This window comes from Tubulanus polymorphus, chromosome 4, assembly GCF_964204645.1.
Source record: "Tubulanus polymorphus chromosome 4, tnTubPoly1.2, whole genome shotgun sequence".
In the NCBI taxonomy this organism is placed as follows: domain Eukaryota; kingdom Metazoa; phylum Nemertea; class Palaeonemertea; order Tubulaniformes; family Tubulanidae; genus Tubulanus; species Tubulanus polymorphus.
This window is the reverse complement of record NC_134028.1, coordinates 7,256,148-7,328,236: the sequence shown is the minus strand read 5'-3', so window position 1 is coordinate 7,328,236 and position 72,089 is coordinate 7,256,148. Positions and strand designations below refer to the sequence as shown.

At 39.4% G+C, this 72,089-nt stretch overlaps 5 protein-coding genes and 2 non-coding genes across 7 annotated transcripts; all 7 read right to left on the bottom strand.

The window, feature by feature from the left end:
* Positions 1–4,076: 4,076 nt before the first annotated feature.
* LOC141904686 (ly-6/neurotoxin-like protein 1) lies at positions 4,077–18,650 on the bottom strand. The gene is made up of 4 exons (XM_074793316.1): positions 18,105–18,650; positions 5,906–6,036; positions 5,565–5,652; positions 4,077–4,450 (listed from the first exon to the last, which is right to left on the bottom strand). The coding sequence occupies exons 1-4, from the start codon at positions 18,133–18,135 to the stop codon at positions 4,302–4,304; spliced, it is 399 nt and encodes a 132-aa protein (XP_074649417.1). The 5' UTR covers positions 18,136–18,650; the 3' UTR covers positions 4,077–4,301.
* Positions 18,651–24,311: 5,661 nt separating this feature from the next.
* Trnal-aag (transfer RNA leucine (anticodon AAG)) lies at positions 24,312–24,393 on the bottom strand. Its single transcript has one exon. It is a non-coding gene; the product is annotated as a tRNA-Leu (tRNA).
* Positions 24,394–26,238: 1,845 nt separating this feature from the next.
* LOC141903501 (uncharacterized) lies at positions 26,239–27,758 on the bottom strand. Its single transcript, XM_074791622.1, has one exon. It carries the CDS (start codon positions 27,631–27,633, stop codon positions 26,239–26,241), a length of 1,395 nt encoding a protein of 464 aa, XP_074647723.1. The 5' UTR covers positions 27,634–27,758.
* Positions 27,759–40,274: 12,516 nt separating this feature from the next.
* Positions 40,275–40,347, bottom strand: Trnav-uac (transfer RNA valine (anticodon UAC)). The gene has a single exon. It is a non-coding gene; the product is annotated as a tRNA-Val (tRNA).
* Positions 40,348–49,087: 8,740 nt separating this feature from the next.
* Positions 49,088–53,236, bottom strand: LOC141904147 (bone morphogenetic protein 2-like). Its single transcript, XM_074792678.1, has 5 exons — positions 52,743–53,236; positions 51,701–51,861; positions 51,098–51,257; positions 50,518–50,679; positions 49,088–50,112 (listed from the first exon to the last, which is right to left on the bottom strand). The coding sequence occupies exons 1-5, from the start codon at positions 53,077–53,079 to the stop codon at positions 49,565–49,567; spliced, it is 1,368 nt and encodes a 455-aa protein (XP_074648779.1). The 5' UTR covers positions 53,080–53,236; the 3' UTR covers positions 49,088–49,564.
* A 2,899-nt stretch (positions 53,237–56,135) lies between these two features.
* On the bottom strand, positions 56,136–60,070 carry LOC141903500 (uncharacterized). The gene is made up of 6 exons (XM_074791621.1): positions 60,028–60,070; positions 58,272–58,406; positions 57,922–58,001; positions 57,597–57,825; positions 56,435–56,627; positions 56,136–56,289 (listed from the first exon to the last, which is right to left on the bottom strand). The coding sequence occupies exons 1-6, from the start codon at positions 60,068–60,070 to the stop codon at positions 56,136–56,138; spliced, it is 834 nt and encodes a 277-aa protein (XP_074647722.1).
* Positions 60,071–61,904: 1,834 nt separating this feature from the next.
* Positions 61,905–66,881, bottom strand: LOC141904655 (uncharacterized). The gene is made up of 4 exons (XM_074793287.1): positions 66,801–66,881; positions 62,726–63,203; positions 62,525–62,620; positions 61,905–62,432 (listed from the first exon to the last, which is right to left on the bottom strand). The coding sequence occupies exons 2-4, from the start codon at positions 63,200–63,202 to the stop codon at positions 62,169–62,171; spliced, it is 837 nt and encodes a 278-aa protein (XP_074649388.1). The 5' UTR covers position 63,203; positions 66,801–66,881; the 3' UTR covers positions 61,905–62,168.
* Between the last annotated feature and the right edge of the window lie 5,208 nt (positions 66,882–72,089).

Sequence of the window (72,089 nt, the reverse complement as noted above, 5' to 3'; positions counted from 1 at the left end):
TAGAATACTTATCACTTAAGGATTTTTGTTATTGTTGCCTTTGTCCGAGCTTATGTTGAACTAGTATCCGTATACAGAACTTGATAAAGTATCGAAGAAGGGAATTGGGTGACAGAACTGGATACACAGGAACATGGTGCAGAGTGGAGGTACACGTGAAGGGCTTGGCTTTCATTGGAGCAAGTAATCACGCTGAAGGCTATATCCGAATTCCCGCCCATCCATCAACCGGGCATTATTAGAAATGAATCTGAAAAGGTGCAGTATCCATGACGATGAGCGTCGAATTTGTTTTATTTTCAAAGCTTTCAAAGCTTTTTTTTGGATCATTGTCTTGATAAAAAAGAGTCACTTCTAGTGGGATAGGGTCGACCCGCTCCCTCTCACTCCCTAGATCCGTCCCTAGGACATAATTTTGTCACACATCACAAAACGACGAGGCGGGATGGAGAGAGGGGGGGGGGGGGTTATAGCCCAATGGGTACAGATTATTACTGTGTTCATCCTGTTTTTTAAGCCGCTCTTTACAGATCGGATTATTCTTCATTTTACCGTTTAATTTCATATTGAATTTTTGGAATAATTACAATGCGACGGATTTGTCGTGAATCGTGTGTTGAGTCTTGAGGTCGTGCTGTTTTTATATTCATGTCCCACACGATGCCTGAAGCTGTTTTCATCTTTCGACGTTTCCGAACATAATCGGAGCGAACGTCGTTTTAAAAAGTACGTTAAAACTTGCACGAATCAGCTTATTATCTATATCTCAATAGAACTGTTTTATAACGTGGTTTCTAACTCTTGGCAATTTCGCGCAACAACTCATTTTTGCACGACCCGAAACTCTGGAATATGATGAAACACGATACAACACGTTTCATGACGATATTCAATAGAAATTTTATTACACGCACTTTAACAAATAATCATAATCTCAATCTGGTTTTAAATATGACAATCTTAATATAGATGTTGATTTTAACCCTTTAAAATGTAAAATTTAATTTTCCCAGAATATCTTTCTTGAGACGAGTTTATCTAGGTTCGCAAGATTATTTCGAGAAAATTTGCCGCTATGGCCTCCGGTTGTCATAATTCTGCATTTATATTTCGCGATGGTGTTCGGATTCTCATACATAATTCACAAGAACTGAGTGTGTCTGTCACAAAAAGATCGTGGTAGCGCTACTGATAACGTGAAAAGGTAAGTTAAATCATACCAGAGAATAGGATGAACAAACAGAAAATGAACATCACTATCCACAGTCTATGAAATGAATGTTTTCACAAAAATCATCAATCTTTTTATAGTCCTTCGTGTTCTCAGCAGAATTTTTCATTTGAGAAAGATTGTTATTTTTTTGTTATGTCCGTCTTGATTTTCAATCTAGTAACTTGTAAAAGGATTTTTTTTCGAAAGGGTTAGATTTCTTTTTCATTTCTCCCATCACTTTTTATCAAATTCATCACAATTTTCACACCGTTTTTTATTTTTTCCTGCAGTCCTTCCGAGGTCTTACGTGGAAAGTACGCAAATAATAAACGAAATATCTTGATTTTTCCCTGACCTTACCATTTTGAAACGCCTATTTAGATTTTAATTTTTCTCTTCACCTTCCCTTTCTTGAAAAAATTCCTACTCCAAGTAACTAAAAAGGCTTAAAAAGAGAGAACGTCAACAATAAGTATATGTCTTGCGAACTTTGCTATGCCATTCTGACCAGTTGCTACCATAAGTCATCACATCGAGGTAAATACATAATTGCTCATCGAACCCCTTTGTCTTTCCTCCCATTCCAAAATTATTCACATCCGATGATTCGTAATTTTCAGTTTTCTTCCTGTTTCGCCGTTTACCTCGCGTCCGTTCTCGAACCAAGCGCACAGCAAATTTATTATGAAATTAGAATTCCCCCGAGAAAAATTCATACGCTTCGCGAGCCACCTCAGCAATTGGCGATCTCACGTGCTCGCCCTCCGTCTGCGAGCAGAAGAGGATGCAATCATACCGGCAAAAGAAACCAACTATTTATGTATACAGAATCCACTATATACAGAATTCAAATCCCACTGATACAGAATTTAAAAGAACGTGTATTTTGATTCTAATTCTTGATAGATAGAATTCGTTTTTGATATTTTAGATTATGTATTTCATGGGTTTGAACTTATCATCGTGTTCAACACGTCAGAGCGTGACTAGTGCTCTCGCGCCTCTTCCTCGAGGCATGGACTCTAAAACGACTCTCCGCACTATCTGGAGCGGGCCCAGTTCACTCTATTCCAAGGGAGATTTTCCACATTTGAATATGTAATCCCTCAAAGATATGGTTGCTTTGTGAGTCCTCCCGGAGAAAATATATAAAAAGAATGTTTCATACCGACAACTGGCAGTGACTTACATATATTCGGTATGTGTATTTGATATGCCAAATATATATGAGGATTTCATGTACGCACTCCAAAGTCTTTTTTCTCCTTTTTACTAATCCAATTATGCGGACATTTTCTGGCTTGCCGATTTTTGTTAAGTAAATAGGCAGACCTCGGCGTGATTTCGCCGCCGGCAAATGGCTCGACGAAATGTTCGATTCGTGACAACAGGATATAATTCACCGTGTGTGGTGTGACTACCGGGTATAATTCTTCGCCGAAGATTCGCACGATAAATGAATCGTCTCTGACCGCATAGGCCTACCTTCCTCGCCCCAACCTCTTTAGCTTTTCTGCCCAATCCCACACATACGTATTTTTAGATACAGTCAAAGTCGGTTATAACGCCATCCTCCTGTAGCTCTTACTACTAGCTTCATAACAGATATTAGTTTCATGGGTCTTTGTTCATTCGAAATGCATATAAATTGACATTGAAATTTAAGTCAATATAAACAAAGATTTACTGCCCATGGAGAATTCATTGTCAATAAAAGTAGTCCCCAGCGAAAGGGTCTATGCCATTGCTCTCTAATTAGCGGCTTAATTTTTTCAGTGAACAAATTTGCCCGATCCAACTCAAATTCAATGAAAAAACCATTCTTTATAACACCAAATTCGTTGGTCCTAACAGTGTCATTATAACGGTCTATTACTATATCGAGAATCCACAATAAAGACGAAAAAGTAAAGACGTCCGAAAATATTTCCTTGAGCCGGTAGTTTATTCGACGTTTCGACTAAAACTACTAGCTCAAAGAAACATTTCGGACTTTATTTGTTCGTCTTTATTGAGGGATTATCGTTATATTATTGTCACAAAACACGGATATAGTGTCAATGGTGAACGGTCTTTTATTGTTTGTTGCTGACATGAAGGTAAAATGTTTTGTCATCTTCACTATCGTGAGACCTGAAAAAAACGATGGTTCGTTTACGGATGGAGATAATATGTATCTGTATTTCAGCAATTTGCGTTGTGTTGGATTTATCTCTTTCGACATCACCCAGCAGGTAATGAGATCGCCAACTGATTGCAGAAATGTGCAAATTTCCTACGCGTTCGGCATTCAATTATTCATCATCCAGTGTACCGGGGACAACTTTTCTCATAACGTGACCGATGTCGATTCGTCTTTCATTACCGGAAGTATATGGTGATGAAATAGATAACCCAAAAACGAATACAAGGACGCTAAGTGAAAAGTGCCGGTTTCTGATTACAAGCTAGTTTTTTAAGCCAGTAACCGTAGAACTTCTATATCTGGTCGAAGAAATACTTTGCTCCCTTTCGGCAACCAACGAATTTTGTCCGATTTAGCCTACCGTACATAGTAAAACACTGGGCATATCAGGCCTGCACCTAGCATTTGAATTTTCCCCTGCCACCGCTTTGTACGGCCTTGAGTATTTGTAGAGAAAATTTAGTTTATTATCTGATTATTAATTTAATTTCAATCAGGCATTATGTCCTACACAATCATCATCGTAAATATACTTTTCATCGGTAAGAACTCATCAAAATTTCTAACTCCCCACCGCGTGATTATGAAGAAATATGCAATATAAGGCCTCAGGTCACACCTTTTTTACAGTTGTGCGCACAGTTGTGCGATAAATGCGTCAAATAAAAAATCCATTTATTTTAGAAATCATTCATACAAGCGGTAATTACAACAGGCATAGCAAACGATAGAATCGGTTGGCAGATCGATAGTCTCCATTTAATAGGTATTCAATTACGACATAAAAAGAGTTGATGAACTAAATGAAATTTTCACCGATGGCTGGCTTCGCATTACGTCAGAATATCGAGCATTTCCAGTCTGGATCTGGCGATGTATAAACGTATACAAATTATCTTGTTTTTAATACCAGAGTTTGGCTAAAAACGCTGGAATGGCGCAAATGCTCAGAAGTGATATCATTTCCGACGGAATTGTCACTACTTTAGGAGCTGAATTGTCCGTGTTGCATAAATCCGTTTGGCAGCAGCTACGGTGTTCTCCGAATCTCTCTGAAAATGGACAAAAAATAGGAATTTTAATAGTTCCAGGGAGGGAGATGCTAGCGCACTAGTGACCATTCCCCAAAAGCTACAGCGCTTGTGCCAAAAGGAATAATGCACACCATTATATCAGTTCCCAGAGAAAAAAAAGCAGAAATTAATTCTGATGTCATTATGTTTTATGTCATGAAGGTTTATCTCCGGAAGATATAAAACACAGATTATAGTTTTGTCTATTTATTCAGGGATATCTATATGGGAACTCGCCAGCTGGGCTTTTTGTATATTAAACTAAAACGCCTCTCGAAACCAATCATGCTCTTTTCACACCAGCCAAATTTAGAAATTCATTCAGAGATGCGCTTCCATGAATACTTCGAAATTTTTGCACGCTTAATCGACGGGAATAAACGATCTGCATTTTAGAATTTTCCAAATGATTTCTTGAAAACTTTTCTAAAGTTGATATGATATTTCAGAGATCGAGAAACTCAAAACCAAGTCCGTAGCCGCAATCGCACGAGCATTTTTGGCCCGGAACAACACTGTTCACACGGATGCTAAATGGGCCCGTGCCGATTTAGCTTGACCAAAAACGTTGAACCAGGCCCGAGCCAAATTTCGGTACGGGTCAAATTATTGCGTGTGAATTGCAACTGGTTCTGAAGTGACTCACTTCACTTCTTCACTTTGTTTGAGCATTGTTTAGTATCGAGTGAGTGGTTGAAGTGTGAACGCGCTCTCTAATTAGGTACGGGCCAAATTTGACTAGGGCCTGATCCATGACAATTAGGACCGGGCCACATCGACTCCGCGTGATCGCGGTTCTATGGTAGCACTAAGGCAAAACGGGCTATCTGGCTATATGGATCGTCTAAAAACTGCCGATCGCCGACCCGACTTCGGCTATACGCCAAGCCAATCTACAGTTCTTTTGATCGTCGCCGCTCTACGTGGCTGCGCTTATTATGGTCAGCGGTAGCTGCAATTGTATCGAAGCTGAAACCAATAGTATTTCGTCATATTTTTTATGGCGAAATGATGAAATTTCCTCTCACTCGGAGTTCCATTACGGAACGCAGTGGTCTTCATAAATTGATATAAATTGGTTCGCCGTACTCACCTTCTCCACCTTTTCTCATTGGTTTGCACATTTTCTCACAGCGTCGGATGAATTTCTGAACTTTCCCGTTTATGTTCCAGCGTTCAACCTGTAAATCATAGCGTAGGTAATGGTGCATTTAATGCGGTACTTTTTTAACACGATGGATGAATTTCGTGAAAAGTTGCCGAAAAGTGCGAATTCAGACGGTAAATTCCCATAGGTGCGTGCTAGTATCGTGAAAAAGTCGCGCCATTTTTTCGTAATTTTCATCCCAAAAGTAGAAAAGTTTTAAATCCAAGTTCCGCATTTTTAGTTCCAAATTCAGTTTTTTTATTATGTTTCACTCTTGGGGCACTTACCATGCAATAAGGTTGATCGTTGGTACAGTTTTGAGGTTGGTATGATTTGAAATCATATTGGCACTGTTTTACTGATACTGTCGGCGGACCACACGTATGACACTGCAGTGCTATACTAGTTCCCAATATAGCTGGCAAGAAAAAGCAGCGACGTGATTAATGAAACTTGGAATGATATTATAGTGAAAGATAGAATAAAGTGATATAGGTAGCCGACAAAATCAACCCCAACCAGTAATGCTGGTTCAGCCGGTCTAAACTTCGATATCGGAGTAAGTCGACTATTTGTGAACCCAAATTCATTTAGTCAGAGATAGTCTGGAAATGGTCGACCACGGGATTGAGCGCGGTCACTGTAGTTCGTACCTGTGTCAAGATGGCCGACATTGCGAAATGCTTTAAGACCGAACTATAGTGCGTACGGTTATTAGTTACGACTAGCTATACGAATGGTTGGAAGTTTGGTTCAAACGAACCGGAATCGAAATTTCCACGCCGATCACGCAGCTACCTGTACTTGGAATTTAAAATCAAACCTACTTTTTCGATCCCGGCAGGTGTGGTGGGTTCTATATGGGACACGAAAATCAAATCAAATAGAAAAATAATCCGTCGATTATAAATGAATAAATTCCCTAATATAAAATAAGCCGAGCCATTATCGAGTAGCGAACTTTGCGATATAAACCTTGAAAATAATTATCAAATTTATAATGTTGCTTCAGGGACCGGGGGCCGCGCAAAACAATATTATGGTTAGTTGCTAATAACAACCTGCTCATTCAACGGTTGAAATTAATGCTGATTAGCTTCATGAAACCGGACCCCCAGGGCTAGAATTATAGCCCGTCTCTATACGGCGAGAAGGAGACGTGAAGGATAAAGTATATGTATATATCAAACAAGAAAACTTTAACTTAAAAGACTATTGATGCCTTGAAAAAATAACACATATATCGAGATCGCTTAATATTGTCGACAATAAAAGATATGATATAAATTATATAACATCAAGGATCAATAAAGTTATTTTTGATTTGAATATCGATAATTCAATTGAATTGACCGGCTCCGATATATTGATGACGTAGTGCACATCCTCTCAAAATGATTATTAAAATTGATCAAAAATGAAATGAGAGTTATAAAATATATTTGATTTCAAAATGAACGCCAAAATTCACAATTGTAACATCATTTTAAAACGCCAATATTGATGACGTAGTGCACATCGACTGACGCAGAACTCCTTAAATAACGCGGTAAATATAAACATCATTGTAACGGTTTTTACGGCGTCAAAAATGTATATGAAAAAGGATTAGTGCGGTTCATGTAGTGATGTATCAAAAAGTTACAGTTTATAACAATTTCTAGTTCTGACCTAGAGAAGATTCATTTCGCTTCTGTTGCAATTCTGCAAAGATTAAGAAATGAAAATTCATGAGCAACTCGCGACAACTTGAGACTTTTCGCTCACTACAGCTGCGTCTTCATTAAATAGGTAATTTTGCCGAGCCGTTTTAAATGACATTTAAATAAGTGGACGATTTAGTTTTTGTTTCGATCGTGGGATCGAATTGTATATGATTAATGGACTGTGCGGTAATATGTAAATTTAGTCACATTAACTCGGCCGATGAATCATCCCAATCCTGACAGCTATGGAAATTTCATAAGATAGTGAACTGCAAAAGCATATGCGAGATTTTTATACCGATGAAAATATATGCTATTGGAAAATACCATTAAAAGGAGATATTTTACAGGATTAGCCCCCAACAAACGGATAATGTAAGGGATAACTCGAGGAAATTACCGTTAAACGTCTTGATTGCCTGCGAAACATGGCATTGAAATTAATCGACTGTGAAACTATCGTCTGCAGGCGGATCAGCAAATCATGTCAAAAGTTAAAAAGTAACTAAAATCGGCACCCAACATAAAGCACAGCACATCAAAGTCAATGAATAAGCTTTGGACTCGATTGATATGCTAAATATATCCAGTTACAGTAAGAATCTCAGATAATATATTAGTTTCTTTAACCTTGTCTTTGACACGGGAAAAAAATTCACGATTAGTAGAAATGGTTTTGAATGTAGTCAACAAGATTTCAACGTGGGCAACTCAATAGCTTGTTGGAAGGAGGTAGGACGCAGTCTACTCCTCCCTGGAGGCATTTAAAGCTGTCAATGTTTTCTTCGTCGGCAATGTTGGTCCTAATTCAAAAATTGGTTTGAACTGATTAAAGTGACAAGATATCTTTGTCTGACTAGCAATTCGGAGAGGTCTTAGATCTAAATCGCGGTCGTCGCTCGACCGGGCTGCGGTATTAGATGGGATTAGATGTCGACTCTCATTTGTCGGCTTAAAGATGAAATCATACGTGGCAGGTCTCCTGTGGGTGCGAGAGGACGAATTTTTCAAAGCTGATTTCGTATTCGTATGAGCACGTCGTTATCAGCCCTCTAGAGAACAGGAAGATAATACACCAATAAAAGCGAATGGCAATTTAATCTACATCACGTCTAGTCGCTTTGTATCTTCCATACGTATATACCCTGAATACTATAGTGACCCTTAATATCCATGCTGCTTTTTTGTCATCTGAAGGAAGATTTCTGAATTAAACATCTTGAAGCTGTGAAGATTTGCGATGTGAGGCTTGATTCAATTATAGGCCTACCATCGTATTCGTCGCCGAGGCTTTGATCTGAATTTGACATTTTGGTCCGAATTTAGGGCAAAGACTGTTTGCCGATTGAGGCAGTTTTATGCCGAGGTGTTTATGTAGAGGTCGTAGTTTGCTTGTCAACCAGTGCTGGAGACCTGCCATACATAACTAGTAAAAATAATCAGGGATTCACGAACTTTGAGGGTCTGTCATGTTTAAATCACTTATTACGTTTGCCAACCAATATGACCTGGTCATGCCGAAAAAGCACATGGCTGCAAAACCTGCAAGCCCTTTCTCACAGTCTAGCTTGGAGTATATCTTACTCCGACGTTTTGGATACTAACTAGAAAGATATGACGATTCAGTTTTGTAACTCACGAATAGCCGCCTCCTTAATCCTCTACGGCATCATTAGAATTGCCTAATAGTTAGTAGATCTATTGACTCGTCCAGAACCCATGGCTGGAAAAAGATCCAACTAAGGCAATTTGGCGGATGTCGTAGGATGAGAGGTCATTTTTTTCTGTAAAACTGCATCGTGAAAAGAAAATTCTCGATCGAAAGACAAATGAATAGAATGTAATGTACCGGTGCCAATTTAGTGTCAATGTAGTCGATGTGAATTGGTCAACAGCCTCTGATTCAGTCTTATATTGACTGTACATGAAGAAGAAGCTGGTAGTCTTGGTCACTGATGTTCTGTAATTAGCTTCGACTCCGAGATCAGTAGATAATAGAACTGCTCCATACACTCGACGACATTACAAGCGAAAGAACATCATCGCCATCACCCGTGCAGCGTAACGTCAATATCTATGGCGACTTTCGAAGTTTAATTTGACGAAAAGGAGTATAAACTTCATTTTCGGCATTTCGTGTAAAACGGGGTACAATTAAAGATGATCACCAGAGTTAAGACGGCGTCGTTTCAATGTACCAGACAACCAGGGGTGGATCCAAGGGTACGGCGTAGAGGGTGCACACCCCCTCCTAAAATGTCAATTTGCCCTGGCATTTTAGAGGAAAATCAAAAATATCCAAGTGATAACTAAGATTCAAAATTCATAAGCTTGTTCTCCGTATTTGCAAAAATGAGTTAATGAGCTTTCTTTCAGGATGACCTTTTGATTATATGATATGCCCTATTTTGGGGTGCAAACACCTCCCAGAATCAGGCCATAGTTCCACCCCTAACAACATCTGTTGAAAAACCCAGAATTACAAAAACGTCCTCACCCTTTAACCAGCAGTTAATTTCTAATCACTCCAGGGTCGTGAAACTGAATTTCTGGATATTTGAAAATCTGGATATTCGAAGATCAATTTGCGTAATGAGGGAGATTAGTGTGATTAATGGTGAATCATTTCGGTCACTTGCGGGTAGATTAGCCCACTGACAACCGGATTAAGCAGCAGCGGGGATTTCCGCCGGAGTTGCAGTGAATCCTCGATTCATCTCGATGTAACATTAATCCCTCGCTGTTGAAAATAATCATTATGGTTGTGAGTTTGACGTCGGGTGAGGTGAAACAGCCCGCGCGGGACCACCAGCTGCTGATCAAAGGCTACGTTAATCCGATTTGTAGTTTATCAGATATCCACAATTACCCTGAATGATTTTTCAACATGTCGGTCGCGGCCGAGTAACGGTTTATCTGATTTTGAAGTCGGTGACCAAGCAGTCGACCGATAAGCATCCAGTTGCATATGTTTACTGCCGTCCTTTTTACCCACAGCAGAAATATAGGACATTGGGTCCGCAAGCACATAAACCTCTCATATATCAAACTGACAAAGATGCGTGTAAAAAATAACGCACAGCTGTTAACCTGGTCCACAGACAGTTTTGAACCAGATTTTGGCAATGTGTCCATTGAGAATCTTTGAAATTTCCGAACAACAAACCTACCAAGTAATTGTTATCTCGGAATCAACCATTCCGATGCGTGGTGAAACTGAATTGAGAATTTTGTCAGGTTTTTCAGCCGGCACTTGAAAGCTATCTCCGTGAGTGAATACGTATAGAATCGACTACGGAGGTTGGCTGGAAGGTGGCTGTGTGAATAATTCGAACAACGTTCTGCGGGTAAACACACAACGCTTCTATGACTTCATTGTGCTGATGAAATATCTTCGGGCTGTTACTAATACGGTTAGAAAATTACAACGCTTTGCTTGCTGTATTTGCTTTGCACTGGTATATTATCATCAATTTGTTGATTCAGACGTACGTACATGCAAGTTGACAGCAAAGTACCATGAAAATTCATATCGTTGGCATTAAAAGACACTTAGTAGGGGTTTTACAGTCGAGTGAGTAAATCTCCAGAGCAATTGAACTCGTAAAGACTGTCAAGTCAGATGACCTCCATTTCAATGAACAGCATGGCTGTTTTCCATAATGCTGCACTAAGGTTTCACAATTTCTTATGAGATCTGTCATCAAGGAAAGAATGTAATTGTCTACGACTCAGTGAAGGCTCTCATCTGTGAGTGCTGTGTATTTAATTCTACTAAGATCAACGTCCCAAAAGGTCTCTCCAGAATAGCTTTCTTTTGTATTTGACTCTTCGCCAATTACAACTTATTTAAGATGCTAATTGCAGGTGCATCTCCTGCGAGATGTTGATAATCACAAGATCCCAATGTTGCCATTGGTTACTCTGATAATACGTCGAAGTTCATTTGTCGGTTTATTGCTAGCTTTCTTTTTTCCTCGAGATAATTTAGAATATTTCAGCTTCTAAGAAACACCTTTTTACTCGCGTCTTGAAGTGCATGAACTCTCCAAATGACGCCTGGGGATCTATTCAGCGATGCTACTTTTGCGAACTTAAGTGAACTACATTATGGATGGTTCGTTCGTTCGTTCGTTCAAAATAAGTCATTAAATAGACATTGAATGAATAAGACAGAAACTACCACAGCCACCCTGCCGAACTCCATTGCTTGTATTAAAAGAAATCGACGGTAAGTATGTGTTCCACTCTATCCTAAGATCATGAGTATTGTACCAAAAGTCAAAAGTTGTACAATGCAAAGAGGATATTAATCTTTACGGATCATTTTAGAAAATAGGGTGGTATGATTAACTTGATCAAATGCTTTTGTTGCATCAGAGAAGCGAACTGAGGCCGTACACTACCTTCCAACATGTTGTATCTAATACTTCGGTGAAGAGCTCGGTAAAGTGGTCCTGTTTAAACCAAATTGGTGGTCAGATATGTTCATGACATTACTATACCGATTGAGAATAATTCTTAGTATTTTTTTCTAAAGGCGTAGCCAGGAGTATAGGTCTCGTCCTTGAAACAAACCAATTTGTCCGCACCAGAAATACAACAAATAGCTTATTTTGGATAAAGGTATGAATAAGAATCGAGTTTAGAACACAGGCGATCCTAACAAGACCGTTCGTAGTGATTAACCATTAAAGCACCAGGGGTGTGCGCAGGAAAACTCTGGTAGTGCTAACTGTTGTTAGACTAACCAGCACATTAACCACAGTTTCGTACGGCTAGGCTAACAGGGTTTTCCTGTGCCCGCCCGAGGAGATATACCGAGTAAAAGTTCTTGAGCCTAATGATAACTGAAGTGAACTCGCAGCTTCGGAGTCAAGACCGCGGTTAGAAAATCTAGTTTGTACTTTTTCCCCAACAGAAGATGTCATTTTTGTGAAATCTCCCCTTTGTTGTAGATCGCACCGGAGCGATAGTCAAACGAAACTCATCACCTCATGGCTTTTATTCATAGACTACTTTCAGACACGACCACATCGCTAAATCTGGTCTTGAAATAAATCAAACTGTGAACGATTTTTTTTTACCAGGACTCTGAATGAGAACGAATTTCTTCTAAATTTTTATATAAACGTTCGAATACACCACTCTACGAATAGCAAGTAGTTCGAAAGAGGAAGGACCTGCGAACAGTTAAGCTATTCTCCTGGGCCCAGATGTATCGACTGGTGGTATTATGTCATATTTTTTTCTTAAAATAGGGATTGACCCCGTTATCTTGATTGGTAAATTTCGTTTGACTTTAATGATTTGGTGTCCCTTACAAACCCACCACGCCTGCCGCGAGCGAAACAGGGGATTTGATTTTGAAATCGGAAATCGAAGTACAGATATAGTTGTTTTATCGGCGGGTAGACTGGTATTATCTTATAAAGGGTCGACTTAATTCGTTTTCAATTGAGGTAAACGCTGATTTTAGGTAAATACAAAACTGTAAAACCAGTCCCTGCATGGTGCCTGCAGAGTTGTGGCGGTTAATCACGTGATGTCGGCGCATTCATTCCCGTTTCCAATTTTGTATCCGGACACGCCGTAATGGCTGCAGGTCGTACAAAACCTCAGATTGGTAGAAACCGACCAGGAAAACAGTAATTTATTATCATTAAACGTTACAGGGAGGCGACATTGACTAAAATGTTTACACTGCCGTCTCGTTTAAAAGCCACAGTATCGTATTCTATTTGCTTTAAGAACGGCCAACCAGCAGGATTTCAGGGCTTATTTCCTAAATGACTTCCCGGCCAAATACTCTTGGGAATCTTCGAGCGTCATAATCTTCGCGCGTCATAATTGCAAACTTTGGTAACTTTTTAAAGAGATATCGTATAACTACTGTGTCAATTCTTTGGGTAAGGACTTTGGAGTTTCGATTTTGTTGACGCAAATATCCGTTGAAACTAACCTCTCTCGGCAGGGATTCGGACCTGATAGCATCGCTACCACTCAGGCACAGTAAGAAACCCTGCCACATTGGCTGCACGAAACCCTGCCACACTAGACCCGGTGCGCAGGTACATGCGCAGGTTCACCGCGCGAAAACTTGCGGCTCCAATCAGATTGTTCGTCGTATAATTGCTGAGGCAAATTTCACGAACGTACTATAAATGGGAAAACCCGGGCTAAAATAAAATGGGATATCTTATTGGCTAGTAGTTACATCGTCTAAACTGCGCTCGGTCTAGTGTGGCAGGGTTTCGTAATCAGGGCGGACTTCGGTTTTCGCAGTTAGTCGACTAGTTAGTTCGGTCACGTATTCCACAGTGTCGGCCATCTTGGAACTGGGCCCCCGAACTACAGTGACCGTGCTCAATCGCGTGGTCGACCATTTCCGGATCATAGTTCCGACTAACTGACATTCGGTTTCGTTTAGTTCGACTAACATTGATAATCGAAGTTCGCCCTGGATGCTATCAGCTTCGAATCCCTTTTGGGGGAGGAAGGTTGGAACCTTGACGGTCGGAGCTCTCGCATCTAGTGGCTTTGACGAATCTTGCGCGCTTATGAAGGCAGATAGAATTGGTAACATATATTGACCGAGTTCAGTTACCGGAGAGAGGCAAGTAAACTAAGCAAGATAGATATTCCATGCATACCGATACAATTACCAAGATACATCGGGTAGAATCCCTACGGGTGAGATGGCACGCCGAGTGGAAAAAAACCGAGAGATGACAACTAATATCTCGACTCTCAGTAAGTGCCGAAATATTCCGTGTAGCTCCTCGTCCATCACGATAGAAGTGTATTATTTATTTATGGGCAATATTGACATTGTTTCGCGTCACGACAAGCGCAACGAAGACGAAACCCCCCGATAGAAAAAAAAACCTGTCGATACAATGATGGTTACACGCTATGGGGGATTGAAAATTATCGGATATACGCACGTAGTTTGTTTTTGGATCAGGCGACGACGGCGCATAACGAGGGAACGAAGAAAAGGTCATAATCTAATTCAGCTTACAAGTATGAATGATAATTGGTACAAGCCTTTCTGGCTGAGTGTTTTGATATTCAATTTGATAGCTAACTTGATCTTTTTCGAAGAAGACATTTTTTCTTATTTCTGTGAACACAGTGGAAAAAATGAGACATGTAGTTTCAAAATTTGCGTTGTTCATATTTCTTAATCAAGATTTGTGAATCGTTTCGAAAGGCAAACTGGAGGGAAATCGTGCTATTATGTTAATGCCATAATCATATAAAAATGATTCAATGTAATCGTACCATCCATATAAACCTAAAAGAAATACATGAATATCGATAACTACTTTGCCGGTTCAGGAAATTTTCTCCCCAAGATTTTTTTTTGTAGGAAATAGGGAAATGGTGAGCATATTTTATTCCAGGAAAATGCTCAGAATTCACCTAGATGCATTCGATTTCTCAAAATATTCTTTGGGAGGACCCCCAGACTCGCGTGTTTGGCAGATTGCGGCTGCGTTATCATTAAGGGCCACTCCGAAAAAAAACTATATCCGCTGTATATACGGGATTCCACGCGTCCGCTATTGCTGCGTACGTAATGTTTTTTGGCATATGATGCGTACAAGAAGCCGCTATCACCGTCGTTAGACCGGTGTTGACATTTTCAAGACGAACGGCTCTAGTTAAGAAGCGACGGTGTTATTTTACGGCAGCTTGTTAGTGCATTAACGGAAGATACGTCACGTTAACCGTGATTAAATCAGACGTGGCGACGTGAAAATATTACCATTGGCTATTACCGGTACGGTATTACGGGGTCACTTCAGTTCGCGCAAAACATCTTCTACAATTACCGAATATGGTGAATTTTTGCAGACGAGACGAATTTCAACAGTCGTATTGCGCCGTTATTCGTAGAAGAGCATAGTAATTGCTGTCGTCATCCTCGCTTGCCGGGGTTTATGTTTGCGTGAGCTTCGGCGGGCGGCAATCAAACCCTGATAAGCGAGGATGCATTCTCGTTAACAAGTTAAAACCCACAGTTTATATTAAAGCGTCTATAGTCCGACAGTTTTGGAGTCTATCTAAACTTCATCGTCAGAGAAACCAAAAATGATATAGTAATGCATTACGGTTAACTTCGAAACTGCCAGACAATAAACGCTTTGATATCAACAGTGGGGTTTTCATTTGTTAACTTTAAAGAGTACTGAGATTCATATCAGTCTTAAAGTCCTCATTTTTGTAGTAGAAACTTACTACCAACAGCAATGGATTTTATAATGATTCGTTGAAGAGAACTGAACAGTACAAGAGTGGAACTGTGTATAATGATCAAAGGGACTTGCTTTCCATTGCGACGGTCAGAGAAGCTCGCGGAACAAGCTGTTCTATAATAAATGATCACAGAAGGGAGTGTATCAGAAAAACGGCTAATTCGCCATTAGTCGTGTCAAAAGGCCGATGTAAAATCTGAGCGGGGTATCGACTGACAAGGACGTCTGTCCAATTTCCTGCGGGAAGCCTCTGCCTCGTCGGTGAACGTCTGTCACCATTTTCTGACGATCTTACGTACGTGTTGGGATAGCAGTGTCCCGAATGCTTTATCTTGAAATCCGAGTTCACGTAACTCACGAAGAATATAAGAATTTGGAAGGATGAATAATAATACGGAATTTATCCGATTCGTTTGATTCAATTTGATTTGATTTGGTGTCACTTACAGACACACCCTCCACACCTGCTGGTTGCGAAACAGGGGGTTCGATTTTGAAATCGAAAATCGAATTACAGATATAGTCGGATGATCGGTCAAATTTACAAATTTTTTTTCAATTGAAACTTCTTGAAATTTTGGCAAAGTTTTCCGTATAATTTAGATATTGCTTTGAGATGAATATCTACTGACTAGAGGGAGTGGAAATATCGAACTGCAAATCGGATAATATTGTTTGCGCACGTTTATTCGTAAAATTGTCACGTATGTGAAATTTGAGACAAACAAAAACTAAGCGGCTTTAAACAGTTTAGTATTCAGAATGTTGCGTAATCGTATCTTTAGCAGAATATTATTATATAATCAAGGCAATAAAACACCCGCAGTAAGCTCTTCGTTGATCAGAACATATGATTAATTTATTTGAAAAATGCATTAGAATAGTCTGAAAGAAATTTAAGTCATCGACTAAAATATGACGAGTTTCAATTTTCTCTCTTTCTGTCTCTAAGACTACGCGAATACGTGCGGTGTTGAAAAGTGTTAGTTTTACTTAATTCGAGTCGCGTCCAGTCACACAGCAAATTTCTTGTAATCGCTATATCTATATATCGAACGAGGCGATTATTTCCGCCGATCTAAACGAAAACTCATACACAGGAACCACGCACACGCGGCTTAGTGTCTAATGCCTGTCATAACCACGCGCCATGTCATTTTTATCAAAACAACGGGTGTCACACCTTGAAAGAAGCTCTTCTCCCTCGTCCCCCCTCTCGGCGCGTTCTCGTTAAGTGAATTGTAGTGTCTTCCATAAGCCGAGTATTATCGGGTGGGTGAAATACATGCCAGCACACGCCAGCCATGGGCTATTGCGATTTTTTTTCTACCTAATAACCGACAAAGTTCTCTCGCCAGGATCTCAGCGGTAGATACATACATGCACATCTAGATGCAGATATAACGACCGAAGGGTTCAGTTCTAGACATAATCAAATTTCATGTTCTCCTCTTTGGATTTCTAGCTACGGAAATGAAGGTCCCTATTAGTATTGTGTTTATAGAGAATAAGTTTTTGATACTAAGATCCAGTTACACGGCGATTTATTTTGATTATTTCAGTTGAAATATATTGCCTATTATCATCGACCATGGATAATATGATATATTGTTAAGGATCAGAATACAATCATTTTGAATGTGAATATATCGACAATTGAATTGAATTGACCAGCAACCAGTCTAACCAGGCTACCCCAATATTGATGACGTAGGCACATCCACTAAAAATTTAAAAAGCGCCATCAAAAAGGCACGAAAATTCATTAAATAGAAAATAATAGTCATGAAATATACTTCATTACAAAATGAACGCCGAAATTTACTGATGGGAATTGTTATTTTCAGAATGCCAATATTGATGACGAAGTACACAATTGGTTCATTATTTCAATGGATTTACGGCATAAAAAAATCTTACCAGCTGTAAGCAACGCTCAGGGATTCGATATTGAATTGACAAATCTTATTTTTCTTCATAATACGGTTGAATTGAAATAGATACAACGTTTTATCCAGGAATCATCGTGCGTTGATCATGAACAGTCTGCCCATTAAATCCGCTAATTCGATAATAAATCGTATTCGACGAAGCCCCGGAAATTCGAATGAAATATAGATAGTCATTAATGAATCTTATTGATATGTATTTTTAACTACGATTCGTTATTTCGTAACTGCTTTCTGAAAAACGATGTACAGTGGACTCCGCCCGAGTCGGATTTGATCAACTCGGATTTTTGTGGAAACATTCTTATGACACTATTTTAGAAAAACTTAACATCGAACTCAGAGGATATCGGTCAAGTCGACATATATTTACGGTCCCAAGACATCTGACTTGAGCGAAGTCTATATATATATATATATATATTGATTACAACCACAAACATGTACCCCGGTAGTTAAAATCTAATTTGTTAGTTCATTATGCGTATTCATGATAGTTAGATAAAATGGATGAATAGATATTAAACATTTCGAATAATCAATATTGATAAAACAGCAAAAACTCACCCGCAAAAAAGATCGCCAACGTCAGCCACATTGTAATATTACGAGTTCGTTTTGGAGTTAATTGCGCGCGGTGTTCGATATAAAACTTTCAACTGTAGACGCCGATCATCAAGCAGTAAACGGACGAAAACTCTACACATCAAATCTCAGCTAAATCTGTTTGTAAGCCATCCACGTGCATGATAATCACAGCCTCTCTGAACAAATGTACGTGCGCGTATGCCGCCGTTTATGAAATGATGTCGCGCTTCTTCGCAAAAAGAGACCCCTTAGCCCATTATACACCGGTAACGGCAATAAAGCGCTCGTCAAAAATATAAAAACCCTGTTTTTCTTTATAGCTATTCCGTGTCAACGTTCGCGCGTTAGATATATATGTATATATCGTTAGCGACAGAACGAGATCTCAGCTAGCGAGAGTAAGGAGCGAGCGAGCGGCAGGCGGAGTCGAGGATGCCTGCTAGTTTTTCGCGAACGTTTCGCTTTCTTCTCTCGGCAGCTCGCAGTTGTCGTCGGAATTACTCGCTTTCGCAGCGAGTCACAAGACGATGTGAGCTGATGCGTGCGAATAATCAAAGCTAAAGCGATTGACACTCTCCGAAACATAATCAATGTGCGCCGTAAAACATTAACAGCCGACATCGTGGTGCGGCACAGTTTCCTGGTGATATTTACGGGCGCTTGAAACAAATTAGTTGAAGCGATTAAATCTTTTGCTATTATAATGATCCGCGCTTACAACATCGAAAAATATAAAGAGAATCTAAATGTAAAGCGAATCCCACAATAATAACGAAAAAATTAAGTCCGATAATGTTTCCTTCATGAGCTTGTTTCGACTGAAGATGACTATTAGTCTATATCCGAAACGTCGAATAAACTACCAGCTCAAGGAAACATTTCCGGACTTAATTTTTTTCGTCATTATCGTGGGATTCTCTTTACATTATCGTCACAAAACACGGATATAGTGTTTTACGGATGGTTATATAAGAACTGAAATGACAAAGAAAACATTAAAAATCTTAGCTGAAAATGATCGTGTATCCGATAGATATGATCAAACCGAGCTTTAAAATTCTAAAAATATTGTTCCTAAATGAAAAATCATCTTGACCCAGTTCCAGAGTTCTGAGTTAAGATTTGACTCTGAGTTAACTCGTTGAACTCAGAGTTAACTAAAACTCACAACTGTGGAACTGGATCCTGATGATTATACTTTAGAGTTATTTCAGAGAAAAAGGACAACGTGTGGAAATACAAGGTATACCACACAATTGTGAGTTCGATGTCTCTGATTCTCGAGGTAAATCGGAACAAAAAAACACGTATCTACAGGATAAACACTGAAATGTAGAAGTTGCCGCGACTGGATTAAGTTGTGGCAATAAATTAGGATCAACGCTGATCCTTTAATCTTTTCACAAGCGATTACGTACGAGATCGATCTGTACGGAACATTAAGCAATCCAACTCGAATTACGTGCGAATACATTCGGGATAAATGCAAATACAGATATTTGAGCGTGGTTATAGGTTTAAGTCCGGGCGGAAGCCGGTTGAACTCACCAATCGATATTATTTTTTTTCAATAAGAACATTGAATTTAGATGAATAATAAAAGTTATTAATCAAAGATTTTGTGCTTCGTGATTTCATCTATAGTTTCGTCGTTTAAAAAAGATCGATCAATTAGGAGTGTCAAGATTGCTAAGCAATAATTGACGATTCTTACCTCATAGTCATCAATAGATAAGGGGAAGTTTGTTTTCAATGAATGATTTCAAAATCAGATTTGATCGAGTTGGAATTTATTGCTTTGTGGTTGTTTTGCGAGAAGACAGATAAGAGAATGATGAACAGCCGATGACTTTGCCGCGACGATGGGAGAATGTTAAGAATCTAATTAGCCTGATTCTCGAGAAATGTCAATCAAACTGCGCATAGAGTCAGAAGAGCTGTCAGTGAGTGATTCAACCTTCAACTGCAAGGACGCACCTGCTACAGTAAGCGAATATACTTTAAACGACAATTCAAGTGCTACATTACATAACAAGAAAACTCTAATTTTTTAATATTGTCGACAATAAATCGTATAACATGAATTGTATAATACTAAGAATCGATGCAGTTTGAGTATATCGATAATTGAATTGAATTGACCGGCAACCGGTCTAGCCGCGATATATTGATATGGTAGTGCACATCCTCTCAAAAATAGATATTACAATCTATCAAAAATGAAATTCACCACATCTTTAGATGTTATTTTGAAACACCAGTATTGATGACGTAGTCCGCACTGACTCACTCAGAACTCGAATAACGCATGCTAGGTATCAATGTATACAAACATTATTACGACGGTTTCTACGGCGTCAAAAGTTGCATTGAAAATTCGTATTTAGTTGGGTTTCGTATAAAATCTCCTGTCCAGATATGATTCCCTTCTATCATATAAATATGAATACAGTGGAAAAGTAGTCAAGTTCGTCCACAATCCCATTATTACACAATTCATTTAACCCCAAGAAGGGCTACAATATGTACGCGCTGGAAATTTTCCTATTTGGAGAGTTGCCTCTTGGTTATCAGCTGTATCCGTTGAAATTAGAGCGGTTCAATTACGTGTGCCATCAAAGCAGTTTATGTGACAGTTTGATTTGTATATCCGAGTAGTACATGTTGAATCCTGCCTGGAGGCAGTCGCACCTTCTCAATTACATTTCATGCTGGCCTACTTTTATTTCACAACGATCATGAAAATTACACAGATTGAAGGGATAGGTATTCTAACATCGCGACATTCGTTGATACACTTTTAAGCGACCGAACTTAACGAATGGCAAAAATGTAAAAACGAGCGAGTTTTTGAAATATTTCATCCGTTCGTCTTTTCATAAGCAAATTCCTTATGACTAATTAGACTGATTTGAAAAGTTAAAAAATTCCAAGGGCTGGTTCCAACTTTGAATTGTTGGTTAGATTGTTGGTTCTAGCGAAATAGAGACGAACGAACGAGACGCAACGGCAACCCACAAAATGTTTTGAAAACAAACCCAAATATTCATAAAACTGTTCGTTTTCCGAAAAAATCCTGGCAATTTGAATGATCGCCACTTGTTTCTTCTGAAGGTAGAAATAGCGTGAGTCTCAGTCAATTTATAGTTTCAATTTCCCTCTTGTGAATATTGTTTATTATTTCTAATATTCAAATGCTTATGAATTATCACCTTTATCATAAATGAAAAAAAAAATTCTTCGACAATCAAGTACATCTATTATTATTATTATTGTTACTATTATTATCATAATTATCATTAGTATTAGTTTTGAGTCAAGGGTCAGAGCAAACACGCACAACTGCTTAGTCCTCCTCGATCGAATTTTCATCAACGTTTGTTTCAAATCGCGTTCAATCCAGACAAGTCGATTTATATTCACGTCGTTAACGAGTCAACGTCTATATCGCGTTCCCCGTTCGCGAGCGCGCCTCCGCCGAGAGATTCCTAGTCAATACATAATTCATTCGCTACAGATACACAAAAATCAAAGCGCGCGAAATAAACGTCGATAACTGCGAAATCCCGCGAGAATCAATTTTGCTTTGGCTCACTCCGAAAATTGAACGATCATAATTGCGGAACCGTGACTGAAACTCCTAGCGACTATTTATCTTTGTTACCGCCTGTCAAAAGTCAGGATATAAGAAATCGACTCGTAATATAACGGGTATCCCGACCTGGTACGACGAACAGCACTTAATGTCTAAAACTCTGCGCATATAGTATCGTCGAGATATGATTATTCATCAGTTTGCGTTAACCACGTTTTATTCGGACGTGTCTAGGCCTTCTAAGGGCATGTACGAGCTTAGGTTGACCAGGAAAACTAACTTATTGGTTTATTGACACCTTGAAGAAAAATAACACATAGATATTGCTTCATATTATCGACAATGCATAATATGATATGATATCAAGGAACAATGAATTCATTTTGAATTAGAACATATCGACAATAAACCATTTTACAGTTGCTAGCCGCCATTTTGTTAGGGTACTTTTGCCCCGTATTGTTGGGTCATTTTTTTCTCTTTTTTAAAAACCCTCCGTGATGTGTATTGTATCATATTTCATCTGCCCATGGATGGATTTTGACAGTTTCAGCAACATTCAAACCGCATAAATCTCTAGTTTTCAGTTATGTAAAAATCATTTCTCAAATTTACAACAATGCGACATGAGAGCGATATAAAAATCGGTGGTCAGTTTTTGCCGTGCGCATAGAAATCCAGGGTACTGAAATTTGAAGTTCGTTATTTTCAGAAATAATTTTCTAAAAAATCCAAACATTTCAAGCACTGTGCGCATAAACGCCCCCTTTCAGGTGAACTTTGAAATTTTAAGATATCTTGCCTAGTTTTTTTCGTATGACACTTTAACTGCAGCGCGTGTATTGTCATTCCGAGATTCGGCGCTGTTTTCTTTGCGTGTATTTCAGTATATGGGTGTTATTTCTTCATTTTCACTACACTTGTCTCTACGGAAAATGGTTTTAATTGTTGGTACGAGTATCAGGTTTAAATATCACGTCGTTTATGCAATATAATAGGTCGAAGACATTAGAGATGTTGGGGTTTAAGGGATTTTTCTGACCAGTTTTAGCAGCGAGACTGAGCGGCATTTTGATCACGCATTCGAAGTTGCGCGCGGGAAGAGAATATATGGGCCTATATTGAGATGGAAGAAGAAAAGAAATATATCACTCAAAATCGAGTATGATGACCATTTAAATCAGTAGTCTATCAATAAATTTACATAAAAATCTACTGAAATTAGATGGATGGAGAAGTGGTCAAAAAGCTGGACAAATGGGGTGGGGCAAATATTCAGCTACTTTCTATGAATACTTTGTATTAAGTACACACAAGATTGATTAGATTGGGAAGAAAATATAGGAAAACTTTCTTGTTTTGGTGGTGAAATATCAAGTATCAAGTTCGAATGTCAGACGCACGTGATAAAAAGTAAAAAGTGACATCTACCATCACAAAAACGCAAGAAGTGTGTGGATTGCATTTACAACAAAAGAGTGATATTTTGGGTTTTCTTGGGTGCATGTACGTAAGCCTCTGCCTGCCGTAAAAGCGGCTACCATTACAGCCATTACGAACTAGCGCCGGAGAACGGAATACAGTATTAATGCCGTAATATTTAAACCTGATACTCGTACCAACAATTAAAACCATTTTCCGTAGAGACAAGTGTAGTGAAAATGAAGAAATAACACCCATATACTGAAATACACGCAAAGAAAACAGCGCCGAATCTCGGAATGACAATACACGCGCTGCAGTTAAAGTGTCATACGAAAAAAACTAGGCAAGATATCTTAAAATTTCAAAGTTCACCTGAAAGGGGACGTTTATGCGCACAGTGCTTGAAATGTTTGGATTTTTTAGAAAATTATTTCTGAAAATAACGAACTTCAAATTTCAGTACCCTGGATTTCTATGCGCACGGCAAAAACTGACCACCGATTTTTATATCGCTCTCATGTCGCATTGTTGTAAATTTGAGAAATGATTTTTACATAACTGAAAACTAGAGATTTATGCGGTTTGAATGTTGCTGAAGTTGTCAAAATCCATCCATGGGCAGATGAAATATGATACAATACACATCACGGATAGTTTTTAAAAAAACGAAAAAAATGACCCAACAATACGGGACAAAAGTACCCTAACAAAATGGCGGCTAGCAACTGTAAAATGGTTTATTGAATTGAATTGACCGGCAACTGGTCTAACCCCGATATTGATGACGAAAGGCACACCAGCCCAAATTCATTACTAAAAAGACATTTACATTAATTAGATAGAAAAAAAGAGTCATGGTATATGTTTGATAAAAAAGGACGCCAAAAGTCACAACTGTAATGGTTCTTTTGAAATGCCAAAATAGATGACGTACGTTGTGCTCATCGACTCAGACAGTACCCCAAAAATAAAGCATAGTATAGTTATCATTGTATACAAACTTGTAACGGAGCTGTCCCAAAAACAGATATCAATGGACTGCCGTTCCGTAATGATTATATTTTCAATACTCCTTTGTATACATCCATATACGTTCAATTGGAAAAAAGTAAGTCAAATTAAGAAGGTACAATGCACATGAAGCACGGCAACGTTGACAAAAGTTCTGGCAGCGGTGGGATTCGAACCCACGCCCATTGCTGGACCGGTGCCTTAAACCGGCGCCTTAGACCGCTCGGCCACGCTACCTGACTGCCAGGGCCACCTTCGGTTATCTCATTAGTCGACTATAGTCGAACTAAACGAAACCGAACGTCCGATAGTCGGAACTATATTCCGGAAATAGTTCGAAAATCAGGCGCATTCGGTTATTAGTTCCGACCACTGGTCGACTAGATACGAAAACCGAATTTGGCCCTGAATATTTGTTGTCTATATAATTTCGATGATTATACTTGTATCATTTGTTACTATAGTATCCTATTCAATTTATTTGTTCATAGTAAGAGGGAGAATCCCTAAGTAAGATCGAAATATGTATATAGCTTCATAACATTTGGATCATTCAAGTCGATCAGGTCTATCAATAGCTCGCACTTTCTTGATCTTGGCTCGCAGTCAGAAATTCTACTTGATTTCCTTCCAAGTTTAAAAAAAAATCATTGCGGAATAAATTGCAAGCTTATTAAAAGTTAATGTATTTGTTTTGGGCGTAAAATCGTGAAAATAACAATTGGGCCGCACCGCGCGACCTGTCGCAAAGCAAACATTACCGCTAACATTACCCGGCATGAGAGACTGCTGAATAAATCTTCGTTTAAAGATACAACTTAATTATAGCCATAAATCGCTTTAATCGTTTTTGCGCGAGCTTCTAGTGGTAACGATTGTCGTTCGAAACGATTCGTCGCCATCACGGCGTAGCAGTACTGGAATTAACCGCAAGACTAGACGCGCGTTGAAGGCAATGCACTTAATTGATTGAATACTTAGCCCCCGGTACATGGTATGTGTTGCTTCGACGTTGCGAGTTCTTTTTTAAAGTCTTTTGAAATCTACGTCGCATACAAAATTACCTACATTATCACGATCCTTGAATTTAAAGTTTTTTTCGGTGACTGAAATCTAGTTCAAGCGCGCGTCGCTTCCGCACTATTCGCCATCCAATTTCATTGATTTTATTTTGCGTTGGAATCTTCTGAACATTAATTTTGCGCGTCATCAAAGCGTTTCGTTATCAAAGAAGAGAATTTGATTTGATGCTTTTTCCAACAGTGAAACTAGAAAAACTAGACTTCGTAATACGAAAACTTTACGCCGATTGAGATTCAAAAATTCAGATATTGTCAGTATTTAGAATTTGAAGCGATTTTAATTAGACAGTAGACGCGGCCCGAAACAAGCGTTTTGAGCTATTTCTGTAATTTAAAAACAAAACTAATCAGCCCAGATTGTAATTCATTAGAATGCGACTCTAATAGTTATTTGAAACTCGGTGTATTTTAACAAACTCTTGCAAATTAATCAGTTTTAGTAGGAACGAATAATCGAAATCCTTGAATCTTTGAAAACTATGGGAATTATTTCTGAAATATGATTTTTCGACTACTAACGGCTTTTCGACTTGCTACGTAGGACTATCCGTTATACATGTATTGTTAATAGGATATGTCGTTACCATGCCTATACTTTACAGCATGTATGTAAAAGTAATAAAATAGGTGCATAAGATTCTCTTGATATAAGTCTAGTTTTTTTGACAAAATCTAGTTTTTTGACAAAAGTTCTGGCAGCGGTGGGATTCGAACCCACGCCCATTGCTGGACCGGTGCCTTAAACCGGCGCCTAGATAAGATAAGATAAGATATTTATTTCACTCCAACCATAAGAATGGTACGTGGAGGCAAGATTGAATACAAAATATGGAATATAAAAATTTACAAAACATGAACAGAATTATATACATATATACAAAACAAAATAGGAATTAACAAAATTTAAAATCAAACTTTCAGTAATAAAACTATTTACAAACAAAGCAAGTACAGAGATTGAATTATATACAGCAAGATATATCACACGTATATACACAATTCACTGGAGGGATTTGTATAAACTTAAACCTAACCGGATAAATTTAGCTAGTTGTGGGGTAGGATTCCTTAATATTTCCAAGTTTCTGGACATACTTAAATGGATGGAATTATCACGCAGATCACTTAGCAAAGTGCAGTCATAAATGAAGTGAAGCTCATCTCCTACGGTGTTACAGGCAGGGCACAGTCTTTCACTTCGGTCTATATGAGCGTTCGATCGATTATTTACCGGTAATAAATAGGAACCAATTCTGAATTCGAATAAGCTATGCACAAGACTTCCGTCAAGTTGAGTTATATATTTTTCAAGCCTAACATCGTTCTTATATAGTTTGAAATTAACATACTGCTGATCGTCATTCACTTTTTGAAGCATTTCTTGTACGTGTTGGTCACGGAGGACTTGTTTCACGTACTTGGAGAGCGTTTTATAATTTTCCGTGTATTGCTGTAACCATATGTAAGATAAGCCAATGTCGTCAAATATTTTCTTTATATACAATAACCAAGGGGACTTGTGTTTTTCGCGTACATACAGATTGAGGGATATACGGTACAGGATTGCATTAAGTTTTGAATCTTTGCCGGTAACAGTTTTAAGCCAAAAGTTTACCATCCTCCGTTTTACCTCGATACTCATGGGGTACCGCCCAAGTTCAGCTAATACCTGCAGGTTGTGCGAATATTTTGACACTTTCATAATAATTTTGCAAAACGTACAGTGCAGACTCTCTAATAAATCGAGGCTTTCAAAGCCCCATATCTCACAACCATATAACGCAACGGGTGCGACGCACATATCGAATAGTTTCAGCAAAACATCTATCGGGAGCTTCAAGCGTCTGCCTTTTTGTATTACCGAGAACATTGCTCTCATTGCCTTGTCATATAGATATTTTTTTGCTTTGGCGAAGCTGCCATTCCAATTGAACTTAACTCCCAGGTATAGATAGTCCTCAACGATCTCAATCTCATCTGTGCCAAACATAAACTTTGTATCTATCTTGATCCTACATTTACTTCTTGCAAAAATTAAAACTTTAGTTTTATCGATATTAACCGTTAAATCGTTTTCTAAACAATATGCATACAAAGTATCCAGCTGCGACTGCAGTGAATTTTCATCCTCAGCTAAGATAACTGTGTCATCTGCATACAGAATAATAAATAGATTTAACAGGGTGTCAAGATCATGATCGCAGTCCGAATTCAGCTTTTCTATAAATGAGAGAGTTGGATTACCATTACCCACGAAAAATGCCTCTATATCATTTAAATAGAGTGAAAATAGGATTGGTGATAGATTTTCGCCCTGTCTCAAACCTCTGCCGGCAGTGAAATATTGTGAGGTATTGCCATTATATTTTACGCACGATTTTACAGAGTCGTACATGCTTTTAATAATGTTCAGGAAGTTTCCTGTAATACAATTACTAATAAGTTTCTTCCAAAGAGTTACTCTACAGATTGAATCAAATGCCTTTTTAAAATCTACGAACGCACAGAACAGTCTTCTCCCCTGGCCAAGGTACAGTTCAACAATGGTTTTAAGAGTGTAGATATGATCAACTGTCGAGTATTTAGATCTGAAACCACCCTGGGCTTCACTTATAATATTGTTTGCATCTAAAAATAGAGATAGTCTCTGATTCAATATGCTCGTAAACAGTTTTCCTAGGCAGCTCACTAGAGTGATGCCTCTGTAATTATCGGGATCGTCGGGATCACCTTTGTTCTTGTAGATCGGTTTGATCACCCCAATCGACCAAGTATCCGGTACATGGCCAGTCCTTAGAACAAGATTGAATAGGTTTTGCAAAATATTAACTAAATAGGGATATCGGTTGACTTTTAGCAATTCATTTGTTATCCCGTCGATGCCAGATGCCTTTTTATTCTTAAGTAGTGAGATCGCTTTTATTACTTCCTTAGACCGCTCGGCCACGCTACCTGTTTGCAATAGGCGGAAGTCATGCGCATTCGTTTTCTAACGTAATTTGCATGATTATACTTATATTATATATCGTATTAAATTGAATTCTTTGCTTGTTAACAAATGATCCCTGTTTTAAATCAATCAAGATCTATATAGCTAAAAACATTTTGGATCATCCAAGACGGTCGAAAAGTAAAAGGCCAATAATCGCATAAGGGCAATAATCGCAGATTTGATTTCAGTTGTTGGATTGATCGAAAAATAAAAGTAATTGGCAAAGGTGATTATCATTATCTTATCATATATGATCATTGCGTGGCACTGTCCTAGCAGAGGCCCGTTGAGATTAGTATCCAAGAAATCTGATCCACATCTTGAAGTCTCTAGAACTAAAGATGGGGTTTCATCTAGAAGAAATTCTTTTTATAAATACGCTCTGCAAATAATACGAAACACGGTATGCATGGATTATGCTTTTTATCAACAGACATGTTAGGGAATTATTTTTACATTTTTCGTTCTGAGTTTCACTAAGTCGTGCAGGATTACGCAGTTGTTGTTGAAATCGAAATGATTCACGCTCGATTCTCTTATTTCGACGACGATTTCATACACGGCGAACGGAATCCGCGTAGCGAAAAAAAACGCCCATCAATTCAACATCGCCGCCGAACGCCAAGCGTTAAAAATTCAATTAATGACGCGATAGCTTCTAAGGGGATTGGCCGATGAATAATTTGATAGTATAACCCAGTGTGACGACATCAGCTTCACTGGAGCGCAGACGAAACAAGAAGAGCGGATTGAATTATTGATTAGTTAACCGTAATCACAGGTTGTACTAATAATAAAAGTATTCCCAGGTGCGCACGGTTAAGAGAGCAAGGATCGCGTGCCATCTTTTCATGCCCTTAATTGCATTAACATTATATATGTATTACGTTTGTAAACCCCCTGATCTTATTTACACTTAGCTATCAGCCTCTTCGGTCCAGTGAGGTATAGACCCAGGTCTAGGTTTGAAATTAAGCCGTTATGTAGCAACTACAACGATGGATATACGATATCTAATCTACCTTATTTTCATACGATCGTTTTCGGGTAAGCTTGATTGAAAATTATGAAATATCTATCGATTCATTCTAAGATTCAGGACCTCTTATAGATTAATCGGCCATTTATGTATTGAATTGAACCCTAAAACTTTGTTTCAACTCTTTTCTTCATGGAGACGTTGCCTGTATGAGTTGGAAATTGTCGAAAGATACACCGATTACGGTCGAAACTCTAGGGATTTATCCGCATCTTTGCGTTGGCAATATCAACAAGTGCCAGAGTGGGTCTACGTGGTCGTTTTGGCTGAAGATTTCAGGGCAGGAAACTGCTAGCGATGGACGACCGGTATATTTACTGTCAACCGGGGGAGAAAGCGATATATCGGAGGGATTCTACGTAAGAAAGAATATCGGAGGGGAATTCGAAGCCGGATTCGCCGTAGCGGACAAGGTTTACAGCGTAAAATTCGGATTAGTAGTTAACAGGCAAGTTCTAGTCAGAGGAAACGCGTAGATGATTCATATTTAGGGGTTTCTGTCCGTTCGGCAGAAAACCCTTTTGTTATCCTCGTGTTGATTATTTTTTCACATTATTTTTGCTCATAAAATCTATCACCTGTCAACTTCGACTATTAAACGCAAAACCAAAGGTGACCATCCAAGCATATAGATACTGTATACGAACTCCCCTCCCCTTCCTATATTTTTGTTTGCAAAAATACCGATCCGAACGAATTACTTTTATGAATATCGGATATGATTCATTTTACAAAGTAAGTATCCTCCCATGTTCGACTACGGATTGCTACCAAGTATGGTGGCTGATTCAGGCCATAGAAATGTTTCTGTAAAAGTGTTTTTATTTCTCGCATCAGAAACAAGCTTCCGATTTCTCGCGCGAGAAAACCATTTTTGGAAACTGGCTAACGACTTCTATGGAAGTTGAGCCAATTTCTCCGCGATCCCCACTCAATCAAATAGTGCAATCTGAGTAGTGAAGGATGGCTTTCGTATGGAACCAGACTTAGAATTCATTGAGATGACTGCTTGCCACTTAACGATGTGTTTGAGGGTTAAATAATGAGCCAATTTAGTTCTCAAACATATCAATTTCTATCGATTTCTGAAGTCTACGTCTTATTTATTGCTGCACTGAATCAATGACGAATCAATGCAACACTTTATACTTCTTTTCGTTTCATACCGATGCAGTTGGACGCAAATAACACTAACCTGGATTTCGACTGAATCTTTTTCGCTATTCATTGATGGATTTCACGTCGATCGAACTCGGATGTCTAGCCGAGAATTTCCGCAGGTCGGGGCAGGAAAACAACTCGATCCGTTTCCTGCCATAACAGTCGGGCGCCCGAGCAGTAATGTACCACATATCGAAACGCCGAACTTCACCATGTATAATCTAGAACATAATGATTCCCATCGCACAGCCGAACAAGTAGCTGCTCTTATAGGTAATCGAAAATAATATGGCCGTTAAGCACCCACTCAATAGTCATGTGTGACATTCATTTCTTTTTAATTACGAAAAAGTATCAAGAATTGAGTCGAATAGTACTCTATAGATTAACTGAATAGTTCATTAGACGTACGAGCTTTCGCTACAGGTGTATAAGTAGCGAAATCGCGTGTGTTATAAACTAGATAAAGTACTATTCTTCTCGTTGCATTTATTGAAAAAGTGTTAAGTTATTTTAAAGGCTTCAAGTGATTTCTTAATTCCTATCCACGGACTTATTATTAAACTGAAATGATAAATGAATAAAGAAATAAAAGAAATATTCTAAAATGCGGAATGCAGGTATGAATTACGCATAACGAAGCATTCATGTTCTTATAACCACGGCCATTTCACTCATTAACTAATCATGGTGTAATTCGATAAAGACATTTTCGAATCTTCAGTTGTTTCCATAACGAAATAGAAATGTATGGGTCTTGTTTTCAGATACGAGCAATTTGTTGCGCATAGGATGTATCGAAAACCCGGGTAATGCGGATGTCGCCGCTTCCGGGTCCGCATCGAAGCTTCGATGTCGAACGATTTGCCTGAAACTGAGGAAACAAGTTGCCATCTACAAACAAGACAGCTGTTTTTGTCAGCAGAGTTTCGGCGATATCAACACCGAGGATTTAGATCTTTCGTGTTCGCAATTATCGGGGCCATATATGGTCGTGGTAGTCTCGCATTACGTCGTCGAAGATGTTGAGACAAGCGTCAATTTCACATTGGATATCGCCTTGAAAGCGAAGCGTTACATCAGGCCGAATGAGCAAGTTGTTCTGAACGTAACGTCACACCCGCGAGATGGCGCCTATTTCATCGTCGATTTTGGTGACAATGGCGGTGAGAAGATTATCAGCGACAATCGGGTATCCTACGATTGGAAATCTGCGGGCGTCTTTACGGTTACCGTGAAGGCGCACTGGTCGTACTGGAACGTAAGTAAAAGCGTTTCGAAGAACATCGAAGTGGTCAACCGCGACGAAGGCGCTGCGCCTGAAATGCTGCACGTTACGTCAGCGCCATCGGCGGCCAAAACTAAAACTATCGATTATCGGGTGAACGTGTTCAGCAGGAAACGGGCGGTATGCGAGATCAGTTTCGGCGATGGTCAACGGAAGGTTCTCAACGCGGCCGAAAACGAACAAGTTCTGCAACAAGATCTGATACACACGTTCAACCGGCCGGGCTTCTACGAGACTTCGTTGAACTGCTCGAACGATTTCGGCGTGAAAAACGAAACAATCAAAGTACGCGTCCAGGACAACGTTACACACCACATTGACAAACGAATCGGCGATGATTTCACCATTCCGCTGATTGGAGCGGATCGCGGTTGGTTTGACTTGGAGGTTTTCGTCTCGGGAGACAAAACCGCATCGAGGATCGCCAAACAGGACGCGATAACGATACCTGCAACCGCGTTCGTCGCTGCTAAATCCCATGATGTCCTTGTATCGCAAGACGGATACTGGATCACCGCGTGGACGGTCACGAACCAAAATCAAGTTAATTGCTCGGTCATTTCTGGTCGACGGACCTTCGGGAATCCTTCCGAATATTACAACATCGATTGGACGACCCGTAGCGGCGATCACGCCTTCGTAAAAATCGACTTCATGGACCGGAGTGGTTTCTACGGTTACCACAGAGAGCCAGCAGGCGACGTACCGACCCGAATGAGGCACTTGTACCAAAACGTAGGCCACTACCCGGTATCCGTGGTGATCAGCAATGCGATTAGTCATGCGACGGAGATCGGCTCCATATCGGTGGAGAGAAAAATCGTGTCGGTCAAACTATCGGTAGAGAATGTGACAAGTCCCGAGCAACTGGTTGTTATGACCCTTATTGTCAACCCCGGTCAAGATTCATCGAAGGTGGACCGCGTTACTCTGGATATCAGACCTGGAGATGGTAGCCATAAGGCTATTAACTTTGACATAAAAGAAAGTCCCGTCGTAACATTTGAACATACATACTCGGCTTACGGCATTTATCAAATACAGATCAACGTAACAAATAACATATCATCGGTTGAGACAGAAATCGTCACTCAGGTCGGACAAAACATATCTTTCGTGGACATTATTCCCGATAAAGCTCGAGTTATGGTTAATTCAGAGACGAAGTTCGCGATACGATGTCCGTCTGGTTCGCAGGTTTCTTACAGAATTGAACTAGGAGATGGAACAGTGGTTTCGGTGCCATCGAACGATTCGAACGACTCTCCGATGGTTATACGAGTAAACCGCGAAGTTACCACTACGCAGAAACCAACCACATCATCGACAGTTACACCAGATACCGCTAACGCCTCTAATTCCGACGACCTGTCGAACGGCACATCTAAAACGACTCGGCAATCCATAACGACCTCTACTACAAATACGGCACCTTCCTCGTCATCAACTACGATCAATGCAGCCTCTACAACGACATCCGCAACTAACACAATTTCTAATATAGCGAAGCGCAAACGTCGCGACGTTTCAAATCAAAATCCCCAAATCTTTACATTCAACAACACAAAAATCATCATCCACAATCTAGCAATGCCCGGTCATATAGAGATTGTTCATGAATATGAATCTGAAAGTAATTTCGATGTCCGGGTAACTGCTAGTAACGTATTTGGCGAAAAGGCATCGTTTATGTGTCCGCAACTTGTGGTCGTATCCGCTGAGGACTCGGACTGTCCGAAACCGCTCGTAACTGTCGCTTTCAACGGATCCGTTGAATCGGTGAGAAGCGTACAGAACCAACGCGCCGCTGAATTAGCGATTTCGGCGTCTAGTGATATAGAATGTGGCGCGTTCGGCGGAGTGACCTACGCACTCAGAGCCAGCGAAAAACTAATCATCGAAAACGCCACCATTTTCGAGCGTCAGGTACCGGAAGTCTGCGTTGGAAATGGTAATACGGATCCGATGTTGATTATTCCCCCGAACGCTTTTCAGTACGGTTTCTACACAGTTCAAGTAACGGCTTCTTGTTCGTCGTGTCCTCTGCAATTCTCTACGGAGTCCCTGGACGTTTCAATTAAAGCGTCGACTTTGCGAGCCGTATTCAAAGTCGATGACGGTTCTGAGAGAATCGACGTGAAAAGGACCGAAACAGTCAGCCTCGATTTTACCGATTCCGGCGACCCGGATATTCTTCCACCTCGTATCGATTCAGCCGTTTTCGATATGTTTTGTTTCAAGGAAAGCGAACTCGGAACCTTCGCGAATCTAGACCTCGACGGATTGAAATCTGGCGCCGCGAAAGTTCACGAAAACGATAGCCTGACCGTTTGGGACAAGTCGAACGTATTCGAGAGCGATGTGAGATTTTTCGGTCCGGAGAAAATACTTCAATTCTCGGCCGCGGATTTGGTACCGATGGAAGAACCGTATGTGTTTCGTCTGGTGGTTCGAAAAGATGTCCGTCAGTCGATGGGTGACGTTTCGCTGATGGTTTGGTCCGGTGAAATATCGCTTTCTGACGTGGATAATCTAGACGATTTGTTGAATAGAGGCGATGTGAAATCCTGCTTGACGATCGTCGGTAAAGTTGCAGAGCAACTGAATTCAGACGATGGGGTAGGTTATTCGAATATTTTTCTGGCCGAAATGCTGAACCATTAACCTATATTGTATTTCCTTTATCAATTTTACCAGGAAGAAGAGTCCGAAGAAAGTCTACAAAAGAAAAAAAATGTAAGCAATGATAGTAGTCTTATAGATAATTCTACCTTCAGTTTCTATGAAATAACAACAACGTCTTGTGGTTTCCTCTCAAAAACAACTACTTTGGTAATCAGTTCAGAGGCCATTGAATTATAAACCATATGGTCACTGTCATATTCTTAGTACACAAATCAATTGACATATCTCTCAGCCCGTGTAAAAACAAATAGTTGAGGATGATGAATAAAAATATGGACGTGGCCCGAATCATTGGAATGAGGTGAAGCTATTTGAATACAAGTTAAGAAACGTTTTCGAAACGATGGCACCCTGCCATCCGACTGGAGTTTAGAAGCTAAGCTACTGAATAATGATGATATGGTGGGTATTCTTTTACGTAGGTGAGATCAAAGATGATACAAGGTTTAGGCAGGTGCGTCGATATGGTGAACACGTTACCTCAGGTTGGCGCTACAGCCTCGGCGGTTTCTGTGGTAACGGCTAAACCTGACCAGGTTAGAGATGAAGACAAGGTACGTGCGAGCAAAGATGATAATATACGAAATGTTTCTCAATGTTAAACCCCTGGAGACAAATTCAGAGGGGCCCGGGGCCTCTACTTTTGGCCAAGATAACATTATTACATGGTAATTTTGATTCAAAATCACTCAATTGCTCAGAATATTTTCTTGTGTCCCCCAAAACCCGCTATAGGCTTCGCGCCTTCATCATGAGCTATGGCATTTCATATTCTTTAAGAGACTCTGACCAGCGAACTCTTTATGCTGGTCGCGTCAATCGAAGGTAGCTCTGAGCAACTAATCATAGACGTTGACTGTCCGCCGCAGAATTCGTCGCTTTGAAGACAATTCTCAAATATTAAAATTGATAAAGCGTTTCAGAAGAAACAGAATGAATCATGAAGCTTCTCATCATGTTTTATTTAAATCTTATCCGACAGATACGTGTTGAAAGTAACGAGGCTGATTCTATGAAACATTTTTCAGGAAGTCGCAGCAAATGCGATCAAAGGCATCCTGGGTAAAAACGACGTGATGGACACAGTGCCGTTGAAAGAAGTGACTAACGTCGCCTCAAGTAAGAATTGCATATTCAAAAATGGTCCCGAAGTAAATAACCAGTACTTGATTCAACAGTTCTGAGTTCTGCGTTTATCTATTACGGTATTAGATACAGTTTCGGCGATTAGTAACATCCTTCCGAGTAAAAATGCTCTCGCGTTGGCGCAGGAACGCGGTCTGAAAAACCAGCAGCTGAAAAACAAAAACAAGGAAAAGATCGTAAACGAAAAGGATCCACCGATGTTTGAAGGCACAATTTGTCCCGATCAGGTAATGTTACTAACTGTTTAGGTTGAAACAGAATTTCAAAACCCATCTACATCCAAAACCAATACTATTCTAGAGTTTTCTGTTACATCACAGAAAATCCTACTGGGCCATTAGAAAGACGGGAAATTATCGAAGGCTTCGATTCCGACATTCCATGTCAAAATGAGTTCCCGGAACTCACTGTTGCTGGGTTTTTGGAAACGCTTGCCATCGAGGATGGGAATTTGATTAGACCGGTGTCCGTTTTGTGCAAATCAATGACATAATAACCCGAAATCGCCAATTCTAAGCCGGCTTGAAAATGAGGTTAAGTGGTTCCCGTGGCTTCAATTCAAAGAAAACAGGTTTTCACCTACTTCAAATTTAAGCCGAAAACAGGGAAATTAACTGTATTTTCCTTATTTGTCGCATACACCCTTATTGATATTCTCGTTCTTTATTGAGGTCGCATTATTGAGATCAGTAAGAACGTGTGCATATATTCGAAAGTTACGTTTTTTCATTTTCTTGTAACGTATCATTTTCCAGTTGGAGGAAACCTACTGTTTAGTGTTTCCGGAAGAAGATTTACGCGAATCGTTGGTATATATGCATCCGGATGACCTGAAAGACGAACTGGACGAAAAGATGGTCCACCTCAAAGCGGACGAAGAAAAAATCATCGAAACGGTTTGTAATTTTTTTCGAATTATACATCCAGATTCCGATCCCGAATGTCCGGGGCACCCTGGAATAATCTTTTCATGGATTTGATATTCTAGATAGGGGTTACGTGGCATGTATTCTTCTTTAACCTACCGGAAAGTCAACACTATATTCTGAATATTTTTTCGTACAGCGTTCCATCTTGTTTTCATCGTACGATCGCTTTTTCTCGTTCTTGAAGGAAAGAGCCGTCACAACGGGTGTTACAGATGGACTTACAAGTATAGCTGGAACAATGACCAAGAAACAAGTCGACGGCGGTGGTGATGTCGATATCAAATCCGAGAATATGCAAGTAAAGCTCGTTAAACCTTCCGCTACTAACGGATCAACCGAGACATCTGGGGATGGCGGAGGTTTCCAGATGGACATGGAATCACCGGACACCTCAGCATCGGTACGTGTCCAGTTTTAGAAAAGCTCGTGAGCCCATGGTACCCTCTCACTGGATCTCTCTTTTTGGCGAAGCATACATGTGGCTGTTCCACTCACAACTTTCCATGTAACTGTTCTTGCTTTTCACTGCCATTACAATTGTTGGATGTAGGAACAGTATAAACATCGGGTGTTTTCTCGTAGCAGAATTTATAGCCGGAAAAGTTTACTACCATCATCGCAGCTATAGACGCATGGGATCCTTCTGATCTGCGTCAATCTGCTGTATTATTGTTTTTATCATTTCTATTATCATCATCATCATTATGATTACCTTGTTCTCACACTGTGTACCCATGTGCACCATGCACAGGGTCCAGTGCCTTTATTCTAACTACAGCCAGCTGGCTTGCATTGGATCCTTTACAACCATACACTGTAATCGTATCTGTATAATCTCGATCATTGTATGTATGGATCATGAACAAAAATGAATATGCCATACCAAACAAAATACCTCGCAATGTTGCAATGATGAATATATTTCATTGAACGAACATGCTTCATTTTTGTAGATGGTAATTCTGAAAAATAACCCATTTTCGTGGGCCAAAGGAAACACAACCGTGTCGACACCTGTTGTCGATTTGAGTGTCATCAGTGCTAACGGGAGCGTCTCGAGTCAACCGGCAACATTGGCAATCGAAAATAGCTCGCCAAGTAAAGTGAAATTATTTCCTTTCATTGTATTCTAAACGATAATTCTTGTCTATCTGACCAATTTTCCGGTGTCTTCATATTCAATTTTACTTTCCCAATCGTTATATATTTATTTCTCGATGATTACTGATCAAGATGAATCAGCGCTCGTTAATTAGACCATGATTACATTCTGAATCGCTATTTTAGTATCTTTACCTCTAACAAAGCATTCTGACTTCTACAAATGTGAAAGAATATCTTCAACTATTGTTTAAAGGCGCTCGGGAGTTTTCGAATTACACGTACAACACGACCGTGCAGAAAAAGGAATGGAAGTATCACAAAGTCAACGTTACTCAACCCAACTCGACTATTCTCTTCTACATGAAACCCCTCGCAAGCGACGATATCTACGAAGTGTGCGCCCTGTACCTGGGACTGGAGCTGAGTCAAGAATTTCCGAACGATACGAACTACGACGAGTGTGCGAGAACTCCTGTGGTGAAATCCGTGGCGCTCGACTCCGATCCTCCCGATCTGGCCGATTATTATAGATACAGGAATCTGTTTGCCGCCGAACGGGTCGGCATGTATCGAATAGGTTTCAAACTCATAGGTGAGCTATATTTTTCGATCTTAAAATGGGGATTGACCCGTCAATTATTTGATTGGTATATTTCGTTTGACTTAGTTTTGATTCGATGTCCCTTACAAACCCACCACACCTGCCGGGAGCGAAACAGGGGTTCGATTTTGAAATCGGAAATTGAAGTACAGATATAGTTGTCTGATCGGTGGTCGAATTTACAGAAGTTTTTGTTTAAATCGAAGTACATAACTGCGAATTTCGGTTCCGGTTCATTCAAACAATCTTCCAAGCAGTCTGAACCGGCAATTTACTGATTCGGGTTGATTTTGTTGGCTGTCACTTAACGTGACCTATCCTCTTGGGGTTTTAAGATCCACTTGAAATAAATAATACAATGGTCAGGATTCTTAGTAAAAAATTGGCCTTTAGACTTGATTGCGTAGGAATGAAATGAATTTAGCCTGAAACCTTAAATAAGCGATCTCAAAAAACTTTTTTGAACATGATATTGTGACATAAGTAATACTGACCACATCAAATAAGTTCATTTTGTCTGTGTCCAAACCTGTCATGATATATATGTACACGTACTACCGCTAAGCAAAAAGCGAAAAGGCACTGTTAACGATGAATTTTACATTAGTCGTAATGAGTTCGAAAAAATGTTCATATTTATACATTGCACAGGTGCGCACGTCATTATGCCTATAAAAGAACGACTTCATTCAAATTCCTACCAGCTAGTGACGCTAAAGTGCGTTTACTTCAATAAAAACGATAGCGAATGGTATTCTGATGGAGTTGTCGTGAGTATTTCTTCGTCGGTACTTGATTATTGGGTCGCGATCAGACGAATATGAACGATCCCTAGACTTAACGACACCGTCGTCGATGCATCCTTCATCACCTCATTCCAGTTGCGCAGTGATTGTTACTAGTTTTCATGTCTTTTCTTTTGCTTTTGATGCAATAGCTCGGCAACCGAACGACGGCTACAAAAATGGAGTGCATATCTGCACATCTGACTCCGTTTGGGGGAGATTGCGTGGTCCCGCCGAACACGATAGACTTCAATACGGTTTGGTCTAAGTTCAAAGATCTCAACGAGAACGCGGCGGTCTTCGGAACAGTAATCTCAATTCTGGGTCTCTATCTGATCGCACTGATCTGGTGCAGATATAAAGATAAACGTGATCTGATCAAGGTATGAATCTAAGAAATTACTAAGAAAGTTATATCGTCGCGCTGGTCGTAAACATTTGCGTTGTTAATTACTATCCCGTGTACGAGGCACCTGCTCCCCTTCACCTAGCCCGTAGTCGTGTTGACCGGTTGGGCACCACAGGACATCTTGAAACTTACTTCCTCCATTCCTCTCTGTCCTTCAGCTATCTGCTCCTCTTATATCGCAAATAAAAGGACACCTCTTACCAAAATACGAACAGGCCTGTACGCTAGACTTTTGGGCAGATACCAAACTCTTCTGACCAGTATAAGGGACAAAAATACTATTACTTCGTAGAGTTGGGCATATTGAAAATATATCATATCAGCTTACCACATTTTCACGAATATTGTGTCATTTTTGCGTTTCTCTTTTACAAGTGGGGAGCGATACCATTGGAAGATAACCTACCGACAGATAGGTACTATTACCAAATTACGGTGAATACGGGAGTCCGAAAACAATCGGGCACATCTTCAAAAATCAGTTTCATACTATCAGGAGACGACGGAGACACTGGTGTAAGAAAACTAGCTGATGGCAAGAGAAAGGTGATTGACTTCTATATTTTCATGATATATTGTAGTTCAAATCACTAAACGATTTTCTTAAAAGGAGAATCAAATCATACCATCGGGCTTCGAAATTTGTTCTGGAGAGTAGTTGAATGGTAATTGAAAATGGGCTAAATTTAACTGTGGTATCGGCGAAGCTACATTCAATTTGACGCTAATAGCTGTCGAACGTTATTAGAAATTCATCATCATTAGATAGAGAATGTTTTATGAAAACACTAATGCGACAAATGAATTGTTTTTAAAGGAATTTAAAAGACAAATATGTGTCATAAATGTCTCTAGCTTGACTGCATACAGTGAAGCCAGCAGAAAAAAGGCAGCCATAGGTTCCATCGGGTTTCGAACCCGAGACCTTCTGCGTGTAAAGCAGACGTGATAACCACTACACTATGGAACCGCTTGCTTAGGTCTAGCGTGAGGACGAAATTTTAGAAAGGACATATCAGAATGGTCATTGTCATGTAGTTGCATTGTAGTATAGGTTTTATAAACTTCACCATTTTCATTTGGATATTTAGATGTTTTGAACATTCGTTTTCTTGCATATACAAATTTGCAGCATTTCGCTCGTGGAAGTATCCTGAATTACATACTGAGTTCTGAACAGTCGCTCGGTCCACTGACGTTCTTGCGAATCTGGCACGACAACTCCGGCAAAGGAAAGCATCGTTCGTGGTATTTGAATCAGATCGAATTCACTGATTTGCAAACAGGCGAAAGGTAAAGACTAACGACTGTTACACTGGCATTGAACACGTATTACGAGGTTTCGAATGATCGATCTTTGATGGATGAATGTTCGAATGATTTGAGGCAATAGACCCAAACATACCCGTATCGGCCCGTCAGAATCCTTGAAAATTGAATGAATAATGCCTATCGACATTTCCCTGGGGAGGGGCTCTTTGATATATGAATGGTGGGCACTGTAGATTAACAAATGGGCATTTACATGACTTGTATTCTGTGTGATATAGTCTTCATGAGCTACGAAAACACCCCCGAAAATCAAACGATCTCATTCGGTAAGAAGAAGATGATTGAATTTCTTATAGATTTTTCTTCCTGTGTGATCGATGGTTAGCGGTCGAAGAGGACGACGGTATGGTCGAACGAATTATCCCCGTAGCCGGACTCAACGACCTCGCCAGTTTCGGGCACCTGTTCTCGTCGTCCGTCCGCAAGAAGTTGACAAACGACCACCTGTGGATTTCGGTGTTAAGTCGACCAACTAAGAGTAGTTTCACCCGAGTTCAGAGGGTTAGCTGTTGTATGTCCTTACTATTTCTGACTATGATTTCGAACTGTATGTTTTTCAAGGTAACGAGAAATTTGATTTGATTTGATATATTTTGCATAAATAATTAGTACAGAGATCATAACGGAACGTGATAGTAGTTACTTGGTACATAAGCCGCGATCACACGGAGAAGATTTAGCCCGGGCAAGATTGGCACGGAGCAGACCCGATTCAAATTTGACCCGGGCCTAATTGAAGAGCACGTCCACACGCAAATCCCAACTCACTCGATACTAAACAATGCTTAAACGAAGCGATGTGGGTCACTTCCGGAACCAGTTGCAAAAAAGGCCAAAATCTCCCACCACCTACACTCGCATAACAAAATTGAAACGTAGTTCATTTTCTTATCAAAATATCAAGGAACCAATCAAGGTTTTGATTTGTCTTTATTCAGGGCGAAGAGCGGGTTCAACAGGTTTCTTCGTTAACTCTTGGCCCGTTCAAATTTACTCTGCATCAGTTATTCATCAGCGTTATGACCACTCTGATAGTCTTCCCGCCGAATCTTGTTCTGGTCACGCTGTTCAGAAAGTGCAAACCGAAAGAAAACAGAATCATCCAAACCAATCAGAAACAATCGTCGAAATCGTCGAAATACCACTGGAAAGCGATCAACAAGGATTCTAAGTTGTGGACTGATGGTAACAAGGCGAAGTCGGAGAAATTGAAGGACAGCGTCAGGAATTTGTTGGGCCTGCAGCAGCCGGCAAACGCCGGGAAATATACCGAAAACGGTCAAGAGAACCTGGTCAAAAAGAAGAAAAAGCCGTTCACGCTCCCGTACTGGTGTATTTATGTCGCGTGGACCTGTACGTAGAACTTGGTCGAATGTTCCGATATGGACTGAATCTGATTTCAGTATTTTCGTTCAGCTTTTGACTAATGAGTTAGATGGAGATCAATACGGGTTATAGGCCTAACGTTCGTTTCCAGAAAGCATTTTCTCAAAAACACGCACTTACCTTTTACTCAATTTTTTGAGAAATGCTTACTGGAAACTTGAACCGACGGATTTTCATTGAAATGTAGTTGACTGACGCGAAAACTGATGCCTATTTCCGGTAACGAACGTTAGGCCTATAACCCGTATTGATTTTTAAACCTATAAGTTGAATTAACCAAGTAACTCTGGGGTCCTTACATACTTTCGTTTGCATTAACATTAATGAAATATACTACAATATGACTTACTTTACTAACTGATATTTATCTTTTCTGTTAACAGTGTGCTTTTTTAGTGTGATGCTTTCGGCATTTTTCACGATCCTGTACAGTATGCAATGGGGCCGCGAAAAATCGAACGAATGGTTGACAACTTTCCTCCTGTCGTTCTTCCAATCGGTTATAGTCATTCAACCAATCAAAGTAAGACTCCAGAGGCGTCTGAATGATATTTTGCCATAGTTTCACATATATTTTGATTTTTATGTGAATCGATTTTAGTTTATTTCAATAGATTCAGTTAAGTAAAACTGGTCTATTACACTTTGACCCCGGTGTGCACTTGACAGAACAAATGACCCTCTTAGAAAACTGGACGTGTAAAAAAACCAAAGAATTGTCTTCAACGTTTTTTTCGTAGCATCAGTGTTTTCAGTTATTACTCGGGGCTTGAGAGTCCCCTGTCAGGCCGGTTACCCATCGCCCTCGTGCATAAACCGATGAAGATAGATGTCTTGCCTGAAAAAACAATGCCACTGTAGAGGGTTCGAAACCACAATATGATATCCTAGTGGATATTTTATCATTCTGCTCTTGAAATCTGACCCAAAACCTCTTGATTGAGCGAGGCATGAACTCTAAAACTCTTAATCGTTTTAGAGTCCGAGGCGTGATGAGTTGTCCGCCCAAGAACATTACGATATCGCGCAGTTATTGAACCCACACCAACTGTGTTACCGGGCCGGTATCGTATGTCACTGCTACTTTACTTTTATTTACTTGGCGTACGTTATTTGTTTTAGGTGCTGTTGTTGGCCGCGTTTATATCAATGATTCTGAGAAAACCAGAACTAGACGACGATGATCAATTCGAGGAAGTGTCGAATTTACCGGGTCCAGACGAGGAGTTGATTAGACAAAATCCAGTCGACATTGAACGTATGGCAAAATTAATCACAGAATTCTTGCTTTTAAACAATTTCTTTGCCATGAAATTTTGTAAAAGGAAAAAAATGGCTTTTAGCTCTTAAAAGTTAACTAAATACAACGAGACGGATAGTACTTTATAGGTTAACTATATTGAAGTACGAGTTTTCGCTACTAGTGCATAGAAGCTTCATCAGGTGAATACACCCAATTGCCATTAATGCATTATTGTAGCCTCATCATTAACCTGATGGAGCTACTATGCACTTTCTAGTAGCGAAAGCTCGTGCCTCGAATAAACTAGTTAACTAGTACTATCTGTCAGGTGGTATTTATTCTACACCAGATTAACACCAAGTTAACTAATTAAGTTATTTCATGGGTATTGTAGTCCCAAGCGCTGTTTTATTCTAAGCAATTCATGAAATCATTTAGATGTCCAATGTTCGGTTACACTACGACTCAAATTACGTGCTATACTCGCAGGTATACAATTCCAAAGAAAGATGGCGGCTTACGACCTACGACCTCCCGATCTCGAGGCTCTCAAGGAAGCGCGTGAATTGAGGATAAAGGAAATCAAAATGGAGGAAATTCTGAAAGAAATGATGTCGTATGCCGTATTCGTATTGACGTTGTTTTTCTTGTCCTATCAAACTCGAAGCGCGAGCGGATTTATGATGGGGGACACTGCTAAAACTTTGTTCTTCGATAAATTCATCGTAAGTCACTTCCGACATTTTTCCCGATATTGATATCTTAAGAAGAATGTCAACGGGTTGATAATTGGGTGATTAAGTAAATCAAAGGTAGACCATGATCACAAAGATTGGAGATGGATGTTTACAGACATTGTTGATGAAAGTACCAAAACGTCATTCCCGGAATGAAGCCATTTCTTTCTCGTCCATTTTTCCAGGTCAAAGATTATACGTCGCTTTGGAAATACATCGACAAAACGTTGTTACCGAATTTGTATGCGCCTCCGTATTATAACGGACGCCGTTTGGATTGGAGGGAAGCACTTTGTATCAACGACGGCAACTATCAGTCGATAAGAGTGGGAGTGGGGAGACTTAGACAGCTACGAATCAAAGAGAGTAAGTAGACAAGAAAATAGCGATAATATTTGTAGATTCGAACGAAAAGCTGATGGAGAATTCAGTCCAAAATGAAACGAGATTTCAGTCTAAAAGCAATCAAGAGTAAAATGTATCTCAAATCAACTATAGTTTAGCTATAAAGTACTGTACGTTTTACTGACTCAACACCAGGTTAACACGGCTCCTCTATGAATTTTAATAACTTACCATTACTTTGTAGTTGCTCGCTAACTTTCTCAATTTCTATTCACATAAATTATCATCATGATGTAATATTCTATCAAATCTTCATAAAGATGAATCATATCATCATACATGTATTCCCAGGAGCGTAATATAGCAGGGGAGGTATAGAGGGTGGTCAAGAATCTCCATCGGGTGTCAAATGTTTTATCGATTGAGAATTCACATTTGTTTAATCTTGGAGTAATCAGTCTGATTACCGCAACAGATCGAACAAGGTTTGATCAATTGTACTTATGCAGAATAGACACCCTAATACCATATGCCACTTCGTACCGTGCTAGTTGAGTTGCAATCCATCTCCGATAATTCCTCTTTTTTCATTAGATACGTGTACTATACCGAAATCGATGAAACCACTCATCAAGCATTGTCGTGATGAATATGGCTGGTTGGACGATGACGCTCAGCCGTATCTACCTGGTTGGATCAAACCGCCCAACGAAGAGAACGCTACTAACCTAGACAAATCGGTAACATCTGAAAATTAGATTTATTGCTATCGAAAAAAAAGAAATAAAAGTAAATACGTTTTAGGGCTATTTTGAAAATAGAGGTGGCTCCATGTAATGGGATACCTTCAAGACTGGATTTTCCTTACGTACAACCTCTTGGCAGTCCATTTTCATAGATCCTCCTGACGAGGAGAACAATTTTCAATATCTAACTGAGTTGAATCACTCCTCGTTCCAGCGGACCAGCCCTTGGGTATACCAGAACAGCCTTAGACTGAAGAACGCGCCATACATCGGCAAGTACGCAGTCTACAAGGGAGGCGGATACGTGGTCAATTTTGCCCGCACGAGAAAGAAAACCGAAAAGATTCTGGCAAAATTGAAAGATCAGGATTGGATTAATACGGGAACACGGGCCGTGTTCGTAGAGTTCACTCTGTACAACGCGAACGTGAATCTATTCGCTTCGATCGTGATATTGGCAGAGTTCATGGCGACCGGTGGCTGTGCGCTGAAAACCGAACACAAGGTGAGTCTGTTTCAGATTCGAATCGAAGTCTGACCAGTTTTTAACAGATTTATCAATGTTGCTTCTCACGTTGTCAGATATCTTGTCCATCGCTATTGGCATCTATTTTAATGTCATTATCTGTTTGTTTAGATAAGTAACTTCCTCGTAGGTCTTTTAGAAGGTATACGTTTTCCACGTTAGTATCTTGGAGACAAATAGTACTTTGAAGGTTAACTCATTTTGTTTTTAAGTACAAGCTTTCACTACTAGTGCATAGTAGCTTCTTCAGGGGTTTATCACTCATTTACCTGATGAGGCTACTATGAGGAAATAGCGAAAGCTCGTACTTTAAATAAGATTAGCTAAAAGTTCAAAGTACTGTTTTTCTTCACGAGTACGGATTTGACACCGGCTATACGGCTCCTCCACGACACGTATATACGGCTCCTCCACAACATTCTTAGTGCTGCATTTCAGTCTAATGCATATCTCACTTCCAAATGAGTTCCTAACTAGACAGAACTATAATTTCTAGGTTCAATAGATATGTATATGGTGACTGGGCCACAACGTTTAATTCCTGGTATGCAAATGATGCCAGAATATCAGAACGCTAAAACGAAAAAAATATTGAATTTCCGGCGCGCCCGCCAAAACAGATGACCTTATCAGCCATCCCACTATGTAGGTTTTACATTAGATTTAACGCAAACTGTTGCGCAATTCTTACATTGTAGATATTTCGTCTATACAGCTACGTGGGCGGATTCGGAATCATTGTCATCCTATTCGAAGTTATGTTTTTGTTGTTCGTGTTGTATTTCTTATACCGAGAAGTGAAACGACTGAAACAAGAACGGTTCACTTACTTCAAGAGTTTCTGGAATAAAGTGGAATTCGGCACGATCATTGGTTCGATCGTCGGCATCGCGATGTACGCCATGAAGAAGGTTCTCGCTCACCTGGCTATCCAAGCGCTTCACGAAAGCGGATCAGGTAAAAGTACTCGATAAAAAATCATTGTAGGGAATCTTTTCTGGTATCGAAGTAAAAGATCAGTGAAATGATTACCTGAAAATGGTCTCTCAGATTATTTCGGAAAATAACCGGATACGAGTTCTGATTGGCTCATTCAATGAGTTCATGAGCTATTCGAGCTATTCGACCAATCAGAATGAGGAAAAATTGAACCCACTGAACCGGTACCTTAATTCGTCCTTAGAGTAATCAGAGTTAAGTTCTTTCTCAACTCATTGTAAATACTAATTCTAACTCAGAGTTTACTCTGACTCAGGACCCGGTTCTACAGTTGTGAATTTGAGTTAACTCCGAGTTAAGATAAGTTCATTTTCAATGAGTAAACTCTGAGTCAAATCCTTACACAGGACTGTGGAACTGGGTCCACAACTATGGAACTGGATCCAGCTGTTGATTACTCCAAGATTCGTCATAACATTATTCTATTCTACATTAACCATGGACTCATATCCCGAGTAATTTATAGTATTCTATTGCGTTCCAGCCGATTACGTCAACTTCCAAACGATCGCCCTATACGATTCTATATACGGCTACGTCGAAGCGTTCCTCGTATTTTTCTGCACGATCAAATTCATCAAGATCCTCAAATTTAACCGTCGAATGGGAATGCTCGGCAGCACGGTGAACATCGCCGCTAAAGAGCTGAAAGTATTCAGCGTCGCGTTCTTCATCTATTTCTTCGCCTTCAGCCAATTCGCCTACTTCGTTTTCGGTCGAAATCTGAGCGATTACTTCACCTTCATCACGACGATCGAGAGTCTGTTTTCGTTCGCGCTCGGCAGTTTCGACTTCCACGCGTTGAAGGATACGTCGCCCGTTTTCGGACCGATATTCTTCGTCTTGTTCGTCAACATGGTGTCCATCGGGTTGATGACGTTCTTTTTGACTATCATCGGAGACGCGTTCGCGGTCGTCAAGGAAAATACCGACCTCCAATCGAACGATTACGAAATGGTCGAGTTCATCAAAAAGCGTTTGAAACAACTGTTCGGAATCGACCCGGATAAGAAGAAAGAGGCCGGCGGGGACGACGTAATGGGTGAGATAACTTCGTCCGAGGATGAGGAAGATAGCGACGAAGACGATGGCAAGAAAAAGAAGAAAAAGAAAAAGAAGAAGACCGAAGAGAAGAAGAAAGACGAAGTTAAATCGCTCGTGACCGGAAATATCGATATAGAGAAAGGATTCGGTAGTCATAGAGAACCGAATCTGTCCGACAGTCAAATATTAGCGATTATCAAACCGACCGATTCAGAACGAAAGCCGTTGAAAATATAATAATCAAAAAAGAATCGATTTCGAAAATCGATTGAAAACGATGTTTCGTGGTTGAAATATGTGATTGCTGTGCGTTCACTATCTTAAACATAATACGAGGCACACGTTTATCGTTCCTATACGTAATTACGTACATAACCACCACCTTAATATAGCAACTTGGTTCGATACTAAACCAACCTTTGGTAAGCGATATTTTGGAAGTTCTCCCATTATGGAAACTCGGCTGTGATGTACTTAACTCGCTTGTTGTGATGATTGAATATTTATATCCACTGTTTGTTGTGTTATTATCAAAAGTTATCGGGTATTCTACGGGTTTTCGGAGTGAATCGTAAGCGACGATGGCGGCTGAACGACGGTGCTGGTGCTGCGATACTGAATGTTTTGCGATGCTGACGTTTTCTAGATTCGCCCGATTTGATTACAAGATTCGGAGCTTACAAACTCGTCAACGTCAGTTTTATTATGTTCCAGGAAGCCAACAATATCTACTTGTGAGAAACTCTACAAAAACACTATTTATAGCTTTTTAGAAAGTCAGAAAAATATAAAATTCTATCTTATACTAACTTAATCAGACATTCGAGAAGCCAGAGAAATGTCTACGTCGGAATAAAATTCATGGAATATCATAAACCTTCCTATTGCAGCCGGTAAAAAAATCATCAAATTATGACATCGATTATGATTCGCAGTTAAATAAATCATTTATCTGTTGATTTTTCAATTGGTAATCTGATTATGTGATATATGTTCCCATCGCTGATAATAAACCTTGTTTTCTTTCTTTTTCTTGGGTGTAAAATGCTTCTTATGTCCTCTGGGCGTCCTCCTATACCAGCCTGCCGGCCCTATTTGCAAAGATATCACCACTGACCGATCGAAGAGATCTATTTCATCTGATCAGATACAAAATGGAAAATCTGATTGGGTCCACACATTTTTGGACTAGTTGCCGTTCCATCAGGTTCGAACCCCTGCAGAAAAGGGACGGGAATTTGATGACGTTACCAACAACGAATCGTCGCAATTGCTACTGATAAAACACTCCAAACTCATGAAGTATAATTTTGATAGAATTATTTATTCATTTTTTACAAACGTACACTTTCAAGAAATTTCATTTCAGGGGCACGACTGGTAGATATTTTTTCCAGTTTAAAGTGCTGAGATATATACGAATTTGGCACAATATTAGCGTCAGCTTGTTTTGACCATTTTACTCGAATACCGAATTAGACTTGATATCATACCCGTCTCTCGCAGCATTAGCTGAAAATGAAACTTTCCCATGCACTTAGGACGTCAACAAGATTGGTGTAATTCATCCGAAGATTGAGTATTTATACTCATTTGTGAGCTCAAAGTTTCTACCATGGGATTTTGTGAAACAGTCTAAACATTCTCTGGGTGTGTATTCGTATTCTTTTTGTCACATTTCAGCATCGCCTAAAAACATTTCGTACGAAGCGATAGAAGTGCGAAGGAAAGTCTGGTGAGTCTGAATTCTATGAATGAATGACTCGTTTGTCTGATGCAACTTTGCAGAGTCTAGCGAGATGAATGTTTAATGTATGCATCTGTTTTTTTCAATGGCAGCCGCAACTGGCGGCAACCATGTCGTCGTACTGTTTCAATATTACGTTCTCGTCGTCGTCGAAATACAGTAAACTAATCGAAAATAGCTTATTCGGCACGCAACACGGCATCGACACTCCCTGACCGATCTTCAGCGTGTGCACGATGCTCTGCACCGTCGCGTGGTTCGTCGGCTTTTGCGTCTGGCCCAACGGAAAAGGACAGTCCCCTTTGCAATGGAAAGCGTTGTATCCTGTCGGCGAGATAATCCAATCCGACCAGCCGATTTTCTCGAAATCGACGTACATTTCGTGTTTGTCGCAGACGTCTTTGTTGCTTATTTTCATGTCCATCGAACGCTTGTTGCCGCGTTTGGTCGAACGAGCGGCTCGCTTCTGTCGGTAGCGCGACGGCGACGACTGCTGGACTCGCGTCGCGGAGTCTGATCGGTGGTATTTTTCGTTCAGTAGTTTCACTCGTTCGGCGTACACGCGCGAATACACGTTTCTATGACGCGACGGGTCCATCGCCTGGAACTCTCGATTGATGCCCACATAGTCTGAAAGTATTCGAAGATTTATTTTTGAAATTGACGAATATCAGAGCCGTACCTAGCAATTGAATTTTAGTGGGGCAGAGAAATCCGAAAGAATGGCAGTTCTATAGGATATAACAATAATATTTGCAAAGGGCACTTTCCAAAGATTTGCAAAAGGGGACAGCGCTCTGCTTGAAATACGACCTTGAATATATACACATCGTTTCAGTTCAATTTTGATTATTTTCTAATCGGTCCCTCCTCTATTCATAAATGCTTCTGCCAAAAGTCGGAATACATGTATATCTACAACAGTCAGCCGAAATACATAAGCCTTTAAAATATTCCTTGTTTTCGTACACATAAAAAATCCATGTGGCTTTACACGTGGGTTTTTTTATAAAATTAAAATCTAATAATTCTTACCATTGTTATCAGCGTAGTAGCGTTCTTTCTTGGTGCGTCCGTCGTCGGCGAATGTAACCAGTACAGGTTGTTTGCTCTCGTGGTGCTGACCACGCTGAGCGAATCTGATAATGGTCGAATTGAGCGGTTCTCCGCTTAAAGACGAGGCAGTCACCAGAAAACCTGTCAAATATAACAACTTAAGTAAAGGCTGGGTAAAGTTAAGTTAAGTAAGGAAAAGTAAGAATAATTTAAGTTAAGTTTAAATTAATTTAAGTTTTTTTATTCATCACAATCAAACATGATCTGTTCGCTAAAGCATTTCTATCGGTCTACTTTGGTAACTTTAATTTTGTCCTCAATATCGAATTTTGAATTTGCCAAGATGGTTTTCTGCGTAGCTTATTCACTTCTTGGAATGGCCTAGCGATTTGCGACAAAATGAAAAGGTAATAATCAATATATCGGGCTATTGCTGAATTGAGTAATATTTTGGAGGAAAACCCGTTTTAATGGAATGATCGAACATCATTTACAAGATGGACAGTCATAGGGAAATCGTGCGCGTGTTTGATTGAACAAAGTTTGAATTTTTGCGTACCATTATTCGGCGAGCTTCTGTTCAACCATTGTTCGACCGCTGTTTTCACGGTAAAAACTTCCCAACTGTGACCGTGCGCGCTAGTACGTCTAACATCCAGTAGTTTCGAACCGGATCGCGAGTACATATTGGCCGCATCGAGCACCTGATAAACTCGTATCTGAAAATAACAAAGATGTGAATTCCTTTTTATCTTCTTTCCCGCGGAGCAGATCTTACCCGAAGATCAGTTTCGAAGATATGACACGAATGACTATATTAAATGTGCTAGAATAGCCCCACTCAGACGTGGAGAACAGAAAATTTGTTTTAACGCCACCGTATACAGAATTTAAGACATAAAATACGAATTTCATTTCTGAAGAATTAAAACCAAAATACATGGTGTTTCGAACTCTCACCAGAGATCATCGTCAGGTGTCAGCTGATCTCTAGTGAGAGTTCGAAATGTCCTGGATTTTTGTTTTAATTCTTGACGAATAAAATTCGTTTTTAATTTCTAAAATTCTGTATATAATGGCTTTTAAAGTTATTAGCTATGAGATTTATTTGACTATTTTAATGATAGTTTATATTGTCGACTCTCACTTTCGAATGACTTACCTCGAACAGATGAAGCGACCTCTTTTGTCTCCGATGAGAACTATACGGCCGGTACGGCCTCGGTCTCATTTTAAACAAATGAAACTCCGCCTCCAGGATTTTCTCTTTACTTTTGATAAACGATGATATGTTAAAGCGGAAATGCATTTGGTGTTGAGAATCTGTAAAAGAAATGTTTTCGTAATTCGTGTTTAACGATAAACGATTCAGGTTTTGTTTCTATATACACTAGGTAATAGCCACCTAGATAGGATTTGAAATAATGACCTTTGCTGATTTATCGGTCGTATGTATACTATTATTTTCCTTAATCAATAATGAAAAATTAATGTTTGTTTGTTTGTTTGTGTATTTTGCTGAAAATTATAGCATTTTATAACCAATAATATACAATACACAAATTATGACATTACTTTTACATCCTAAATTTCAGTTTACATGTACTGATATCGAAAATCCCCAAAATTAGGTTCTTTTCTGTCCTCGGTGACCTCGTCTGGTATGTCAACTTTACCGGTCGGCCCGATTGTATTCATTCATCGATTACAAAATATTCACTTAGGTAACTTTTGATTGATAGATTGTATCCGAACCCGCTATTGAAAATACATACGCACAAAAGTAAAATCGGCGAGTTAAATGTGCATACATATACGCACAATATACAAAACATAACGCGGACAATGAAATAACGGTATATTCTTATTTTATTGGGTCAATGTTGCCTTTATTGTATGTATATATGTATCAGTCGCTAATTGAATCGAAGAAAAAAAGTAGTAAAGAGCGCCTTAGCTACTGCTTTTTATCTTGACACGTCATAATTCATATCGGAGTAAAGAATGTTCAGGGCTATATACATTATATCTAATACATGAAATAAGTTATGTCAATTTTCCCTCAGGTTTCGAGGCGCTATAACTATGCGGTAATTCGTTGTTTTACTAAATTCTATACACAGTTTTTTTTTTTTAGCGTAGAAATTTAATTCGAATGGGGTAGTAGATATAATATATTCTGTATCGTTTCATGGAAAAATTACCTCGATCAGGAAATCCTCGAACGACGTTGGCGTCGAATGGACTTTTTGTTCGCGTAATTCCGTCTTCGTCGGCGATCGAATTAAACAGTTCCTGCATGTACTGAGGAGGAGATTTATGGCGGCGTCGAATCGACGGCACTTTGTCGATTTCGAAAACTTGCGACAGTCTGTTGATGGCCTCCGAGTATTTCGTGGCCGAATTGTCTTGGTTTTCGTTCAGGCGATTGTACAGATATCTCGGCAGTGTACCGCTCACGCGATCCGCACATAGCAGCACCGCTAAACAAGAAAACACACACCAACGTCCCAACAGTATCATATTTCTGCACGATACCATCACCTTCGAAACAATAGCGTCACCAAATGTCTGTTTTGCTTAAATGTTCTCGTCAAGACGGCGACATTTTTTTCGTTTAAATCCGCGTAATTATCGCATCAATATAGTTGACATTTATCCTCACGGACTCACATACAGAAATATCCACTTTCTAAGAATTCCGTCTGTTTTTATAGGTATTGTGATCCCGAAATAGGATCTTAATCTTGTTATCTTTTTTCTCTACTTCACAACAATCTCCGATATCTGTTTATATTATTCACAATTCAATCTTTCCGCTCTCCTCTTCTCTAAGACTTCATGTTCGCGACGATTCCAATTACACGCGTCGCTCTGGTGATATAAAATCTAAGCTGCAGTCGGCAAAAAACCGCCCGAGATAAGTCACCGAACTCGATCGCCGTCACGACCGTCTTACGCGTCGATTAAGTAGTAGATTCGAAGCCAGCCCCATCTGACACCTGCATGATACTTAAAAACCACTTCGACCGTCACTCATTTCGGCTTTGTTCGTCGCTAATCGCTTTTCATCAACACAAGAGGCCAATTATTCTTATTACGAGTAGCCACCGTTTTAGAACCGCAACGATCTGAATCGAATCGACCCCGTGCATAGACGTACCGTATCGAGTTACAAATTCTTCAAGTGCGCATGATAGAAGACGAACTTATCGAGAACTTTTGGCACATGGCTCGCACGAAAAATAGCGAATTAAGCGAACGTAGCGAGGTTTTTTTAGTAACGAAAAACTCTTCCAGGCAGCTCCTCGCTATTGACTTGATTTTGAAAACGGGACGCGCAGGTGTATGTGGTGCGAGCGGTGAATATCGCGCGTCCGATTGTTCGCTAGTTCCTGCGTAAACATCAAGAGGTCACGATTTTCGGAGATTGTAAAAACTAAATCCTCTTCGACGGGACACGAGCCAGTGTTCGGAAGAAACACTTCAGCACGATCGGGCCTTTCGATCAATGTGAACTGCTATTATTCCCCGAAAGCCAATACAGCGAACTAAACGTGACTTTGATGAATGCGACAGTCTTACTCTGCTAGATAATATTTTACTTTTAGCACGTTTTGCATTTCTGAATCGCGTCATAATGCGCCGGTGTATATTCTGCACATTCCTAGAACCCTGAACTATGTGAAAAAATGTGCTCAAATTATATTATTATCATGTACAGGTGCGGAATTTCTCGCTAAAACCATTTTGTTCATTAATCGGTTCTTAAGTCTCGTCGGCTGTGGTTCAATTTGACAACGTGTAAAAGAATTAACCAATAAGAATTGTCGAAGTCCATAAGAGGTCCAAGATCTCAAGACTGGTCTTAAGTTGTTAGGTTACCTATAGTGGACTTATTAGACTAGATAAGAACCTAGTTGTTCAAGTTGATCATGGACATTATCTAGCCATGCAAAAGAAGATGCATCAGATCAAAAGTTCAAGTCGGTGACGCTACACAAGATCTGTTTGGGAAAGCTTCCAATCAGTTCAGCCTCTCTGATTTTCAAATCGAGTGATTAGGCAAGTATACATGTACAATTATAAAGATTTTGGGACGTTCCGCAAGTCCAAAAGTAGACTTAAATCTTACACTGTTCTTAAAATGTTAGATTGGCTATAGAACTAAGATGGTCTAAGACTGGTCTTAAGTATAAGCCCTGACTATGGAACAGGCCCCACTGCTTAGCAATAATGAACAATCTTGACATCATTCAGGCCCCTCGTCATTGAACGACATCGTGTGTGGTATACGGGATTTCGATCTAAATCAAGTTCAATTCATATTATTCATATCGCGGTCGACTGGTCATTGATAGATAGAATAGCGCTTCTAAAAAGAAATCGAAAACAACGTGGACAACGCGCATCAACAACGTCACCGACTCAATTTCGATTCGACGGAAATCTAGGTCGTGGCCGGAAAGAAACGATTTTACGAGCAACCGTCCGCATTATTCGCCTGATTTCAGAAACAAACAAATCCCCGCTCGAGCAGAAGATGGGGTGCAATCGACCGGCAAACGAAGACAAAACTCGCAGCTGAAACGTAGCTCGGCAACTTTTTGTCGGTGTAGAATTCGGCGGCATTTTACGATTTGAAAACGACACCAGTGAATGAAAAGACGCATTCCTCATTAACGTGTTCTACCAAACGGACAGTTTCAAGTACGCAGCTGCGAGTACAATGAAAACGGACACATTCTCAATTCAATTCAAATATTTATTGCTCAATATACATACTTTACAACACAGACTGACGATTCAACGTTACCGGTTCACATTTTTACACACATTTTAGATATATCATTTGCTGTGACATGAACTCTAGAGAAGTCCTACGTGATTTGGATCAGGGAAAGAGCACAAAAGAACATTACAATCTGCGATTCCGAACTTAAATTTCCATACTGACTGCATCCTACTCGTTCGTAATATTTCACACATAGTTGACTGGAGCTGAAAATCTATATGAAACACCTTTATGTCTGCTCCAGCAAAATGAGTCTTACTTCGTATTTTGTTAAAGCGGATAAACGAGATATAGAGATATGGGTGGATTCGGATTTGCATGGGCGTCAGGGCTATGTTTTATTGCAGTTTACAAGTTTGTAACTTCTCCTCATGCCCATCGACTCAAATTACATTACCTCGTCATAACCTGTAATTTTCTTATTTAATTTAATACGCGAATAACGAATAATTGCTATCAACGATATTGCACATGCATGTTGCTCGATCCCTGCTTAAAGATAATAGCCATCGATGAGTAACGCTGATGTGTACATTTTTTTCATCATTCCAGCCACGAATTTGTTTCAGCTCACTAGACAAGGCATCCTAGATAAATCCACCGCCGAATGCGACTACGCTCGCTAACCAATCAAAGTCAAAAGTTATTTTCCGGCCGCCAGTTTCCATCAATCTTTTGCTCTTTATACGTATCTGTACTGAGACACTCGGCTAAAGTACCGACAAGAGAATAGCTAGTTCGTTAGCGAAAACTGTTGAATTATCGTAACGAATACGACGTTTAGACCCCGAAGAATAAATGATCATTGACAGCCACATCGACTGACCGATAGAATCACTTGGTTATGCTGCCCGTCGATGCTGTGAGCTAACCGATGTGTCGTGTGGGACACGGCGAGGCAAGAGCTGCGCCGCTTCTTCAGAGACATCAGACAGACAGAGGGATGAGTCTTCGATCTACAAGTAAAAAGCCGATCGATGACTGAACCGGTTAACTAATAGAAAAACCTGGCGGGCCCTCATCTGCCATAGTGAAATCCCAAAGTAGGAATATCGACTGTGGAACTGTATAACAGGTGCGAAGGATCATGCATATTCCTACCTCATTACGCATTTATAACCGGAGTGATTTGGACAGGTTCCCGCACATTCCCCGACGTCTATCTCTTTCGTCTGTTCTCGTTCCGATCCTGTTGTTTCATTTCGAACGATGTGCCGGAAGACGGCCATCTTGCTTTTTCGATAGCACGCTTCGACGCACGAGCAACTGTTGATTACTTCTACGCAGTTTTTTCCTTAAAAACAAAAAGAAATATGCTTTGAGTAATAAGCTCTACTAGTTCAAAAGCAGTTTCGTAGACTGGAATGCACTGGAATTTAACCTCGATATTCGGTGATTGTTTAGTAAGAAATACTTGTTAAGAAGTATTTGCGAAAGAGAACAATTATTTAGGCTTCAGGTTTACCATTTGGTCCAGGAATAGATACGGAAGATGTTCGGGTTGCGCGACAGGCATTCCCTAAAAAATCAAATCCACGAAAATTTCTAACGTTTTCCATCTTACATTTTCAATCAGAACCATATAGATACTAGATCATAGAATAAAACGATGATAATGATACTCGTTTTTAGTTGAATAGTCGCACTTGAAAGTGAGGAATAGATTTTATGATAAACCCCGCTATATACGAATTTGAAAGCAAAAGTCATCATTCAAAATACAATGATCTCTACTTGGAGTTCGAAACATCGTGTTACCTTAGCTTTATGAGGATGGAGTGTTGAAATGCAATCATAAGTCATGCATGGCTGAGCCCTAGCTGTTTTTGAATGGCCATTGAAATGAAGTCGAACCAAAAAAAATGAAACTACCCTCGATTTGTGCTTTTTATCATTCCCCACAGTAAAATTACACGAATTTGGAGATCAGGTGATTCGGTAATAATCATAAATGTACACAATAGAATAATACTTTTATATCTCTTTTTTGGTTCAAGTTCATTCAAAATTCATGGCCATTCAAAAACACGGTAGTGCTTAGACATGCATGACTTATATGATTGCATTTCAACATTCCATCCTCGTTTCGAGCAATCATTCCGTTCTACCAACCTTACCCCCAAAGAATTGGTTACAATTATAGTTCATGAATAATTAATCTTAAATCTTCGGTCAGACATTTTCTGAGACGCCTTGTATGTACTTCGTGATTTGCTACTATATTCAGCTCTAACGGACACTACTTAAAGAAACTGCACAATACCCGAATCGCAATTTCCATCGCATCGGCCAACGTCTAACGAACTCTGATAAACCGTTCCTTTGTAGAAAATCTTCCAATTCTCTTGTCTTTCGCAAGATTTGGGAATTTCGGTGCATCCGCAGCTTTCAACGACGTCGACCTCTCGCGCGCCATCTTTTAGAAACGACCGGTAGACGGACGTCAGAGTAGCTCGACATTTGAAAGACGGCGGACATTTCTGGCTTATCATCTGTAACATAAATCATATCAAATATATGCCACAAATACCCCGATGAAGACAAATGGGTTTACGTAAGGCCAACATTACGGTTGTATCATTTAATACCTGTGAGTCGAACGTTTTGCTATCGTGGCATGATTTTTTGCATTTTCCAACATCGAGGCGAACCGGTTTCAGATCATTGTCTGAAATTATGAAACAATCGTTTATAATGATAATGATAATCGTAATGGTTTAAATCCAGCGTCACACTAGCTATAGATTCACACACGCTTCCTTTTTAGACTGAAGAAGGCTGGTATAGCAACCAACCGAAATGTATATTTTCAATAATTTTTTTATGAACTTTTTATTCAATTTATAATCGTGGGACCTTATTACAACATCGCGGATATTGTGATTTCAAGCGAAATATTAATGGAACGTATTTCATTGGGTGATGACTTAATACTTACCGTGTCCAATATTGATTAATTTTGCCTGTCGTTGACAGCATATCAGATTATTAATAAAACTGTCAACATTGCTATCACGTTCCTCTTCAGATGAAACGGCAGCGTACAGAATGGGTTTATACGCCCTGATAAGTTCTAGAAAATTAAAAAAAAAGATCACAAAGTACTTGGAATAAATTCAATATTTCCATCTATGGACTTTAATGATGTCATTCCATAGTTTTAATACGTTAAAATCCTACTATATACATAGTTTAAAAGTTAAAAACTTATTCTATTTATAAAGAATTAAAATCAAAATACACGATGTTCTTAACTCTCACTGGAGATCATTGTCAGGAGTTGAGATCACACCTGACGAGGATCTCTAGTGAGAGTTCGAAATTGGTTTTTTTTTTTTAATGCTTGGTAGATAAAATTCGTTTTTGATATTTTCTTGTAGTGTCTTATCAGCGTCTTATACACTTATCAGTGTAAACTTATCATCTGTTCTTTACATCTCAGTGTGGCTTTTCTAGCATAGTTCTAAGTTAGAATTTTATCCTATCAGAGTTGAAATAAAAAAACATTTCTAAGTTCAATCTAACAAAATAAATGCTGGGCCTTCGGACCAGAAAAAGAACATATTCGAACTAAACAATTAAGTCTTATATTGTTTGATCTATTTGATGAATTATTGATATTCATTTCTTAAACTTTCGAACTTTCCTCCCTAATTTCTACCTTCTTGCAAATATATCCGACGGATCCACAGCTTGGGTTGAAATTACTTCCTTTTTTCAAAAAAGAAAATCAGCTGGGATAAAATTCCAACCACCCACAACAACTGTGGCTTGATATCATTCTATCCAATAAAAGGCTTATTAGTACTCGATAACTATCACGAATCGGTAAAGGAATGTTATCTTTGTCATAAACGCATTAGTTTCAGCTGACTTAAGCTCACGTTTTCGTTACACAAAAATAGCGTGTCAAAAAATTGTAATAGCTATCGCCATAACGGAAAACAAATATACGGCATTTAATGGAGAATTATTGGTATCGAGTCGTAAACACGGCTTAATCGGCAGTATAAAGCTACAAATGATTGCAGAGATATTGAGTAATATACCGCGATTACTGACAGGCGGAAATCGTAATGACGTACGTTGTAGGACTGATGTGCTTAAATGTATAAATGATGACAATTCGTTGATCCGTGGAAAACAGTAACTGGTTTAGTTTAATTATAGTGTTTCTTTAAATCAGTAGAAATCCTGAATACCGTTTATCCGTGGAAGTCTATTGAATATCGATGATTATTTTTTTCGATATTTTGTATTGTCATATGGAGGAAAATGAAAACTTTTCAAATGCACTTTCGAAATTGAAAGGCGCGAAGACTGTAGAAACTGTGAATGATTGCTGAGTTAAGTGCAAACAGTCAAAAGCCGATAATCGAAAAATTAAGCTACCAGCATTGGGTTAGTTAGATCATGGACGTATAGACTAGATTATAGTCTAGTTTATACGTCCATGGTTAGATCTGTCTGTGTAATTTCAAAATGAGCTATAGAACCAATTGAAGTACAGACTGGAATCTGATCCGTTAATAAAAACATCATTCGCATGATTTAAAATTGTAAATTTAATTGTAGAAGAAGTTTATGTCGACAAATTTCAACATTTGAATAGCGACTTCTTTTTAAATAGCCGAAAAAAGCGAACGTATCGAAGTAAAGATTGAAGCTTGAGCGCACGCAAAAGAGACTCTTACCTACGAGCGAAAGTATCCATATAACTTTCAGACGATATTCCATTTTCGTTCGACGCAGATTGAAGCGCAATATTTCCCAACAATGATGAGTCGAAAATGCAGGCAAACGGTCGTCGACGATACATTCTTATATAGCGTACCGTGATAATCTCACCGTCACCTCATTCAGACTTGGTGTCTCCGAAAAAGTGGGCTTCACTGGTTATATTAAGATGAACCTGTCCAATTTCTCTCCCACGGGCGATATATATTTTACGCCTTTGTACCCGTGGATGACCGCGCATAAGTGTTGGATTAATAACGCGCTCACGCGGTTCTCCGTTCCGATTTGTCGCCGCGTTCGTGATTATCTATTTCGGTAACTCCTGACAGAAGTTTTGGCGCCAAGAAGGTAGTTGAGTCTGTGTAATTTTGTTGCTCGGTTAAACATCAAGTGACTCAGAAAATGACCGCCGCGCCGGGCAAAGTGAAGATTCCGATTATATATCGTGGCCAAAGCAGCTTGTGAAATCTTCTGACGGTGGTGTCTTTACTGCGATCAAAAAATTAAAGGTCCATTTAAAGATCCTTGGTGTAAGTCCAAAAGTGCCCGGCATAATGAGACAATCCCGTTTAATCTCTTGATTTTCAAATTCCAGAATGTAATATGGTAGGATTAACGGATTGAACCGATCTACGGTGGTGTTTCTTGTCTCGATAAACCTGTTTTCTAGAAATTCACGCCATTCTGCTAATTCAACCGCTTGGAAACTAGTTTCCTTCGATATTTTGCCGTTTTACATAATCGCACCTCCCCCAATCCAATTATTGACTAAGTCATACCGAAAATCAGGTAGTTGGAACTATAGTCCGTAAACCAGGGGATTGAGCGCGGTCGCAGTTCGGACAACCTGCGTCAAGATGGCCGACATTGCGAAAGGCATAAGACCGAACTTTAGGGTGTTCGCTTATTAGCTCCGTCCATGTTGTCGACTAAGCTGTAGTTCGCCCATGATAAAAGTCCATTTTCCAAGGGGGGTGAAGTTAACGAACCACCTAAAATCTCCGAAATTTGGAAACAATTTTCATGTTTTTTGGAAAATGAAAAATAATCCATTCTCAAATGCTTTATTCAGGTACCCTGACAGTATTTTACGTATTTAAGATCAGTCCTTTTACAATAGGAAAGTGCCCCTTTTCTCGTAGAAAAATGCCATTTTTCTTGAAATTGAACTGCCCCTCAGAAAAGCTCGGCACTAGCCTGCTTTTCTATAGTCTAAATCCATCCTTCCTCGGCAGGGATTCGAACCTGATGGCATCGCTACACTCAGCCACGGCACGAACCCCTGCCACAGTAGACCGGGTGCGCAGGTACATGCGCAGCTTTGCCGCACGAAAACTTGCGGCACCAATCAGATTGCTTGTTTTTTAATCGCTGAGGTAAATTTCACGGAAAAAATATAAATTGGAAAGCCCGGGCTAAAATAAAACGGAATATCTGATTGGCTGATAATGATATCGCTAGCTGCGCACTCGGTCTAATGCGGCAGGGTTTCGTACCGTGGCAATATTGATGCCCCGGGAGGATGCCTAAATCATGGCTCCTGAACTCATGTACACGAGTAGCATAAATGATAGGTCCAGTCGTCTCTTTCCGTTTTGGTCTTAGTCCTCAAATGACCTGAGTTGGGTCATTATGACCTATAAAACTGAGTTAAACCGTGTCTTCTAGAAATGGTGTTTCTCTAAAAGAAATACACAAAACTAAATCTTCCTTGATAAATAATGTTGTTTTATTGTCTGTTGGAAAATCTTATAAATACGGAACACGTAATCAAGAACGAATCTCGATGAACGGACTAAATGGACGGCTTAGAATATGTTTATTTTTTACACTCAACACAAATTGGACGACTAAGAATTATCAAATGATCATATATATTTCGATCCACCAAGGACGGTCCAGATCACATTAAAAACATTAAAATACAGACATTATTCTTAAAGAAAAAAGAGCGAAAATTCAAAATTTGCTAAACACAATAGAAATCTAACCATACAAGCTGGACAACTTATGGCTTCAGAATTGTCATTCTTATCCTGGATGCTATGCCAGAGTTCGGATTCTGCAGCCTAAGATGACGTGGAATTTACTAACAAATTCAAGTTTGGATCACAATTACAACGAGGGCTGCTACTAGGAATGTAAAAACTAGCGGCGGATTAGTTTTCTCGGCCGCAGATTTGAAGATGAGTCCGTTACAGAGGTCAGTTTTACAGCAGTGGTAACAGCGCCGTTGTTTAGCCGGCAGGAGTCGGGTAAGGCATTGTCTGATGTGTCGCTCCTGGTAGCATTCCGCGTCCGGGATACAGCTTCGGGTATAGTTGAACTGTTTGTCGCCATCTAATTCATCGTACTTCATCACCTAAAACCAGAATCAACAGGCAGAATCAACTAAACAATCCAGCTCTGGATTTTTTCTTTCGAATATTAAGAGCAAACAGGTAGATATTTTACCCCGCATACGTGATCGGCAGGGCAAACTTGTTTGGTTGAATCGACAGTTTGTTTCTGATTGCAGGCCTGCGTAGAGTCGCAGTCGTAACATTTCATCTAATGAAAAATTAAAAATTTCAATTCAATTTTTGAACGTGTAAGCAGCGCGCTATACTGCCGATATTGACGTATGGTTTCACCTCACAAACCGAATGAACGTACCAGTTTGACGGTTGTGGTGACCGGTGACTGCGATGAACTCGAGATCGAACTCGCAGGAGTCGAACCAGTTTGCGTAGAAACACTAGCTGGAGTAGAACTAGATTGAGGCGTCGATTGAGACGAAGATTGAGGTTGAGATACAGCTTGCGATAGCGTCGAAGATGAACTACCGGCTGCCGTATTACCAACACTAGATGCCGATGAACTGAACGGCGATGTCTGGGTCGGCCCCGTCTGGGTCTGCAGTACACTTGTCGTTGTCTGTGGGGATGAAGATGTCCCTTGTGAGACCGAACTCGTCGGGCTAGTCGCTGAACTGAGCGACGATGATGCTGTTGGCCCTGAGGTTTGTTGACCAGTCGATGTGAGTGAACTTGGGGATGTGCCTGGACTTGTGCTCGACGACTGCGTTGTGTAAATGGACAATTTTGCAAATAAACATGTGCCGATAATTACGACCCAAACAGCCCCTGACATTCTGAAAATAAAAAAAGAAACAGTCTCAGGTGATATCTAAGTCCCACAATGATAGTTCATTTATGTTTCAATCAACACAAAGTATTTGGCGCTAGTCCAATATAATCTTCACTGCTTTAAAGCGCGTGTGTAGAAATAGCTAGAGTGAGGCGGCAATATGTCAACCATGTATGAAAGTTATTTCAGCTGCCTTTTTATACTATTATTTACGAATTTCGTTCGTAATTCGGGGGGGGGGGGTTGGTTTTTAGGGGTTGGTTTTTTGGGGTCCGGACCCTGGCCAAACGGCCAATTTTTTACATCCTCCTCTTGCAACTTGCACCCTTTCGCATGTATTGCTTCAAAGATATCTAATACCGGGAGGGACTCCAGTGGTCTACAGTATGGCTACTTTATCTAACAAATGCCTTTTCTTTTCAACTGGACCTCGACCGTTGTATTGAATTTTTTTGTAATCCTGTAATTTTCATTGTTTGTCCTAAATCTATGGTGGCTGATTTGGGCATATTTAGAAAAGATATGACACTCGATCACACCGATTTTTTGTTTGCATTTTACCCCTTTCGTTTTAACTCCACGTGAAAACCAATTTTTCCAAATCGCCAAATCCAATGAGGCGTTGAAAGCAGAAAGACCACGTTAAAACGAAAAACTGGTTTTCAACGCCAGGCAAATTCACTTGTTTTGACAAAAAGGATGCAACCACAAGAGAAAGGCAGGTGTCTGGACCCCAGAAAATACCTCCACGATCAGCCCCCGTTATTATAATGATATTATATGTACATATTTCATTTCACCAACTTTCGAATCTCTCGACTAGTCAATCTGTAGCACGCTATTGTAAAATCGAACAATCTATTATTGGTGTTTTTTAGTTACTTAATTAAAGCGCATAACACGCAGAAATGACGTTAGGTTTATTCATAATTGATCAGGTTTTCCGTACTGAATGCATCTGCCTCACAAATACAATTTCACTGTATCTTCGATACTACGTTAGCGGCGTGATTTTATGTTTGTACTGAATAAACCGCATGTGCATTATAGATCCTTAAATTTTTCGAAAAATTGATTTTTAGGATGATGCTTCAAAGTTCAGGCTACTCTTAACTTTTATTTACATAAGCCGTGACTACACAGAATGAGACCATTTGGTTTGGGCCAAATTGGCACTAATCAGACCCGAGTTAGAGAGCACGCTGTATTGGTATTATCAACCCGGCCTATAACTCTAACCATGTATCAGTCTCTCTCCCTGGGGAGAAGTAACATCTGGAGTAGCTACTAGGCGTTCAGGAGTCACCTATCAGGCAAGGTACCCATTTACTCCCAAAGGAAAGAGGCAATGAAGATAGTCCTGCCCGGGGACACTGCGGGGTGGGGTTCGAACCTGTACACACGACCTGGCTTCCCAGAGTCGAACCCTCTTAACACTCGCCCGCACCGCTCGCCCATATACATATGTATTTTTGCCCAAAGTTATAGTGTAAACATACGTATCTTTGAATTCAATTTTCGTTTAATTCATCGCTTGCTCCTTCGAATAAGAATAAATGCGATAAATCTATTTGTTTTACAGTTGTTGATAAGTGCTCTCGAATAATTGTGAATATAGTGAATGCAATGAAATGCTAAGAATCACTCTGGCCTGGATTATGAAGTATAAGTTACACGTTTGTCTGTATATGTGTGTATACATATAATTGGCAATTTCATGGTCGATTGTGTGGCATCGAAATAATCTAGCGAAAAGGTTAAAATAGATCAATACTTATGATGGATAGACTCGGATGATATAGCGTAGAGCAGCCTGCAGTCATCTAACACTGATTTGGTTAAGACCTACTTGATCAACTCGGGGAATTCCATAAAACATTTTAGGAGACCGAGTTTTCGCGTGTGGGTCTTGGTTTGAAATAAGGCGACCTCTTATAGAATGACGATGTGCGATCTACTTCTTTTTCGGGAATATCGATTTAGACTTTTTTACTCGGTTATGCTTTGGGCTTAATAGGATAATCCTCTTAATAGGATAAATTAGTTATCAGTTCCAAAGAATGGGTCTGCGTACAACTTATTTTATTTTCTCAAACTTTCCCATATCTCAACTCAAGGCCACGCTTACTTGATATTTGGCCGCAACACAGGATTTGTGCCATGCCGTCGTATGGCAGAACGCTGCGCACGGCGTAGACGTTTGCCAAAGATACAATCGTAACACCAAATTCAGACTTGGTATTTGGCTCCAAATAGAATAATAGACTACGACACGGATTGCAGTATCTCAAAGGCTGCGGAATTTCTTAAGCCCTTCTTTTTCAATTGAATTCAATTCAGTTCAATTCAATTCAATTCATTATTTATTTCATGGAAAAACAGGACAAAAAAGAAGAAAGCTAAACAATTTAAAAAAGAATACCAGAAAAAAAACTTATTAACAAAGTAGCGAATTGATTGATCGTTAGAATTCGATAGGTCTATAGATATCAGTCATTTCCCAATACCGCGTGCGGCATAGAACATACAGCATTTCCTAAATGAATCGAAATCCCGGTGGTAAGATATCCTTTTCAAAATCAAGAGTTACTCATTAAATATTAATTTGTTGCGGAAATGAGATTTTTGTCATTTCACTTTCGATCGAATGCTGACGTCATTATTTATCGAGGGAAATACAAACTAACGACGCAAATATCTGGGCACGAAATGGCTGAAGTTACGGAGCATGCATTTCCATGGCGACCGCACAGTAGCGTTTGGCCGCGAAAAAAAAAACACAATTTCTGAGTTGCCTACGCCTAAGCGACCGACTCTAAATCATAACCGTTCCTCGTGTCGAAATAACGATCGTGTATTATGATACATACATTATATGTAGTTCAATCTAGAAAAATGTATCGATATTTATGTCAGTTTTGATCACTGAAAATTATTTCATTTTGATATATGAAGAGAGAATTCCGCGCCACTTACAAAGCCATAATTATGACAATAAGTATATACATTACATTTGTAGTTAAGTATACACGCTTCCTCATTCATTAAAGTTGCCTGGCAGCACCACTTAAAACAAACCTACTTTTTAGACTTTTAAATGAAAGGTGGTGCTTGTTCGAATCGAACTGCTTAGCCAAATGTGGCTTCGGTAAAATATATGTATCTATTTCTGTTTATTTTGCTGTGTTTCGAACAACCAATTATAATCAGCGATTTCATTTAACTTATTTATCAGCAGCTGGAAAGGGTATTACCGATACTTTTACTTATTTCTAAATACTAATAACTCGAAACAGCTCACAGTAGAATCCTGAGGGCAGGCTTTTCTCATCGAAAGACCGATATATTTAAGGGGATTATGAAAATCCGAGTTTCAGCTTCACGAATAGAAGGCTATAAAACAGCTACTCAGTTTTATACAACCATGTCATTGCAGTACCGAAAGGCGTCAGTTGCGAGCATTTTTCTTTATTCGAAACGAATATCTATTGGCGATCCTTTTAAAGAACTATTAGTTTTTAATTTTCTTAAGTTAATACATTACGTACATTACCAATGAAGTAGTGTTTCAATCGTGGCATTTTTGATATAGATTACTTACTTTATTGTCTTGAATAGAACTGTAGTTGCAGTTATCCTAAAATTTTGCTAGGCAACTGTGCTACAGCACACATCACTATCCATGAGCAATCTTGAGAATATGGCTGCGATCAGTTCGCGTTTACAGGTGACAGGATGTTAACGTATCCATGGCAACTATATGTACGCGTTATCTTTGATACGCACCGATTTTATTACGGAATTGAGAATAATTCAGTTATATATGCGAAAAAATTTCTCGCATCAATATCCCATTTCGTCAGCGCAGTTGCTGTTCTGTGAAAATAATGATTGATACAGTATTCCTCGAAATACGAATTCCAATGACGTACTTCAAAGATCCCTATTACGTAGAGGTGGCATTTTTAGACTTGAAAACTTTTTGAAGATTGCCTGAGGATTATACTAATTGGTTATGTGTAAAATTGGCAACTAGGTACCGTTGAATGTTTGCCGCATAAGAACCAAGTGATAGCTTTCGCCATCTATGAAGCCGAAGAATGTTCGTTTCGTTCCTTGGATACCGCACACGGTCGTTGCAAAATGCTTTCATCGCGAAACCTCATCACGGCAACGTTTCGTGCCATCTGTCGTCGGGATATGATGTTATATGATATGATATGATTTATTTGCCCATAAAATGTTTACATAATTAATGAACAAATAACAAGCATTAAAAATGTGCAATTAAATTAGACGAAGGACTGCTTTGAAAGGGGCAAACTAGTTAGTAATCTAATCGTTTCGAAGAGAAAACCCCACAATGTAAATCTAATACATTAGCTCTTGTTTTTTCCTTAAGTATAGTCACAACTTTCTACAACCTAATCGTTGGTGGTTAGTATTTGTTTCCGGATCATGGGCTTGATTTGTGAAAGTATCCGAATCTATAACCACAGACAGGTTACCGACTTGGGCCAAACTTAATTCATTTTCAAGTGAGCTACCCTAAAGTTAAAATACCAGTGCATAGAGTCAGTTCCTGTATTACTGAGTTATTTAAAATGTATGCAATGAACTGCAATCATTTCACTTCAGTCATTTCCCACCATCCCCCGGTAGGGATTCGAACCTGATGAACCTGAAGGCACTTGGAACCTTACACACTAGACCGAGTGCGCAGCTTTATGTGCAGCTTCGATGATATCATTATTAGCCAATCAAATATCCCGTTTTATTTCAACCCGGGTTTTCCCATTTATAGTTCACCCGTGAAATTTTCCTCAGCATATCGACTCACATAGAACACCTTATATATAACACATGCATCAATGAACATTATTGTAACTGTTTTTACGGCGTCAAAAAGACTCAGTAGTTGACTTCGATTTGACGTCCAGTATGACGTATTATTTTACATTCCTGCATCATCTACATAGTTGGACGTTGTCGTCGTCATCTTATTCATCGTCTTACTATGTCAAAGCTACTCTGAAATAACATTCGGACTTTGGCATTGAGTATATGTAAATTGGAACTCCATACAAAACTCAGGACGAAACCTACTTCAAGTATACCATAGTCTGGGGATAGAAATGTCTTAAAAACGACTGGCACATGTTCTGAGAAAATATATTTCATATATATTTATATGCCTGAAGCGCAGGAACGAAATATCGAATATTTGCTTCACTCTGTAAGAAAATCATGAATTGTTAACGAACAATGGCACGGTGAAGTATCATCAATAAAAATCGTTATACCACATTATTGATTCAAGTTGAAAAATTAAGTCGACACAGGAAATGGATTTCATATATACCCGCACTACGGAAATACCCGTATATGAGACGGTATTTTCCCAGGGATCACTAGTGCCACATACGTATGCGTTGAGTATATGTACGCCTTGTCAACTTAAGCGATTTAATTAATTATATCATTCTCACAGGCCTCAGATCTCTTTTCTACTTGTGTCTCAAAATTTCCAAAGGAACTCTATGTGGCTTGTTTTACTTATCGTTCGGGGTCCACTTTAGATCACTAAAATCTCAATGCAATAAGTTATCTAGAAAGCACGTTGTATCGGGACTTCATTTGTAGCTTGGGAATTGCATCAAAAAGCAGTAAATTTCAACTTCCCCTCGTTTGTCGTGGATTATGCCTTTTATTCGTTGTGCTACCCTCAACGGTGTTGTCCCTGCATCCGCGCCTAATCTAACGAGGACATTATTCACTTAAGATTTTACCAATTTAGCAAACCGTTTCCCTTTAAAATTTCGTTTTCCTGGGAAACCCTGCATAGCACTGGCCCTATAAAATAAACCAATTTCATCTCTTTCAATTCTAATGATTAATAATCATGAGAAAATATTGTGGGTTTTCTAACATTTACCGACCATTCAAAATTGATTTTTTAAGATAACATATGAACATAATCCTTATTTTGAGGATGTATATACATAATGTTATTACTTTTATTAGTTTAGCCGCGGTTATGGTTCGAATTGGTGACCTAAGTATTATGATAGCGCTGTGTACAGCTTGGCCCGAATATTTCAAGTTTTGATATGACATTCGATCTCAACGTAAAATTGTCCAATATTTCATGTCGACGAGCGTACGTACGTTGGTTTCCGGTGGCAAAATCCTTTTGATGAAATGTATGAAATTTAGAAAAAATATTCGTGTATATGCGCGTGTATATATTTTATTCATATTCATGCTGCGAGTAATCGCCTTGGTGAAACTATCGGCGACGAAGTATGTGCAAATAGTTCTGATTTACATGTACGTACACCGCCGAGGATGCTGTTACATCGATTCAGCAATTTCGTCGTAATAAGGTTAGTAGCTTTGTGTATATATTTTTGAAAGTAGTTAATAAAGGTAACTCGATTGTTCTGGGAAGTTAGAATGATAGAAATGCTTCCGGTATCCTATCAAATATACTACATTTCGCTTGTGTGATTGATGAAAAATCCATAACAAAATCACAACCTCATCAGGTATGAATTATTGAACTAATGTACATATAATTAATGATAAATGATATCAACAAGTTATTATAATATCATTCTTAAAGCGATGTAATTCCATGCCACATATTTCACTTAATCCTGCCTGATGAGGTTGAATTGAAATGATTCAGCGAAATCGATCGTGTCGTAGGAATATATTTATCTCAAAATGAATCGTGTTACTGTTGCGATTAAGAAAAATCATTTGAAGAAAAATGAATACGTAAAGACAGTTTGAATCTTCATTTTTCAATAATCAAACTTCAAATACGCAGCGTATATAAGTTTCGATAATGGAATTAATCGCATTAAAATATGTGCCCTCGCCTGTTAAGCGGATGGCAAAAACCAAAACAATCGGTTTGTTAAGTTGCCGTCATTCCAGAAGACTTGGGCCGCCGGAAACGCAGCTTCAGTCCAGGGGCTCAGGTGGCAGCATAAATACTATATTTAAATCATCGAAAATCTGTTCTAAGTAAATTGTAGGCGTTACCCGGTTATCCTATCATATAGCTTCTACAATTTCAATGACATAACATAGTCAAGATATGTTCAATCGTTAGTTGTCGAATAAACACTATAATCATCAGGTGGAATCATCGGTGGAATGATCGGCTTGATCATTCCACCTGACGATGGCTGTTAGTCAACAGCCGAAACGTTGTGATTTCATTATAATTAATTTGATCGTATAATTTTAAAATTTGAAGTGTGGGATTTCTTCATTTATGTTCTATCGTATTTCGGTTAGGATTGTGCTGTCTACAATGATAAATCTAATTTGTTCAATATGAATTTAATAATTTCTCGTTCCAGATTAAGGAAGAAAGCGATCATGTTTCTTATGTTAGTCGTTTTTATCTACATACCAAGAGCTCTGACGACAACCCCTGCTCCAACTAACGACAGAGGTAAAATTGAGATGCCGGTTGCGTATTCACGGCTTCGACTTAAGACCAGTCTAAGACCCAACTTAGTTCTATAGTCAATCGAAGAATTTGGGACCAGTCTCAATGTTTAAGAAAACTTTGTGCCGTAGGCCATGACTGAGCGACTGGCCCCTGGTTCGTTCTTAGGTCAGAGGTTATCAAACTCACGCTTAATTCTGTTGAAATTTACATAACTTTCTCTTCTTTCAGATAATTTTCTTTGTGATACAATGATTATCCATTACACTAATTTGTCGGGTTCTATGTTCGAAGCAAATAAGAGCGATACGCTTGTGTTATTTGTTTGTTCCAAATAGTTAACTTATTGTTATAAGATCTACGTAACAGGTCCACAATATTCACTATCATTTGTGACTCCGACGTTTCGGTAAAAATGCCTCCGGCCATTCTCTACGGAAGCGATAAGGGGCCTCGAGATGTCGCGTTCCAACTCGACAAGTCGCCATATTCATGTCGACATATCGCGATATATTGCGTCAAGTCGACATGAATATGTCGACATATCGTGACGTTTTCACGACAAATTTCGCTTTTTCGCCCATTTTCCACGGGACAAGCCGTCATTTGAAGACACGTCTAAATGTAAGATGAGGACGCCACTAATATGGCGACTGGGTTTCAAGTCGTCGTGAATATGTCGACTTGTCGCGAGGAAAATGGTCGCGAAAACGAAATATGTCGTCAAAACGTCACGGTATGTCGACATATTCATGTCGACTCGACGCGATATATCACGATATATCGACATAAATATGACGACTTGTCGAGTTGGAACGCGACATCTCGAGGCCCCTTATCGCTTCCGTAATTCTCAGAAATCTATCATTTGAAGATGGCTGGGCATTCCATTCGAAACTTTAAGATGGTCATTGATCATCGTCAGTATAACAGATTTTTTTAATACAACTTTAAAGTAAGATAATCCTTACTGTGAGGACGTAACTTGGTCTTCGCTTACAGGTAAGTTAGCAAGTATTTGAGAAAACTAAACCCAATTGCAGAACAGAAGCAAAACAGAAGCGTTACTATTTTTCACTGAATATATACGTATATATGTATTCCACCTTATGAATTATACATTTGTTTCGATATTATAGTGGTTGAAACATATGATTGGTTCAACGTCGACTAAACAATAGAATTAAGTGGTTTGTGGTTCCTGAAATGAAAAACTCAATTACCAATATTGTTTTGAAGTTGTATTGGAAAACCTCTGTTACTATGGTTCCGTCAGGTATTTTCGTGTGTGAGTGCGAAATGAAACTGTTCACATCAACGAAACATAAAACTGGCGTTTATGGCCGCAAACCCGTCATTGCAATTGAAAAAAAAAACAATAAACATTCATATTTCATATGTCTGGTGATTGCGCGTTTAGCG

Coding starts and splice junctions, on each gene's coding strand:
- LOC141903500 (XM_074791621.1), bottom strand. CDS start 60,070: ATGGAATATCGTCTGAAAGTTATATGGATACTTTCGCTCGTAG. Junction 58,407..60,027: donor ATGGATACTTTCGCTCGTAG/GTAAGAGTCTCT, acceptor TTAATTTTCTAG/AACTTATCAGGGCGTATAAA. Junction 56,628..57,596: donor CGATGGAAATTGCGATTCGG/GTATTGTGCAGT, acceptor TTTGTTTTTAAG/GAAAAAACTGCGTAGAAGTA.
- LOC141904655 (XM_074793287.1), bottom strand. CDS start 63,202: ATGTCAGGGGCTGTTTGGGTCGTAATTATCGGCACATGTTTATTTGCA. Junction 62,621..62,725: donor TCACCACAACCGTCAAACTG/GTACGTTCATTC, acceptor ATTTTTCATTAG/ATGAAATGTTACGACTGCGA. Junction 62,433..62,524: donor CTGCCGATCACGTATGCGGG/GTAAAATATCTA, acceptor TTCTGGTTTTAG/GTGATGAAGTACGATGAATT.
- LOC141904686 (XM_074793316.1), bottom strand. CDS start 18,135: ATGTGGCTGACGTTGGCGATCTTTTTTGCGG. Junction 6,037..18,104: donor GTTGGCGATCTTTTTTGCGG/GTGAGTTTTTGC, acceptor TTTTCTTGCCAG/CTATATTGGGAACTAGTATA. Junction 4,451..5,564: donor AATGAGAAAAGGTGGAGAAG/GTGAGTACGGCG, acceptor GTCCATTTTCAG/AGAGATTCGGAGAACACCGT.
- LOC141904147 (XM_074792678.1), bottom strand. CDS start 53,079: ATGGTATCGTGCAGAAATATGATACTGTTGGGACGTTGGTGTGTGTTT. Junction 51,258..51,700: donor GGTCGCTTCATCTGTTCGAG/GTAAGTCATTCG, acceptor TGTTATTTTCAG/ATACGAGTTTATCAGGTGCT. Junction 50,113..50,517: donor CTACTACGCTGATAACAATG/GTAAGAATTATT, acceptor GAATACTTTCAG/ACTATGTGGGCATCAATCGA.
- LOC141903501 (XM_074791622.1), bottom strand. CDS start 27,633: ATGTACGACTCTGTAAAATCGTGCGTAAAATATAATGGCAATACCTCA.